The 72089-nt window shown below is 33.0% G+C and overlaps 1 pseudogene; it reads left to right on the top strand.

Annotated features, from left to right (window-relative positions):
• The first annotated feature begins 31211 nt into the window (after positions 1–31211).
• LOC120209379 lies at positions 31212–34179 on the top strand (annotated as a pseudogene).
• Positions 34180–72089: the final 37910 nt, after the last annotated feature.

Genomic DNA, 72089 nt, shown 5'->3' with positions numbered 1-72089 from the left:
CTGCCTTCCTACATGGAGAGTTGGAAGAAACTATCTATATGGACCAGCCAGATGGGTATTGCACTCTTGAAACCAAGGACAAAGTCTGCCTGCTAAAGAAATCATTGTATGGACTCAAACAAAGCCCAAGACAATGGTATAAAAGATTTGATGAATTTATGTTGAGGATTGGTTTTGCTAGAAGCAGTTATGATAGCTGTGTGTACATGAAGAAGCAAGATGATGAAATAAGCGTTTTTCTGCTCCTATATGTGGATGACATGTTAGTAGCTAGCAGGAGCAAGGAGGAAGTCCAGAGGATTAAAGGTATGCTCAACTCAGAATTCGATATGAAGGATTTGGGGCCTGCCACAAAAATCTTAGGCATGGAGATCACAAGAGATAGAAAGAAGAACAGTTTGTTTCTGTCTCAGAAGTCATATATACAGAAAGTATTAATGAGGTTCAATATGCATGAGGCCAAGCAGGTTACCACTCCAATTGGTCAACACTTTAGGTTGTCAAACTCTCAAGCACCTGGAAGTGAAGAAGAGAAAACATACATGGAGAATATCCCTTATACTAGTGGAGTTGGCAGCATTATGTATGGAATGGTTTGTAGCAGGCCAGACTTAGCTTATGCTGTCAGTATCATAAGCAGGTTCATGGCAAATCCTGGAAAAGCTCACTGGGAAGCTTTGAAGTGGACCCTGAGATATTTGAGGGGTACTACTGAGTTGGGGTTGATGTTTAAGAAATAAGAAAATGAAAGGGAAAAGGTGGTTGGCTATGTGGACTCCGATTATGCAGGGAGCATTGACACCAGGAAGTCACTGACCGGATTCATTTTCACAGTTTTTGGTACTGCAGTTAGCTGGAAGTCAAATCTCCAATCTGTTGTGGCTCTTTCAACTACAGAGGCTGAATATATTGCTGTGACAGAAGCAATCAAGGAGGCTATGTGGTTACAAGGAATGGTTGAAGAGCTTGGCATACAGCAGAAAGTTTTAACAGTGTTTTGTGATAATCAAAGCACAATTCACTTGACCAGAAACCAGGTCTTTCATGAAAGGTCTAAGCATATAGACGTGAAACTTCATTTTGTGAGAGATGTTGTTACTAAGGGTTCAATAACTGTGAAGAAGATACCCACTGAAGAAAATCCAGCTGACATGCTCACAAAGGCTCTACCAGCAACTAAGTTCAGACACTGTCTGGACTTAGTAAATTCTACAGAGAAGTAATAGCCCCTTTGGGCTGATAGGAAGGAATCCTTTTGGGGAACTTTGTAATTGAGAGTCAAGGTGGAGAATTGTTGAAATGACTCTCATCTACTGGACTAAGGCAATGTTATGTTTCTAGAAGAGGTTGCGTCTGTTAGAAACCAAAGTCAATTCTGTTGTAACTGTCTTGGCTGTGACAGTTGGTGATAAAGAACCGTTCAACTTGGAAGAATCTGTTATAAATAAGATTCAAGTGAGTTGAGAGGGTTTGAGGGATAAAACAGATTAGAAGAGAGGTTTAGAGATAGAGGTTTAGTTCTGGTTCTAAATCTTGTAAACTTTGTTTTAATTGCCTTAGTGAGATTGATTCTTTCCTGTGGATGTAGGTCACTCTGACCGAACCACGTAAATATTTGGTGTTCTTGATTACTGCTTTGTTTTTCAATCTTGATCAGTGTTTAGACTCCTATTGTGTGTGTGTTTGTCTGTGGTTATTGGCTGATTTCACAACAGTTCTTAATGAGAACTTCACATATGAAAGGCATGCCTAGGAAAGAGTATTCTATGTGTTTTATTTGTGTGGTGATCAGGTTATACGGGATTTGGTTGGTGCGTTGAGTTATGCTCTGAGAAAACAGGGGTAAGGTTGGGCATTGAGCTTTTCTCAATTTCGTGGTGTTAGACCTATGTGAGTTTGCAAATAAATATGAGTTGTATGGAGTCTGTTTATCTAATGAGTGAGTTTTGTTTTGAACAAAATCTATTAATCGTAAATGGAAATGGTGTATATGTTGTGTGTGGCTTTGTTGAAAAGGTAATTTTGCATGTGTTCATGTGGTTTATTGCAAGGAATGTGATGATGTACAATCATGTTTATAATCTGGATTTTGTGTGCATTTATGATACATTTAAAGCATGACATTAAGTTATGATTATTGAGGTAAAAATAAGTATGGTTCATGGCATTTAGGTATGCTTTCCTTTAGCTTTGGCATGTGCATCATATTTGAATGTTTAGTCATTCACTAGTCTTTATAACTCACACTCGTTGTTTAATATTTTTCAGATATTTACTTGTTGACTCAAGAGCTTGAGGGCCAAGTCACTTGGTGGGGATCAAATAAAGGGAATTTTTTTAAAGTTATTTTGAATCTTGATTTTATTTTGAGCCAATATGGGATCCTTAATTGAGCTTTAAGTTGATTTGTTCTTGTTACACTTGCTAGTTCATAAGTGACCTATAATGACTTATATTAAGCTTTGTTTCTTGAATGAATAATAAAATGATGAGTTTTGATGCTAGATTACATGTTATGCAACATTATTAAGTATGCCTAAGTTGGCTAAAGTATGATTCATGCCTTAAATACATGTTTTGATCACATACACAAGTTATGATATGATGTTATAATATGTCAAACTGATAAGAAGCATGAAACTATCAATGATGTGCAAAATGGATATGTGACGTATGGTTAAGTTAACCTTTTTGAAAATATTGACTTTTCATGCAAAATGTTTGAATTGTTTGTTAATTGATGTTATGAAGCATGCTATATATGTGTTTTGACATGTTTTAAGTGGTTCAAGTGTGTCCAAGCATGTTCATAGGCCTTAGGATCGATTGCATGGAAGTTTGATGGCTTATTCTTGCATGTATTTATGAATTTTATGTATTTCCTAGTAAAAGGTTATATCCCTTTGAAAAAGGATTGGTCTCTTTTGAAAAAGGATCAATCCCTTGGAAAAAAGGCCAATCCCTTTTGGAAGTTTGGCTACTGCTTTAAAAAAATGATGGATCCCCCATGAAAAGAGATCGATTCCTTCATTGTTTACTTAATAAAAATAGGTAAATTTACATTCATTAAAGGCCTAAAGTGTTCCCTAAGTCCTAGGATGGTCCCTAAACTTTAAAATGTATTCAATTTGGTCCAAAACTTGATTTCTTAATTAAAGATTTGTTTTAAGTCAGTTTTAATTGAAAGGCTCTATAATAAAAATTTCATAATTAATCTTCAATTTAAAATTTTTGGCTTATTTTCATACCCTAAGATGAGCATGTTCAATTGGTGGGTCCTTATTTGACATCTGATTAACCCAAAAATTTGCATGGCAATAATTAATGATTAATAATGAATATTTTTCACTTAAAATTGAGAAGTTGACTTGAACAAACATGTGATGTGAAATTTCCAAATTACCCCTACATTATGAATAACATTTATCTTATGATATTCGATCGTGTAAATATTGAGGTTGATGTTCTTGTTGGTTATTGCCACGTGTTGCATGATACTTGATTTAAATTTAAATTGGTTTTATTTAGTATGCATGTTTAGGATTTTTTTCTTTCCAATATGATTAGAATCTAATGTAAACTCATGTATGCATGATATTCTTCGTAACCGGGTATAGGGTGTTGCATTTTTTGGTATCAGAGTCACGTTATAAAAAATTGATGATGTTGTGTGTTTGTGTATCGGGGTTAAAATTGCAAACCATATTACCCCATAAAAGTTTAGATTTTTTCAGCAACCTGCCTTTGATCATCTGGTACTTCCCTCACTCCAGGTTTGGTTATATGCACACTTTGATTATTAATTCAATATTTTGTACCTTGAGTTCATTTCTATGCATATTCAGATGAGTTAATTGATTCATTTCTCTTTGAAATTATTTCATTTTAATTTGTTGAGTTATTGGATTCTTCGCACTCAAGATTCTGATTATATATATAATTTGATTTTTACATTTGATATTCTGCACATTGAATTTACCTACATTTGTATACTAATGAGTTATTGTATTCACTGTATGAGGAATGTATCCCTCATTGCTTCTATTGAGATATTTGATTCTCTATATTTTGGATTCTGATGGGGTGTACAAATTATGGAGTTATATGAATTGTTGTGTATATATATATTGAGTGGATTGATTGGTTGGGTTCAACCATTTGCATGATAAAAGTTTTATTTGCTTGATTCGACAGTTTGGTTGAGTTTACTGATATATATATATATATATATATATATTGAGTGCATTGATTGGTTCAACCATTTACATTATATAGAAGTTTTATTTGTTTGATTCGACTGTTTGGTTGAGTTTACTGACGTCACTATGGTCGTGTTAGTGTCCTACTATTAGTGCTTAGTTGATAAGGTGAGGAAACTGAGTTCATAGGTGCTCTTAAGTGTTGTATTTTTTATTAATTATTTGAATTGTCGTTCTATGGTATGAAATAGTTTCGATTGTGGATAGTGGTGTTATTATTTGATTCATTTGAATTTTGGATTATTATGTGTTTTTTTATCAATTTAATTTTCGTACTTATTGGTAGATCATCTAAATTCTTTTCGTATGTTAAGTCGAGGGTGTAAACTGATTGAGTTGATGGGCTGTGAAGTGAGCCTTGCTTGGTTGTTTAGTTTGGTTGTTAATAAGTAACTTGTACAAGACATTCATATCATTGAGAGATTTTAGTATGTGTTCTCATAAGTGTTTTCTTATTTTCATCGGCTTAGGAAGCTGAATCTCATATTGAGAAGTGTTGATAAGACTTATGTATCTATTGTTACTCGTCGTATGTTGTCAGGTGAATTAGAAATAAATAAGGTTCTAATTGTAAACATTTTCTTGGATCGTAGTTCTATTTGGTCTTGAAGCTTGTATTCATGAAAAGGTGTATGGTCAGGATTTATTGTAGTTGCGAGATGCTCTTGAGTTGGCATAAAAGAAGAGGGTGATGTGATATATAAGTGTGTTGGTTATCATCAGTGGTGTAAAATGTCATCATGGATCGGTACCCTTGCTGAGGGTCATACGATACCCCAAATTTTGACTAGTGACTAAAATGAAAGTTTTAAAAGTTTGATAGCTAAGTATAAACTTTAAAAAGTCCACATACCAAAAATGTAATTTTCAAAAGTTATATATTTTAGCTCGTAAATGAATAATTTGGCCTAAAATAATAATTTTCGTGGCAATCAGATTTTCGGTGCGAGATTTGTGTTAAAAGTATAAAGCATTAAAGTTCAATTTATAATCGGATAATCAGATTGAACCATAATTGAACGAAAATTTGAAGGATATTAGATAATGGTTGGAAATATTATTTGCATATTTTAGATAAGAGAAAATTAGCTTAGATCAGTGTAATTTTTCAAATTTGGCCGAAAAGTAGAATTTTAATAACTAAAATATAATTTTTGAAAATTGCATGGTCAAAATAGAAAGTCAAAGCGATGTTGATTTATCTTTGACTATGTAATATTTAATGGAATATAATGCAATGGAATTTGTTAATTATCAAGTTTCATTAATCGTATTTTTGGGATTTCTCATTAATATTATTTTAAATTAAATTATATTATAAAGTAGACATGCGTTAAGGATTATTAATACTAGAATAATTAAGAAAATTAACACATTTTCAGCAATCTCCAAGGTTGGGGCCGAATACACTATAGCCAAGGGGTAAAAATTTTAATTTTTGATTTTTAAACTTACATGATTAATTTTTGGACTAAGTTATGAAATAAAGAATTAACCTACATGAAATTATCTATCATTTGGTATAAATATTACATGGTGATCATGCTTATTTCAAGAGATTGAAAATTAGGATTTATGTAGGGTTTATGGATTTTGAAGAAATGATGAAAGAGTTTTTATGTTATTAATTGTGGAGATTATTTCTAAAGCATGTATGATGATTAAAATTATTTGTACATGCATATATAAGGTTCGACCTTGCTTAGGTTTTATGAAATTGGTTGATTTTAATTCAATTTGATATTATGATGGTTGGAATAGCATGAATTTGGTGTTAGGAGGTTGAGTTCATGCTTGAAATTGAATGAAAAACTTGTCCTAAAGTACTATGTAGGTACGACCATGGGGAGGAATTTGGAGGAAAATTATTGAAAAAATTCCTATGGTCTATAAATGATATTAAAAGTGTTCTAGGTGATTTGAAGATCAATTTGAAACCTTGAGTTAGTAAAAGGGTTAATATACAAATTTTGAGAATTGTGGGATATTATTGCAAGAATGTGATATTTGGGGTGTTCAATGTTAATTTTTAACATTGAAATGTTGGAATTTTAAATTAAAAAGTTGATTGGAACCAAATTATAAATTTTGGAAATGTAAAGGGTGGAATTTGAATAGTCCTATAAATATTATGACTTAATTGCAAGTTTATTAAATGTATAAGTATCATTTGGGTAAATTATTGCAATACTGAAATTTTATTAGTATGTTGATATTTTAGTTTAAAAATTGAGTTGAGGTTGAATTGTAAGTTTACCAAATTAGATGATTGAATTGGAAAAGTCTAAGAAAGTATAAAATGAAATTGCAAGTTTTTTAATGTTAAGGTATTGGTTTGAGTATTTTATTAAAGGTGCTGGAAATTTTATGCAATTAATGTCAAATGATCATAGTAGTGAAGGGATGTCATGAATTTAATGGAAAAGTTGAGGTGAATTATAGGAAGAATTCATAATTAGTGACTTGATTATGTAATTGGCAAAAGTCGAGGGGGTCAATGTTGGAAATAAATATTTATGGAAGTTAAAGAGTATTTTGAGAAGTTTGAAATTTATGATGAAAGCATGATTTAGTTCTATATCAATTAAGTATCTATTTTATTTTTATAGACTTTTATATTTTTAAGTTTATATTATGATAGTTCAATACTAACATATAGTTTGAATATGCTATGTTATTATGTTACGTTGTCAAACTACGATAAATCTAGCAACCCGAACGACCTGAAAGGAAATGATAAAGCACGTGATTAGGAGTATCTATAAAAGGTTCGGTGGTGAGGTAAAGGTGAGTGTAGTTTATTTATTTAATTATTCTAATGGAAGACCACTAGTGATAAGTCAACCTCATATTATTTTAAAGTATGATTTGTGATTTTTAAGTATGGAATGTTTCCATAATAATTTTATCAAGTTTTATGAATAATTTAAGGTATGAACTGCTCAAGTTTATGTTTTACAATGATGATTTAAAAATGGTTATGATATGATTTAAAATCCCATTGTATGTTGCATTGAGAGTCGTAGGTACAATTGGCATGCCATGAGGTGGAGTGAATATGATTCTAATATGGTTATACCATTGGTGCAGATGATATGATTGCACTTGGAGTGCATAGTCTGATTTTGTGCACACTCGTCTGAATCACATACCTTGCATTATCTTAAATATACTTTGGGCTATGAAAATGAAATGTGAAAGTTCTGAAAAGTGTATGACTTGGAAGAAATGTTATATGATTATTCTGTCTGATATTGATTATTATGATTTTTGATAAAATCATAAGATGATTCTTTTCATGTTTCTGATGAAGATATAAAGTGAATAAATTGGTTTGAACATTTTGATATTTTATTTGATTTATTATTTAAATGTTTTAATTTACACATGACATTTTATATGTTTATTTCTCACCTTGTGTTATTACTACCCTACTAAATTATACTTGGAGTGTGATGATTTTCATGCGTAGGTTTAGATAAAGGAAGGATATGCTGTGAGGAGCCTCCCGAGCATCTTTTGGAGATCATATATACTATCAGTAGCAGTAAGACATCTTCGACGTTACTTTTGACTAGTAGTGGCATGTATATTTATGTTATCAATATGATTTATTAGTTTTATTTTAAATGGTCTATAAGAGTAAATTAGGACCACTTTATTTTGATTATACTAGTTATATCAGTATTTATGAACAAGTAATTTACCATGTTTAAAATGATTTTAATATTTAGCAATGTTTAGGTAATATTATATAGTTTATGAAACAACACTAAACTGTTTAATCACTGCCTGAAAACGAATTGGTTTTTTGATATTAAAATATTAATTTATGATTTCCTGTTATTAAGGAAATAGTTTTAAAGTTGGAATAGAAATGTTTTAAAAGAAAAAAAATTTACACATTTATGTTCAGTGAATGTTGTAAACTTGATGTGACATCTTTAGCTCATATTTCTAGACGTATACAGGCTAAGGGTGTTACAGGTCTAGAACTAGTTTGATTTAGTTTTGGGGAATTGAGATGTTATGGAAGATTGATTTGCGATCAAGATGTTAACAATTTAAGGATTGCAAGTCGGAGGTGATGAAGATTGCTTCAAGAGTTAGTTGGTGTTTTCATTTGTTTGGAAAATTTTCTTGTTGTTTTCAAGAGGGGTGTACAGGTCTAGAACTAGTTTGATTTAGTTTTGGGAATTGAGATGTTATGGAAGATTGATTGCGATCAGATGTTAACAATTTAAGGATTGCAAGTCGGAGGTGATGAAGATTGCTTCAAGAGTTAGTTGGTGTTTTCATTTGTTTGGAAAATTTTCTTGTTGTTTTCAAGAGAATGATTGGTCGTGTGTTCTGTTCGAAATTCACTTAGTTTGTGTTAAATTTTTTTGATGATTATCTAGTGAGTTTCACACTTGAAAAGAGTGGAATTGTGTTTTTTGAGATGTTATTCAAGTTATATTAGAAGTGGTTAGATATGAAGTGTTGGATTGTAAATGTTGGCCTCGTGTAGTGCTGTTTCTGGGTCGTGGCATTGCAATGGAAGGTAATTTCAAAGGAGATTTAAGTATTGAGAGTTAAAAGTCACTGAGGAATGCTACCAAAGTTCATGGCTAGCTAGGGTTCATCAATAGTTGCAGTTGCATTATCAAGGGTTTCCTACATTGTTGCTTTTTTGTTTAATTGCATTAGGGCTAATGTTTAGTTTGAATAACCCGATGTGATGTAGAGTAGTTTGAGAAGTTTTAGCTCGAATTGATTGAAATCTTGTTGTTGTTTAGTTGAATTGGGAAGATTTCGTGATTGTGATGTTGCTCAAATTTGTATTTTGTTGAGCGCTTGATAATAAGGTAATCGTGTATGTTCGGGATGAGTAAGGTTTAAAAGAGTATTTATTCGATGTTTAGTGTTGGGTTAAGTGTTTTCAAATTGTTAAAAGAATATAAGTGTTTGATTGCATGGCGTTGAAGAGATTTGAGTGATTATTGATGTTTTGATTTTTGGTTGGTTTAAGAGTTGTGAGTTGTTTTGCGGGATTTATTATTATCTGAGTGTTCAATAAAAGTGTATGGTTTGCTAAGTCTAGTTTAGTTGAATATATTGCATTGTTTTCAAATGTTGAGGGTGTTTCAGCTTCTGCACTAGATTTTTTGTGTAGGTGAATTTGGATTGGGAATGTGAGGTTAAACTGAGGTACCCATGGTTGGTTGCTAAGGTTTATTGTGGAGTTTGTAGGATTTATCGAAGTAGCTCAGTGGAAGCATGGTAGTCTGAGTTAGGTTATGCATTTTATAGATTTAGCGTTTTTATGACGTATCATTTTTTGTTGTTTCTTATCGTGAAGTGTTTTATGTTGATGTTTGGGTAATGTTTTAGAGAGGCTTTGGGTGCAAGCTAGAACTCAGTTTGGGTTATAACATCGATTGGTGGTTAGTTCAAGTTTATGGTGAAGGTGTTGGAAGATAGGCTTGAGTTCATGTTAATAATATTATTGGCTTTTGATATGATGATTAGGAAGTTATGTTATTGTGTGGAATGGTCAGACGTTTGTGTTATGTTTTTCTGGATTATGCGTTAGTGACGACATGTTGTTGGTTTTGATTTGGGTTTGGGCTTACGAGGTTGAAGAGAAGTGAAGTTATTTTTCGGTGATTGTGCGATGAGTTGTATTATTATGGGATTATGATTCAAATTGGTTGTTTTGCTTTCTAGAGGGTTTTTTTGTGAAAGGAAGTTTGAGATGTAAATATTTAGGAGTGGTTTAGACAAGAGGTTATTTGGTTTTAATGTGGTTGTTGTGTACATTACTTTTTTGCTTTTCATTTATGTCAGTCTTTTCAGTTTGAGAGTGTCTATGATATTGCCATGAATCGATGTTGGTAGGAAATTGTTTTGATTGTTTGTATGATTACTTCTGTGATTGTAATAAAGGGTTGTGTATGTCTTTCTTTTGATAGAGAGTTGTTATGGTTTAGTTGCTTAAGGAATTCTTGGGGTCATGAAGGGTTTTCGATGTGTTACTATAGCATATTCACAACACCAAGTAAGATGTTAGTGAATATGATCAAGTGTGGTAGTTGTATTATATGTGTCTATTCTTTAATTTTATTTTGAGGCAAGATCATTTTTAGGGGGAGTGTTGTAACATCCCAAAATACGGGTCGGACGTCAGGTTGGTTTGTGGATTTTTGGTAAAAATATTAATATAGGTATTTTTAATTGATAAATATTTTCTAAAACAATTTTAATGGTTTGAATTATTAATTTCTATTTTCCAAAATTTATAATTTGGTTTTACAATGTGACTAAATTGAATGAATTGGAAATTGTGTTTTTAGTGACTAAATTGTAAAAGCTCACAAATCGAAAATCTATGAAGCTTATTTTACCAAGGCTTCTGTGGATGGTTTTCCTATCATTTCTTAGCCGTAACATTCATCTCCCTTTTTCCAATTTTCCATCTAGATTCATTCTTTTAATCTTTGCTTATTTTCATTTCTAATTTTCATTAACAATTCCTTTCATTTCTCTCATCCAAACACGCTTGTATTTTCTTCTAAACTCTCTCAAGTTCTCTCTAATGGTTGAAACTCTTATTCTTCATTTTATATTCCTTTGTTATTGATTTTTACTCCTTTATTCTTGATTTTCTCTCTCCAATCAAGATTATTTCTTCTCATTTTCTTATTTGGTGATTTTTCCTTGATCACTTTGGTGTTGCCATTGTTGATCTTTTTCTTTGTTTCATTTCCAGCAAGTTAAATATTTTTCCTTAGTTCTTTTTTTGCTTCAAAGAATGGTGATTAAATATGATTGATGATTTTAATTAAACAATTGTTTTAAAGAGAAGGTATTTAATGTGTTATTTTTCTTTATAACTTTTTAAGGTTTTCTTGGGTTGATTAAATTGATTTTTATGATATTATTATCATACTAAATCAGTTTTTCAATCCCATTTGATATCGATGTGGAATTCTTCAAAACAAGCTTGATTTTGATGTTTTTCAAAATTCCGGGAATTAGAGTTAATTGATGTCAATTGAGAGGGTTCCAGATGAGTTTAGATGCTGATATTAGTTGTTCTTGATCATTTCTTTTTGGGGGAAGTAGTGTCGATTGGATTGGAGACTTGGAGAGTTGTTTTGGTAAGTTTTTGTCGATCTTTCGGTTGATTTTTGTTATGTGTTAGAAGTAGAATTTTCTGCTCTGTTTTAGATGTTTTTGTGACATGTTGAATTGATTTATAAGGTTCATAAGGTGTAAATGATTGGGTGAAATGGTTCATCAATTGTTGGTTGTCATTTTTTTAGCATTTAGGGTCGAATCGTGTGGTTACGTCATTAAGGTGAGTCGTTGTTCATTCATTTGTGATGAATGTGTTATAAGAGAACTCTTAATTTTAGGTTCCAAAGTATGTATACTTGTTATTGTTGAATGATTATATGGATTCATGTTGTGTATAAAACATGTGACTACAGTAAGCATATAGTTTATGGCATGACTTATGGAACATTGGAAGTGAATTATCATTATGAGTATGTGTACAAAAGTATGTTGATTATGAGTTAAGAATATATTGAAAGAATGTAGTCAATATAATCATGAGTTATGATGTATTAATTGTGATTCATGATGCATTAGAAGCAAACGTTATATGCAAGCATGAGTGTTAAAGCAAGTTGAATACGAGTTATGATGTAATGGAAGAATGTGATCATTGTTAGCATATATATGATATGATATGACATGGTGGCTATGATTTATGATGGGTTGGAAGATTGTGATTCATGGAATGTGAATTAGAATTGTGCAATTGATATAAAATGTGTTATGAAATGTGAATGGAATGTGGATGTGATATGTGAATTGTAATGCGTTGCAAATTATACATAGAATTTTGAAAATGTTTTTCGAAAAATCTTTATATAATTTGAATGTGTTGTTGGACGAGTTAAAAATTCTCGATGTCCATAATGTGGGTTGATCATGACAACCAATTATGATTGTGTTCAAAATGAGTTTGAATCAATATATATGAAAAACCATGCATCTTGACAGTTGTTCTAGATAACTCAGATTAATTGGCTATTTGTTCTTAATGGATCCTTAGGATATGAAATGGAAGTATAAGAAAGAGTACTCAACGTTTTAATGTGTGTTTGATCGGGTTATATGGGGTTCAGTTGGTATGTTGAGCTATGCTACGGGAAGGCAAGGGTAAGGATGGGCAATGAGCGTTGCTCTGAAATTTTATGGTTTTGGACCTATATGAGTTCACAAATAACATGGTAGTTGTATGGAGTCAGTTATCCAATGAGTGAGTTGCCTGTTGTGAACAAAGGCCATTAATCTTAAATGGAAATAATATATGTGTTGTGTGTGGTTTTGCCAAAAAGATAATTGTGCATGTATGCATGTGGTTTGCTACAAGGTATATGTGTAGACAATCATTTTTGTCCCAGTTAATATATAATAATAATAATAATAATAATAATAATATTATTATTATTATTATTATTATTATTATTATTATTATATTATGACAAGTCCAAATATTACAAAACCAGGGGCCCAATACAATAAACCCAACTGGACTCCAGAATAAATAAAACCTAGTCCAGTTACAAGTGATCCGATCCAAATACAAAGAAGGTCCAGAATCTGATCCAGGATCGAATGCATCTAGGGTTTCTGTTGAAGCTTTCAGTCACCAGCCTTCTCAGTCGTTGGATCTGAGAGAGATCCAATGGTCCAGATGAATCCCTAAGGTTTCATCATAACCTTAGGGCTATGCCAGCCACCGCCTTAGCCCGAGGATAAGCCTGCTGTCACCGCTACCAGGTGACCCACTTAGCCGTCGCGACGCAAATGCTGCCTCACCGGCCAAATCTAGGAGATATGGGTGCATTTAATGCACCCAGCCGCCCTTATGGTGAGTCACCACCATAGCTCCATTGACTCATTCGACTTCCCTCAAATAACCGATCCATAGGCTGATTCAAAGAACCTTATAAAAGGGTTGAACCTTCAAAGACAAGGGGACGAACCAACAACCATTCAAAGACACAAGCAGAAATGAATAACAAAAAAGAGAGACAAACAGAACAAACAACAAACAGCAACATGGAACTACCAGCAATTTGTACAGAAAATGAAAACAATGGAAAAAATAGAGAGAAAAGAAACCGAAGAAAAGCTTACCCTCGTTGGAGCCTCTGCATACCGTCGGACCATTAATTTTTCAAAGGTAAATAAACCTAAATCTACTACGTTCGGTGGGTTTTTAGGAGAAAATAAGGGTGGATTTAGGTATAGAAGAAAAAGGGGCTTCGATTAGTGTAATTTTCCTAACTCAAGCCACCGCGAACGGTGGTCAGCGACGGCAGAGGACGGTAGCCGAAGTTGGCTAGCGGTGGTCGGCCGACATCCGACGAGAGATTTTTAGAGAGAACCGAGAGGGTTCTCTCGTTTAGAGAGAGAATAAAAAGGGAGAATCAAGGATTGAGAGGCCTTTAGGGTCGGTTTTGGGGTATAAATACCCCTCCCCATATACCGTCGTTTTGAGGGGGTATTTGCAATTTTAGTGTATGGGAAAATCATTCCTGGAACCCCCTGATTTTGTAACCTTTCAATTTGGTCACTGAAAGTAATTTCCATGTATTTTAATTTGGCTTTTGAATTTTATTTTGTTTATATTTTATTCATTAATTGTATTTATATATGTTTTTGGGTAAATATCATATTTACTCCTTTAATTTTAATAATTTATATTTTAATCCTGAATAATTATTTAGGGTTAAATTATTATTCCAGTACCTCGATGACATGATATTTCTATTTAAGGCTATTACTTTCGAGGCTTTATAATTTAATCCCTGAATTTTAATATTTTTAATTTTTAATATTATTATCAGTTTATTTGTAATTTTAGTACTTAACATATGAATTATTTGCAATAGTTACCTTGAACTTTTTTAGTTTTATAATTTAATCATTAAATTTATTATTTTAATTTTACAATTTTTTTAATTTTTTTAATTATAAATTTTTTAAATGTTATTTTATTCGAGGAATTTATAGAAATGCACCTTAATTAACAAGAAGCGTGTTTCTAATGATTATTCGTATAAAATAATATCTCTTTTTATTTTTCTAAAAATATCATAATTTAAATATTATTCGAACTTTCCATTTTTATATTTAGATGACTTATAATCGTAAGTACCAATTTTGGGCATTGTGGGCATGCTAATCCTTCCCCACACGCAACCGATTCTCGAACCCTTTTTTAAAATATATCTCTCATCAAACGCATATCAATTTTTTATCTTTTAAAATTATTTTTCTTAAAATTATTTTAAATGGTATTTTTAGGTATTCGACTTACCTAACCCAAAAGTCGATGGTGGCTCCAAGTTTGTCTATTTTAAAACCCGACATGTTCCCAATATTAAGTCAGGTCGATTCCCGAGAAAGCCCTAAAAAGATGTCGGGGACCGTTTCGACAATATGATGATGTACAAGCATGTTTATAATATGGATTTTGTGTGTATTTATGATGCATTAAGTTAACATTGAAGCATAACATTAAGTTATGATCGTTGAGGTAAAAACAAGTAAGGTTCGTGGCATTTAGGTATGTTTTCTTTTAGCCTTGGCATGTGCATCATATTTGAATGTTTAGTCATTCACTAGGCTTTATATCTTACACTCTTTGTTTAATATTTTTCAAATCTTTACTTGTCGACTCGGGAGCTTGAGGGGAAAGGCACTTGGTGGTGATCAAAGCAAGGGAGATTTTGAAAAGTTATTTTGAATCTTGGTTTTATTTTGAGGCAATATGAGATCCTTAATTAAGCTTTAAGTTGATATATTCTTGTGACACTTGCTAATTCGTAAGTGACCTATAATGACTTATATTATGCTTTGATTCTTAAATGAATAATAAAATGATGAGTTTTAATGCTAGATTACATGTTATGCACCATTATCAAGTACGCCTAAGTTGGCTAAAGTATGATTTATGCCTTAAATACATGTTTTGTTCACATAGACAAATTATTATAGGATGTTATAAAATGTTAAACTCATAAGAACCATGAACCTATCAATGATGTACAAAATGGATATATGACTTATGATTAACTTTTATGAAAATCTTGACTTTTCATGCCAAACGTTTGAATTTTTTATTAATTGATGTTATGATGCATGATACATGTGTGTTTTGAAATATTTAAGTGGTTCAAGTGTGTCCAAGCATGTTCATAGACCTTATGATCGATTGCATTGAAGTTTGGTGGCTTATTCTTGCATGTATTTATGAATTTTTTGTATTTTCTAGTAAAAGGATATATCCCTTTTGAAAAAGCATTGATTCTTTTTCAAAAAGGATCATTCCCTTTGAAAAATGATCCATCCCTTATGAAAAAATGATCAATCCTTTGGAAAAAATATCCATTCCTTTAGGAAGTTTGGCAACTATTTTAAAAAGGATCCCCTGTGAAAAGGGATAGATCCCTTCGTTGTTTGCTCAATGAAAATAGGTAAAGTGACATTCATTAAAGGCGTTACATTCATTAAAGGCCTAAAGTGTTCCCTAAGTCCTATAATGGTCCCTAAAGTTTAAAATGTATTGAATTTTGTCTATAGCTTGATTTCTAAATTAAAGATTAATTTTATGTCAGATTTGATTGAAATTTGTTTTATGACTCTAAAATAATAGTACTTTCATAATGGAATCTTCAATTTCCTATTTTTAGTTTATTTTCATATTTTGAATCCTTTACATTATAGTCTCTAAGTTGAGCAAGTTCAATTGGGTCCTTGTTTGACTTCTGATTAACCCAAAAATTTGCATGCAATTAATTAATGATTAATAATGAATATTGGTAACTTAAAAATAAGAAGTTGACTTCAAAAAACTCAATACCTTAAGCCCGAATATGCACACCAAATCTAGATTATAAAATCTTCATTGTGAATGATGTTTATCTTGCGATATTCAATTGTGTAAATATTGAGATTGATATTCTGGTTAGTTGTTCCCACGTGTTACATGATGCTTGATTTAAATTTAAATTGTTTTTGCTTAGTACACATGTTTAGGGTTTTTCTTATGTCCAACATTATTACAACCTAATGTACGCTCAGGTACCTAGATTAATCTTCGTAACCGTGTATGGGGTGTTACACATATCAACCACCATATTCAAACATTCTAGTAATATTCTACATTGTAGTACTCCAACCTTTCCTTGAATACCATTTAGTTCTCAACTTTTCCAAACTTTGTAGTTTGATCCCTAAACTTATAAAATCTTCCAAATTGATCCAATTGAGCATTCTAATATTGATTTCCAACATAGTACTTCAACTTTCAAACATTTGCATCTTCATCCCTCAATTTCTTAAAACTTGTGAAAATGTCCTCTTAGCTTAACAATGTTTCAAATTAGTCCAAAACACATTTCAAATGATGTAGAATAATTCTTTTTATCTAGTCTAACACTTAGAAAAAAATTTGTATAATTTTTCCAAATTTTCTCACTAAGTTCGAATAGTAAGGGGTGTATTTCTAATAATCTTCAATTTGATTTGTCGCAACGATCCTTCAGGTGGTCCTAGGTTCACGCTTCGATTTGGAATCGTGACGGAGTCACCACCGATCATTTTCAAATTAGGTATACTAGATACCTCAATTTTTCTCATTTACAAGATCTGTGTCTTACCGGTGATTTCGTCGAATTCGTAAGTCAATTATAATTGGGGAAGGGTGAGCACCCCCGTATTGCCATTTTGGTATGACACGGTTTCCTGGTTGTCTTGATTACAAAACTTAAAAATTTAAATAAAATTTAAAGTTCAATCCGAGACAATTACCTTTGACGATTATTTAGGAATTTAAAAAATCATGTTAGAATATAAATGAAATAGATATAAAGAGAAAATGAAAAAATGAAAATAACATAAAAAGGAATGATAAAAAAAAAGTTGGCATTCTGGAAAACAAAAAAATGATTAGGGTACTAAAATAATAATAAATAAATAAATGGGACTAAATTAAAATAAATTAAAATATGTGGATTAAATTGCATTGAATGGACGAATTGAATTATAATTCAAGTTTCTCTCAACCAGCCCCAACATTGGTCACCTACCTCGACTGAATGTCGTTGTCTCGCTACAGTTTCAGCCACGACCCATGGTGGTCAAAGACTCAAACCCTAGCCCCTTCGAAAGCGCTCAATACCTCGAGCCTGAATATGCACACCAATCCCACATGCAATGCTCACCGTGGCTAAGATCTAACGAAACAGTGTCCCAATTTACCTTCTCTGATGGCATTTTGAATCTCCAACGACTGTTTGTTCCCTCCTCAATAATCAAAGCAAAAAAGCTAAGTTCTACTCTCTTCTTCTTCAATTTTTATTCATATTTTGGGTTTTTTAAATGAAAGTTCCCCATTTTCATTTCGTTTTGCAGGTTTTATAGACAACTTTGAATTACTTGTTTCCTCTTTTGATTAAATCGAAATAATTCGTTTTGATTCTGTGGTCACTGGGATTTGTTATTCAATTTGGCTCTGTTGCATGTTAAGGGAAACATCTTTCTTTTTTATTCGTGCTCAATCTTGATTGTTGTTGTCCCAGATTTGATTTAGCTGCCACTTTTGTTTTGATTTTCCAATTATGTTCATTTGGCTCTAATTTGTTCCTTTTTTGGTTCGGATATGATCATGTTTCCTTGTGGGTTTCGAATCAAACGGTGGGAAGAAAAATCTTTCCATCTTCGTTGGCGCATGGCTCTCACGCGTTGATTGGTGCTCAATAGGTGACTTTTTGTGTTCTGGAATGTTCGAGATGATTCATGACCATTGGATCGAGGGGGCCAGATCCAACGACTTCTGTGGAGTTGTATATGTTGATATGCCTTTTTAGGGTTTTAAAACCCTAATATCATCCAACCTGGCCCATTGATACATCCCTTTATCGGACGATCTGCTTTCTTGCAGCACATGCGTTAAGCACAAAACCCTATCATGTTTTGGACTCTGTGAATGAGCCTTGTCTCTTGGACTTGGTAGATTCAGCTTGTTGGGTCAGGCAAGCCTATATGCTGGGCTTTGTGACCCATTTTGGACATTACCATCATTTTGGGCTCTGAATTTAAAATTGGACTTGGACCACATGAACCCGACTTTTATTGGACCTGAAAATAAAAATAAAAATGAAAAGTAAATAAAAAAATAAAAATAAAGTAAAATAATAATAATATGTTTACTATATATATTAAAAACTATATAATATATATTATATTTTCAAAAACTATATAATACATTTTTCAAGAGTTATATTTATTACATATGTTTTCAAAAACTATATATATATTATATGCTTTCAAAACTGTATAATATGTTTTCAAAAAGAATACTATATATTTTCAAAAACTATATACTATATCTTTTCAAAAACTATATACTATATGTTTTAAAAACTATATAATATGTTTTCAAAAAGTATATTATATATTCTTAAAAACTATATATTATTATAACATAAATATTGTAAATATAAAATCTCTTCAAATAACCCTAGACAAAAATGAGTGTCTAGAGTTGCCCCTCATTGTCTATTGTCGCGTAACGACAATAAGACAAAGACAAAAAGACACAAATTTTCGTTCGGTTCTTAAATTAAGTGGATTCTAAAGGCGAGCTTGATCTTCTGACGTTGAGACGTTTAGCTTGTCTTCAGAAATCGGATCAAACTTCTGCTAATTTATAGTTGGGTTTCCTTTGAGCTCAATATCCTTCGTTGTGAAGTTGAAATCTGACTCGAAGCTGTAAATGACGATTCTTAAAGTTGGATGTCCTCCGTCGTAGAGTTGAAATCTAACTTCAGAAGTTGTGAATGGAATATGACTCCTAGCTATTGAGTTAAACCAAATTGCAGTTGATTTTTGGATATGTTTTTGGGTCAAGAATCGTCTATAATGTAGTTGAAACTTGGCCTGAAAACTTCAACTAGAAACTAGCTCCTCCCCGCTGAGTTAAACTAGGCTGCAGTCGAGTCAAAATTGGTTTTTGAACCCAATATCCTCCGTCATGGAGTTGAGATTGACTTCGAAAAGATTTGAATAGAACATGGATCCTTGCCGCTGAGTTAAGCCAAAATGCAGTCAGTTCTGGTTACATTTCCAGGTCAAGAATCCTCTGCCATGAAGTTTAGACTTGACCTGAAAACTTCGACCAGATACTAGCTCCTCACCGCTGAGTTAAGCTAGGCTACAACCAACTCTGAATTGTTTTGTTTCGAGCCCAATATCCTCCATTGTGGAGTTGAGATTGACTTCAAAACGATTTGACTAGAAGATGGCTCCTCGTCACCGAGTTAAGTCAAAATGCATCTGGTTCTAGTTTCTAGGTCAAGAATATTTCGTCGTGAAGTTGTGACTTGGCCTAAAACCTTTGATTGGAAACTAGCTCATTGCCACTGAGTTAACCTAGATTGCAATCTATTATGAATTATTTTCCAAACCCAATACCCCCCATTGTCGATTTGAGATTAAGTTCAAAAATATTTGACTGAAAGATGGTTCCTCACCACTAAGTTAAAGCAAAATGTAGTTGGTTATGGATGACTCCCCTTCGTGGGAAAGCTTGGTGAGATGACTCCCCTTCACAGTTTAAGTTGTTCATGATTCTTTAGATGACTCCCCTTCATAGGCTTCGCGGTTTAAGTTGGTCTTGAATCTTTGGATGATACTCCTTAATGGGAAAGGCAAATGAGATGACACCCCTTCGAGGTTTAAGTCTATCTTGATTCTTTAGATGAGTTCCCTTCACGAGAAAGTTAGGTAAGATGACTCTCCTTCGTGGTTTATGTTGGTTATGATTCTTTGGATAACTCCCCTTCACAGGAAAGCCAGGTGAGACGACTCCCCTATATAATTTAAGTTGATCTCGATTCTTTAGATAACTCCCCTTCATGGGAAAGTCAGATGAGATTACTCCCTTTCACGGTTTAAGTCAATCTTGGTTTCTTAGATGACTTCCCTCCGTGGGAATGCCAGATGGGATATTATTCAAGTGGTTCCCCTTTGTGGGTCTAAACCAGGTGAAATGCTTTTTGGATACTCCCCTTCGCGGGAAAGTTGTGTAAATATTCTGTCAGTTGGATGTCCTTTGTCGTGGAGATGAAATCCACTTGAAGTAGTCTTCAAAAAGAATTGACTAAAAATGGCTCATCGTCTCTGAGTTGAGCCAAAAGAACATCGATTTTGAAGATGCTTTTTAATTGAGTATCCTTCATCGTGAAGTTGAAACTTGACTCTAATTGTGAAAAATTTATTTATGTTCAAAATGATGAATATGATTATTCTTAAGTATGTCTAAGATGTATTCAAAAATATATTGTTTCTCGTTTTATTTTTTTGACAGAGTCTCATTCATCGTTTGTTAGCCTTGTCCTTGGAGTCAGTAATGCCCCAACATTGACGGCTTCATGGAAAATTTCTGATCTTTACACATTTTCTCACTCAATCCAGTGATCTTAAACTCCTTATTGTATGGATTAACCTTAGTCATGAGATTCTTAAATGCTCATTTGGCCTTGGTTTAGTCACTTGAGTTTTGATTGATGATCAACTTATTGGGACTGGTTGAATCATCATCGTAGTGAACACATCAATATTTAGTGAAAGGTCTCTTTGCATGACTCGGGAGCTCAAATTAAAATCTCTACAGCCAAGGGTACCTCCTCAAATTCTTTAAAATTGTTCTAATTATCGTGGAGGAATGATTGGCGAACAATAAGACATGTTACCTTAAAAATCATATTAAGCACCCTCAGTGCTTCTTGTGAGTTCTCAAACTCCTCTACTCACGGAGTACTTTGAAATTCCTGTATGGGAATCTTGGTAGCAAAGCTTATCTCCACTTTAATCGTCTTTAAATTATAATAGCATATTGCTCTTTTCCTTTCACGCTCATTTGGGCTATCATTACCATTAGGGCTTGCATTCCCATTTTTTTCTTCAACATGGCATCCTCAAGTACAATAGTAAACTCATGCTTGTTATTTAGAAGGGATACTATAGTGAACAAACTTTTCATCATAGGCAAAATTCTTCCCAATCAACTCACTATTGTAGGTCTGGTGTACTTTATCGGGCGTTCATCTTCATAGTAAAAAGACATTTCTTATTTCAACTCGGGATCTATTAGGGATTACATTGAGAGGAAAAAACATCTAGGATAAAGGTGATTTTGAAGATGCCCCAATATGTTCTTCGAGAAAATCTTCGAGAAAATATGTCTTGTTTGAGAAATGTCTTTCTTTGAAAAGTTTGGTGTAAAATATGATGTCAGAACAATTGAATTAGAATATCAGTTCACATAATATCAAATAAATAAATCACACACGTTGATTTCAAAAAATTATAGCCTTTTGACAAGTGTCAAGATCGATTGGTTAATGTCAAATCACATTTATCTCAGGAATTACCGTCTTTCTTTAAGTTATGCTTTGTTTTAGTTTGATATCATTTCTTCTGGATTTGCAGGGGGATTTATCTCGAAACATGGAGACTAATGTCATGATCTGAATGGAATCATATTCATAAGGTTAGGGCTATTAACATGGCCCATTATATTAGGACAATATCCTTAATTAAAGGATTTAAGTGTCAGAAAGTCTTTGACTTGACAACTCAAATAAAACTCACTTAATAAAGCTCGTGCATTACCTTTGAAGATTAACAACTTACTACTTTTAGCGAAGTACCACCAACAATATTAAAATAACTTGAATTAATGTCACATTATTACCTAAGTTTTTGATTTCAAGATTTTCTAAGTTTGTTAAGAAGAATATGCTATAGTCTTTGTGCCAGTGAAAGTCAGGAAACTTCATCCTTAGAGCTAAAATTCCAAACAACCTAAGCTAAGTTCATCTATTCCACCATTCTATTTGTGAAGATTGTGTATCATCATCATCCAACATCCTCGACAGATATACAAACTAATCAATCTTGTACTGTTATAAATCAAAGACGCCCCATTTTTTCCATTTCTATACTTACCTAAACATATGATCACTTCATTATGTGGGGAAAATGTTTGTAGGGTTTAATGGTAATTAAATTTTATTTTTTAGGGAGGTTTTATCTTCTCACGTGTCAAAAGGCTATAACATCGGTTCCAAAATGTGCATTTCATTATATTTGGTATTCACTAAATTTAAAAAAAATGCTTAATTACTTGTAGTATGAAAAACAAATGATATTTAATCAATGGAAAGAGTTCCAACATAAAAACAAGACAGATTCAAACAAAACATATTATTATTCGTTTAGGTAGCACAAACTCATAGGCAAATCTAGACCTATCACCCTTCCATCATGACACTAACTCCCACTTCTCTGTTATTAGAAATTTGACCTTATTGGGATCACCAAAATGAATGTGATTTCTATCTCATAGCTTTTGGACGATCCTCTTGAATGCAGGACATTTTTCGATGGAATGCCTCAAGACGACGCCATGATATTCATAGTGTGTGTTCTCATTGTACCACTTAGGGTATCACTATTTTAGAGGATGCAATAGATAGGGCAATGCCATATGTTTATCGTAGAGTTGTTTAAATAACTCTTGGTACATCATCGGAATAGGTTCAATCTGCCTTAATGGTGCTATTGACTTTTTCCACAATATTTTGACATTGTTAACCTTCTGTTCCATGCTCTTTGAGGATGACCTCTTATAGGACTCACTTTCCTCAATCTTTCTATTTTGATGGCCATTTCTACCGTTTCACCAACCATCATAATATTGTAAAGCTCCTAGTGGTGATTGCAACCAAATGCCCAAATAAAGGAGCCTTTAGGGTGTGCATGAAGAGTTTCCTTGTTTTTTTTCATTTAAGGGAGGATGAATCTGGATAGCTACATCTTTTCAACGTTGTACGTATTGTTAGAAACTCTCGTTGGCCTTTTTTCTCCATGCTTTGTAACACGACCTATTCGGGTCTCATGTTGTTCACATGCTTGTACTACTCAAGGAAGGACTTAGCAAGATCCTTCCAAGTTATAGTGTGAGACATGTTCAACTGGTTGTAACACCAGATGGCTGAACTTGGTATCTTTCTTAAAAGCAGTTGATCAGAAGCTGATCATTTCCAACATGCCCTATCATTTTTCGACAGAATATGGTTATATGTACTGAAGACCAACTATTCCCGTCGAACTTTTTGAAGTCCTCAACCATGAATTTTTGCTGCAACATGAGATTTGGGACCAAGTTTAGTTCCATGACATCAAACACATAAAAGCTTTCATCCCCTCTGACAGTCTTCATCTGGTCCTACAACTGTCTTATATTTTCTTCTATTCTTAGAGACTTATCTTTGTCGTCAAAGTATGGGATGTAATTCTCGGGTTATTATTAGGATTGGTTACCCCAGCTTGCCCCTTTGTGGAAGAAGTGTATGCTTGATACCCGGGCGTAATTATCAACTTTGGTGGTAGAACCATTGTTTCCTCAGTAGCTCCAATCCTCGGGACATTAGAGAAATTCACCTCCGTTAATCTTGCTATCAATTGATCGATCAGAGCATTTTGATTTTTCGCGATGGAATCTAATGTGGTTTGGAGGTTCTGACTCAGTTTATTCTCTATATCTTGTTGTAGCTTAGCGAAGTTTTCGTCAATCTCTTTTACCTTAGCTTCCATTTGTCTTACCTTGAGTCAAGTATTATGTGAATGAGGTGGGTCCAGTGATTTTCTTTTTTTGAATGAAATAATCCTTGTTAGTCACTTAGGTTTTAATCATAAATGCATAGTAAAACATTAGTTGAATTAAAAATATAAAACATATGATAAATGTATGATGAACCCAAGGCGTTGATCCGAAAAGTGTTTGTCTTAATATAATAGACTTCATTGAGATGAAGTGTCATTACAATGAGGCTATAAACATTTAAATGTATACTTTATAGATTCCTTGAACTCTAAACAACTTTAGTGAGTCTCTTCACTCCATTGGTCATTGGTTGGATGTCATTGGTTACTGCCCCATCGTCTCTCATCAAATTCTACAGTGATAAGTTATTTTGTGGACTTGCCACAGGAGCTACCTGATAATTGCTTCATTTTCGTTGCTCCATACTGAAGCTCTTCATCTGGTGCTTGCTCTTTTTCTTGTATCTTCCCATGATGTTTTTCACTTTTTTGGGGCTCTATTTTTAATGTTTTCTTCGCGCTTAGAGAGACTACTCTAATTTTGTCGTCCTTTGACTTGATATGTTCCTACAGTCTTTGATAGGTTTGAAATTGACTCAACCTATTCATTTTCTCTCATAAAGTCATGCATCATGTCTTCAATTGTATCCATAAATTTTAGAACTGTTTTAGGATTGCATAACTATAATAATGCTTCCTCTTGTTTGCCCCCACATGCTTCACCACTCATGGATGTCATTTTGTTCTATCAATGTGTAATCCTATAATATAGTTGTCTTACAGTCTGTCTATTTATTTTAGTATTCTTATATCACAATTGTGCCCCTATGTTTTTAGCCTCTTGCATCACAATTTCTTTCTGCATTAATGAAAACTATTCAGAGCTAACAAATACTTTGTATATCAACACCTCCATGCAATGATGTAGATGAAAAAAATAAAAAAAAAATAAAAAGAGAAACAAAAAGAACAAATTTAGTAAGGTAAATTAATATTAAAAGCAAAATTAGAATCACTTCTACCCGCATGATATCTACCACACATGCTTTTGTTCAAACCCGATCATGATTTCTAATCCATCATGTTTTTCCTTGGAAATAAATCATAATCGCATATATCTATAGTTCACATACTTTGAACTGTAAAATAAAGGCAAGAAATAAAACTACATCCTAGGGCTTGTATGAGGTTTAGGGGTACACTTTAATTCTCGTAAAGACATGGTTTTGGTTCTATAAAGAGACCCTAGTTCTCCTCGCTGGTGACACTTAGGCTTACCAGAACCTCGGTCCTAAACCCATCACAGGCTTATGTGGATTGAGTTAAACTCAAAGGGACACATTTCCATATGTCTAACACGAGGAATAAATTCCTACAAAGCATAAGGCATTTGAATCTCGGAGGCTACTTGCTAGGCCTAACATGAAGAATAAATTTTCACGAAGGCTTCACTTTCACCCTCTTCTAAACGGGTTCAGAGCTTAGGTTTAGAGCTTTAGAAAACTTTTGGAAAATCTAAAAAAATTGAAATAAAACATCATTGCAACTATTTATTTGAAAAAATATCAAAAGTAACAATTTTCAAATAAGAAGAAAACAGAGTAATTGATTATTGGTTTGACTCTCTTGTGTCCCTAACAGAGTTGCCAAGCTATCACAACGATCCTTCAGGTGGTCCTTCGGGTGGTCCTGGGTTCAAGCTTCGACTTGGAATTGTGATGGAGTTTCCATCGATCATTTAAGAATTAGGTAGATCAGATACCTCTATTTTGCCCATTTACCGAATTTATGCCTTACTAGTAATTTCGTCGGATTCATGAGTTGATTACAATCGGGGAAGGGTGAGCACCCCTATATTGCCTTTTCGACACCACACAATTACCACGGTTGTCTTGATTATGAAAATTAAAAATTGAAATCAAAATTGAAATTTCGATCAAAGACAATTACCTTTGATGGATATTTAGGAATTTGAAAAAATAGAATTAATTTTAGAATACAAATGAAATAAATATCAAGAGAAAATGAAAAAAAAAATAAAAATAACATAAAAAAGAATGATAAAAGAGTTGGGATTCTGCAAAACAAAAAACGATTAGGTACAAAAATAATAGTAAATAAATAGAGGGGACTAAATTAAAATAAATTAAAATATATGGATTAAATTGCATTAAAGGACCGAATTGAATTACACTTCAAACTTATAGGGATGACATAAAGGATTTAAGAAAGTCCTATTTGCAGTTTGGTGCCTCATATATAAATCCCCCTAAAAACCCCTTTTCACTCATTTTATGTCATTCATTCAAAAGTAAAGCCCTTTGCTCTCTCAACTTTCTCTCAACCAGCCCCAACTTCGGTCACTTTCCTCGATTGAACGTCGTCGTCTCGCAATGATCTGGCTACCATCCACGGTAGTAAGAGACTGAAGCCCTAGCCCCTTCAAAACCGCTCAACACCCCGAGCCCAAATATGCTCACCAATCGCACATGCAACCTCACTGTGGCCTAGATCTAACGAAACAATGCCCTGATTTTATCTTTTCGATTTTATTTTGAATCTCCAGTGACTGTTTGTTCTCTCCTCGGTAATGAAAGCTACAAATCTAGGTTCTGCTATCTTCTACTTCGATTTTTATTCGTATTTTGGGTGTTTTTTCCTAATGAAAGCTCACCATTTTCATTTTGTTTTTCAGGTTTTATAGGCGACTTGGAATGACTTGTTTCCTCCTTTGATTAAATCGAAATGATTCGTTTCGATTTTGTGGTCTCTAGGATTTGTTATTTGATTTGGCTCCGTTTCATTTTAATGGAAACATGTATCATTTTGTTTTGTGCTCAATTTGGATTCTTGCTATCTCTGATTTGACTTAGTTGCCACTTTTGTTTCGATTTTCCAGTTATGTTCATTTGGCTCTGAATTTTTCCCTTTTTCATTTAGATACGATCATGTTTCTTTGTGGGTTTTGAATCAAACTGTGGAAAAATAAATCTTTCCATCTACGTTAGCTCATGGCTTTCATGCGTCGTTTGGTGTCGATGGGTCGCCTTCCGTGTTCTAGAATGTTCCAGATGATTCATGGTTGCTGGATCGAGGGGACAACTCTAACGGCCACTTTGAGGTTGTGCTTGTTGATATGCCTTTTTAGGGTTTTGAAACACTAATGTCATCCAACCTGGCCCATTGATACTTCTCTTGATCGGACGGTCTACCTCCTTATGGTGCATGTATTAAGCACAAAACCTTAACTGTTTTGTACTTTACGAATGGGCCTTGTCTCTTAGGCTTGGTAGATTCAGCTTGCTGGGTGAGGTAGGCTTATTTGCTGCCCTTTACGATCCCTACTGGACTTTACCGTCATTTTGGACTCTGAATTTAAAATTAAACTTGGACCACTCGATCCAGACTTTTTTTTGACCTAAAAATAAAAACAAAAATGAAAAGTAAATCAACAACATAAAATAATAAAAATATGTTTACTATATATATATATTGCTTAAAAATTGCATAATATATATAATATTTTTAAAAACTAAATAATACGTTTTCAAAAACAATGATATATATTTTCAAAACTATATAATATGTTTTCAAAAAACTATATTATATATTCTTAAAAACCATATATTATTATAACATAAAAATTGTAAATATAAAATCTCTTGAAATAATCCTAGATGAAAATAAGTGTCTACATGATTTTGTCATCTAACATCCTTTTCATGTATTCTCAATCATTTCCATATCAGAACAAACCAAACTTCAACATTTCTTCATGTATTTTCACCATGGTTGAACACTACATCAAGGGGTTCTAGGTGTTTTCAATCGTTCTACAAGCTTAAAAATGATTCTTTAACATTATTAACATCAAATTCTATCCTTAAATCATCAAATTTTCACTTCCCCTTCAACCCTCATAATCACCAATTCAACACTTTAACCATGAAAACAATGAAATTTTTATATCAACTTGTACAGAATTCCATATAGATTACATTTCTATTTCATGTCTTAGTCCAAAAACTCACTAAAATGGCTTGAAAATGAAAATGAAAAGCTTGTTTGCTCATCCATGGAGGCTACAATTTGAAGAGAAGAAGATGAAAGTTTTTCTTGATTTTTCTACACTTAAAGTCATGGACACTGTTATATTTTTAATTAAAATGAATTAAAAATTCATTTAAATTTTAGAAGTTCTTTCTACCCATATTGAATCTTGATATTTACCACCTTGCCATGCTTCATCATGCTTCCATCACCATTCTTACATCATACAATATCAATAATTATTTCATAAATTTTCATCTTTGTCCATGTACTTTTCCAAAAATTTAAATTTGGTCACTTTAATTCAACTATTCCACTTTAACATGGAAAGTCCACTTATTTCCACTGATCCATGTTAAATTCGATTGATTAAAAATAGCATAATAATATTACAAACCCCATACTACCATCCTTCTAATTTTTGTAAACTTCAGATTCAATCCGGTTATTCAAATATTTTATCGAACTTTATCATTTTTGTAGCTTTTAATACAAATACTGAATCAAAAATCTAATTCCTGCAAAATATCATTATTAGGGTGAATTATTTATTTACGAGATAAAAATTCTTTTTTGGAAAATTACTACTTTAGACCCTAAATATTTCCCAAATTTCTACTTTGGTCACTAAACTTTCAAAATTTAAATTTTGGTCACTTACCAAAATTTTGGGTATTACTCTACGACATGCCTACTATACCATTGTTCCTCAATGAAATACTTGGACATGTAGTATATATTTATTCAATCCATGGCAATGTACATCAATAATTCAACATTGGGCAGTTCATACCCGAAATAACATTCATCGTATATAAACTAGTAATAAATGCTTTTTATATTAACTTTTGACATATTTAGAATATGTCAATATATAATAAATGGCATAATATGTCAATATATATAATAAATAACATTCCTAATGATGTATAAAACATCCATGTATCATGTTATGTATACATTGTACTCACCTTGACACTTTTTATACATGTCAAAATATAAGCCTCGCTAAGCTTTAAACTTGATCATTTACTTTTGATTAACTTTGATCACGAAATTTATCACAGTCTATACAAAATCATATATATACAACACATATATTCAAAGCATATGTTAGTATCGTACTAACATAAGTAAAATCTAATAAATAAGTCCATAAAATTCATTCGATACTTGTTCGATATCATTTCACAACTCAATATCAACCTTAATCATTCCAAAATGACACTTTTATTCCTTTAATATTCATATTCATCACTAATCCACATAATTTCACAACTTTACATTTCAACCACAATTTATAAATTCTTTTAGAATTCATCCTAACTTTTCCAATTCACTCAAAATGGTCATTTGCGATTTCACTTTAATTTAATTCCAAACACCAAAATTTCTAGCATTTTCATTGTATTTAAACTAATACCTTCACAATTGCGTAATTACTATTTAATTCTCATACTTTCCAATATTCATGATTTAATCCCTAAACTTTAGTAAACTTACAATTTGATCCAAATAAACATTCTAACCTTAAAATCAACATTCAAATATTAAATTCCATAATATTATTTCAACTATTACACAATTGCACTTCAATCCCTACAATTTCCAAAATATGTGAAATAGTCCTTATACTTTCACCAAGTTCCAAATTTGTCCAAATAACTTTCCAAAGCATGTAGAACCATTCTAATATCAATTCTAATTCATAGGAAAATTTTGTATAATTTTCCTTAATTTATTTCATCATGGTTGAATTCTTCAAACTAGTAATTCAATTATGTCCAACTTGATTCAAGCATGATTTCAACCTTCTAACATCAATTCATGTAATTCCATTCAGTTCTATATCAATTTAAACAATTCTTCATGAAACCCTAAGTTGGCAAAGTCTAACATAACCATTCATAATGGTTTTTATTCATCAACTTGCTTGGAAACAACTCCATAACATCACTAACATCAAACTTCAACTTTAAATGACCAAAATCCACTTGTTCTTCATCCACCATATTCATGAAGTCATCACTTCAAGCATGAAAACGTGAAATATTTACACCATCTTGTAGGAAATTTAATGTAGATAATTTTTCTATTTCACACTTTAGTCCAAAAATAACCTAAAATGACTTAAAAATGAAAAATAAAATCTCACCTTGGAGCTATGGATATCACGTCAATAAGAGAAGATGATGAGCAAATTCTTAAGTTTTCTACCAAAATATCTCATAACATGTGTCTTAATAATAATTAAATGAATTTAAAGTTCATTTAATTCTAATTTACCTTTTTACCATTACTAAAATATAATAATTTCCAATTTGACATTCCCATGATATCATCTTCCTTACATCATCTTCAAAGTCAAACATGAACATATTTTTCCATACTTTCCACTTTATCCTTGAAATTTCTAAAAATTGCAAACTAGTCACCATAATTAAACAATTTGGGTTCAACATGGAAAATCAATCTTATTTCTAATAATCAATTTTAAATTTCACCATTCTAAAATATGAAAATAATTTTTTTAACCTTCTTCTAACATTCTTCAAAATTTCTCAAACTTTCGATTCGATCCGATTATCCAAATATTTTACTGAACTTTATCGCTTTATACATTTTAATACAAGCTCTGAATCAAATATCTGAAACCTACGAAAATATTATTCTTGGGGTTGAACTATTCATTTGATGATATTTTCTTAATTTTTCATCATAATTATTTTAAATAACTAAATTATACAAAATAAAAATTAGTAAAACTAATAGAATATATATATATATATGATTATTTTACATAAATTTTTAAGTAATTGGTTGAATATTTTACGAAAATAATGTGAAAAAAATTAGCGATTTGTCCTAAATCAAAAATTAATTAAGAAAATAGATTAAAATTTACGGTACAAGGTAAAATCATATTTATTTATAATTTTATTAAAGTTTTTTTTTAATTTCTCTTAATCGAATTTTAAACCTCAAATTATAAATTTAACAATAATTGTTGACTACTTTAGTGGTCCATGTAATATCTAAGCCAATGTTATACTTGTTCCTAATTAAGTCGATAAATTCTACTCAAAATAAAATTTCTAAGCCCATGTAATATGGCTTTAAAACCTCTTTATTTAAACTATTAGGAGCAAAGCTCTGGACAAGGGAAAACAATTGAAGTGGATCCCCGGTTCACAGCTGTAATGCCTGGAGAATCCAGAGGACGTAATCTTCTCAACGAGGAAATTTTCCAGGTTTTCTTTCTTTATTTTAATTTTCCCCCTCGATCTAATGGCTTTTACCTCTATTTTGTTTATGTGCGTGTATATATATTTAATTGAAGTATTTCTCAGGCCATTTATCTGTCGTTTTAGGATTGAATATTACTTGTTAAGTATAGAAAATGATTGGGTTTTCGTTATATTGTATAGAAAATGATGGGTTTAGTTTATCTAGCGTGTAGGAATTTTGTGGTCTGAATTCTATATATATTCTTTTGGGGAAGTTATTGGCTAGCGATGCCATATATTATATCTTGTTTTTGTCTGGCATTTCTTTTCCATGGATATTGACAATCGAGACAATAGCTGATTGATCACTAATTGGTTCGAAATTGATGAGTTGCATGCATGTGTTGTAATAAGATGAAATTGGGCATATGCTGTTGTTCTCCCCATTCCAAACTTACAGATGACTGGACCTTTGTGTCTCTGTCTTCTAATTCTTAAAGAATTTGATTCTTCTGAATAGATTATCTGCTGGCCAATGGACGTTAGAAATCTCCTATTTTTGTAATGAATTTCATAGAAATATGAACTTCAGTTTATCTTTAGCTTCTTTTGGTTTCAGATAGGGCTTCAGTTAATGTTGAATGAATTGGTTATGCTTCCTATTACTGTTTCTGTTTCTGTATCCTAGACGTTGTTCTCAACCCAATTCTTGAATAGTATACATGACTGTATTTGTTAATTGTTGTGGACTCAGATCATTTATCAAGTGTTTAAGGTTGGACTGTACTTCCCCAAGTGCCGGAGTTGAAGGAAATTGAAGGGAAGAGAGATACTATTGATGAAGGCAAGAATTGTGGCTGATGGGCGTTTGACAAATGAAATGGATTCCAACGGCAAAGAGATTAGAAATTTTGATCATGTGTTTTCCCAATTTGCATACAAGGGCAATCATGGTGAGGAAAATGTCTTGAACAAAAGTGAAACTGTGAGCAAAAAGAATGGAAAGAGGAGGATAGCTGATGTGCAAGTACGAAAGGTTTCACCGTATTTTCAAGCAAGTGGAAAAAAACATAACAGCTTAACTGGCAACTGCGGAGGACAGCTCAATTTGATTTCGCAAGTTTTGTACGAGGATTGTAGTAAGGAAAAGCTTTTGATGGAAGGGGATAGCAAACAAAATGGAAAGAAGAGATTAGAGGAAAAGCTTTTGATGGAAGGGGAAAACATCAGTAAACAGAATTGAAAGAATAGGATAACAGAGGAAAAGTTTTTGAAGGAAGGGGAAAATGTAAGCAAAAAGAATGGAAAGAAGAGGAGAACAGAGGAAAAGTTTTTGAAGGAAGGGGACAATGTTTGCAATCAGAATGTAAAGAAGAGGGGAGGGGATGTGCAAGTTCAAAAGGTCTCTCAGTATTTCCAGTCAAGTAAAGAAAAACAAGGCAGGACAAATGGGAATTGCTGAACAAAACCCAGAGTATTGAAACAGTCCCCTTATTTTCAGAAGAGCAGTGAAACTTTGGATGGCTTGAGAAAACCAAGGAAGACGGAAGGAGTTAAAACTTTTCTTTCTGCTTCTCAGAAAAGAGATGAGGCTTACCGACGAAAAACTGAAGATAATACATGGATCCCTCCTCGCTCTGAAGCCCCACTTCTGCAGGAGGATCATGCACATGACCCCTGGAGGGTCTTGGTTATATGCATGCTTCTCAATAGAACATCTGGCGGCCAGGTTTCTTTCAATTAAATATTTTATTCCATTATGCATTTCTTTACTTAATAATGCTTGTTGCAGTTAGATTAGATGCTGTTGCTTTACTTTTGGATGTTGTGTTGCTATGAAATTTTCATGCTTGGTTTTCAGTCATCCAAGCAATTTCATGTTGGAAAATGGAAACATATTTATTTTTGTTCAAATGGAACTGTAATATAACAACGTTTAATGAAACTTGTGTTTGCTAACGGTATTGCAGATAAATTGTATTATTTGGATTGGAAACTGAAAACAAATTGAAATATGATCGACTTTCATGAGATTCTCTTTTAGTTATCGTGGTTAGCCGATCTTGATCAATTTGTTTCTTTTCTTACTGTAATGGTAAACCAAGCTAAACCTGTTAATCTCGTCATTGACCATAGAACTTCTCTGTGTTCACATTCAACGAGACATCAAATTTTGATATTTCTATCATTGATGCTTTTTTCTATGGTTAAACTTGAGAAAATCGAAGCAGTGGATGGTAAAAGCAGTCAAAGTAATGATGGTTACATCAACTGCAGGCTAGAAAAGTATTATCCGAATTCTTCACTCTGTGCCCTGATGCAAAGACAGCCACCGAGGTTGCCACTAAGGAGATAGAAAAGGCTATAAAAACTCTTGGTTTGCAAAAAAAAAGCGGGCAGAGATGATACAACGAATGTCTCAGAAGTCAGGAGTATTTATGGAACGAATGGACTTATGTGACTGAGCTGCATGGTGTTGGAAAGTAAGTTGGCTGTTCTCTGTCTCTATCCATTCTTATTAATCCCATGTTTTCCACATGAAAACAGTTTAGATTTGTAACCTTTTCGATGACCAGGACGCATATACGATATTTTGCACTGGAAAAGGGGATAGAGTAACTCCCACCGATCACATGCTTAACCGTTATTGGAACTTTCTCTATGGACCCAAGAATACTCCTCTCTAGATAAGGTTAGATGTTCTTTTGGATAAAAAAAAGGTCTGTGATTAGGGTTACGTAAATTACTGAAGTTATTCTAACTTTGAGTAATTTTATATCAATGGAAGATTATGAAGACTGTCTATATATGCCCCTTCATTTTATCTTCATTTAATTGTTGAGGTTAAGATTTAAAACAGACGTACAATTATCGTCATCTAGTTTATGTTTGTGTTAACGTGTCTACATGTACTGCACCTATCTTTTAGATAATGGACTAAGATGTTATTTAATACTCTCTGATTTTTTTCCTGAATTTCTTCTTCGATCAAATTCTTTCCCCCCTAGAATTTCTTCATTTTATTTGGGTTTGCAGACGTACAATTATCATCATCTAGTTTATGTTTGATCAAATTCTTTTAGATAGTGTCTATATATGACATTTAATTTATGATCATACTAATTGAGAAGAAATCGCTTCTAAGATAATGATTTATATCGTAATATATTAAATTATTTTATTCAATAGGATAAACTTTTACTGTCGATGTTAATATTTTTTTTCGTAACAGTACTATTTTAACACAAATTTCATTCACATGTTAAATTTGATTGAGATCGAACAATTTTGCAGTGGTTGTTTATAATTCGAGAACTACTCGTCACAGATAAAGTCGACTAAATAATTTATTACGCACTTAGACACGAGAATATGCTTAAAGTTGATTAATTGTTATTTATATATAAGGTGGTATAATTTACTACATTTTGAAACACCTGACATTGACATTACTAATAACCTTACAAAACAATTTTTTTTCTAACAGCAAGAGTTTACAGCAATCATCGTGTTTTATCTCTGAAGCTGGGATTTCAAACTTTACATCAATTCGCAGCTTAAATATACACTTTTGCTGTAAATGCTATTCTGGTGCTAATTTCCAAGGCAAAAAGCTGAATTATGGGTTGCATCTGTTTCAATAAACAAAAAATTCTGACAAAACTAACTCACCTTTAACTATGCATCAGACCTTCACGATCAACAGGTGCGATGGTCACAACAGTTTCTTGTACGGGAGGAAGCTCCGAACAGCTTGCCTGGCGACATCCGATAATCTTTTGACATGTCTTGACAAGGCAGTCTCTACATTTGGGGATATTACAATAAGTGATGCAGTAGGCCGAAGGGGAAGAAACAAGGGATTGTCTGAGCTTGAATTTGGGAATCCCCTTTAAGAGCAGAACCGGAGAGAAGGCTCAATCAACCGACGATCTTCATCTGCCATTTAGAAGGCTCTACCTGATGTTTCCTCTACTCAAAAGCATCCAGAGGAGCTAGAGAGGCCTTCAGCAGCCATTGCATGTGCAGCTTTGTTAACGACTCTTTCAATGAAGCCAAAGTTACAAGATGACGTGTTCAGATCAGATTTTCGGATATCCCATTTTTTCGGATCGATTCTGATCATTGTTTTAATTATTCGATTAAAATCATCGCTCAATCAAACCTAATGTCCACAGTTATCTATATCCGAAGTATTGAAGCTGTTTATGTGTTGGATATAACTCATTTTAAAATGTGTGAAATGAAAGACATGTCAATAAATGCACTTTCACCATTTGAAGCTATACTTGAAAACAGGAGGATTAGAAAAGCAGCTGTGGAAGCTAGTTTTTAATACTATGCGTAGGATAGAAAAAGTTGATATATTTGCTGTGGCGCAATACTGGAAACTTCAACCGCAACATAAAACATAGTTATTTGCTGTGGAACCCCTGACCTTGCTTAAGGAACCTAATGCCTCATCCCACTAGACTAACTTGTTGTTGGTGACTTGTTCTTTCATATGCGTATCCATTTTCTTATTATATGTTTGGAGAAGAAATATTCAAGGATGGTTTCCTGTCCCTGAAAGTTGCTTATCTTCTTTCCTTGGAAACTGTTTGCATTTTTTGCAGATATTCAGGAAAAAAAAGATAAGGAACTTTGAGGGGGCAGAAAATCACAACCTGTTGGTATAAGACCACACAAAACCGGAGATGGGAGGCTGAAATTGATTATTTGCAAAATTTTGCAGGTGAAGTCATTTCTTTAGATCCTTCCTTTAATAAAGTTTAGGCAGTTTGATTTCAATCCAGAGAATGAATTTCAATGATTATCAGTTCACTAAGGTAGCGTCTATTACTTAAATACTTGTAAAGTCCATAAAATTTACCCTAACATCGTTTTATTCCTATTAATCAGGTTTGGGTCCTCATCCTTTTGCAATATCATTGGAAAATGCTCTGCAATAGAAGTTTCGACATCTAAAAACAAAAAGCAACAGTAATAAACAGCACTCATGGACTTGGTCAATAAATATCAAGAGAAAAAGACGGATGAATAATTTATTTTAGACAAAATAACTTCACTGGCCGAAAATGCTTTATAATATACGATTTTAACCTACTTTTTTTGGATTTGCGAAAATGACCAACAAATTCGCAACGCAATCTCGAATTCGCAACGCGAATTCCAATTTCGCAACTGAGTTCGCATTGCGATTTTTCAAATTCGCAACTCGATTTCTGAATTCGCAACGCAATTTTTCATCCTTCCCCATCTCTATTTTTTTTACATAATTTTATTTCTATATAATTTTTTAATGATTTCTCTCCCAAACTATCAACTATCAACTTAATAAAGGTATGTTTTTCTCTAAGTTAGTGATGATATGTAGTTTATAGTTCGTTTGTTTAGTAAATTAATTTACAATTTGTAGAATGAAATCATCTAATGTTGATCATGTTTGGATATATTTGTGTTTTGGAGGGTCATGGGAGAATGTTCATGGTGTTTTATAATATATGCCTTTACCCATGAATCTTCAACTAAAACTGTCATTAAAAAAGTTAACTTATGAAACTCTAATGTTACGTGTAGTAATCAACTAAGTTCTTCAACCCCAGTTTATGGTGCTCACAATGTACGTTGTTATGAACCTCAAAATTTAATGGTTCCACCACAATTTCATCACCAAGAAAAATTTGTTTCACCACATTTCCAATACCAAACACAATCTCAAAACCCATAACCTTTTCCTAATCCAAATCCCAATCAACTTTCAGCACCAAATTCCGGTTTTCGTATTGACCAGTTAGATGATGATGAGCCAACAGAAAAAATTGTGAGTACTAGTCAGTATTCAAAATTTGATCTTGGTCAATACCCGGACTTTGATCTTGGTCAATACTCGGATTTTAATGATGTTTCAGAAGAAGAAACAGACCTTGCGTGTAATGATTTTGATAATGGTCAATACCCGAATTTTGATGATGAAACAGCCATTGCCGAGGAAGATGTTGTTGATAATAATGAGGAGGAAGTTACGACTATGAATGAACATGTTGAACATCCATTCTGTAATTCATATAACCCTGAAGAAGAAAAAGAAGAAGTCCCTGAAGAAAAAAAGAGAGAAGAAAATGCCACGTGAGTATAACTGGAATATGCCAGAATTACTTCAGATACCGGAAGAAGAGTTGGTAAAGATAGCAGTTGATTGTTACACAAAAGTTATTCGTATCAAGAAAGATGATTGTTTTGATACAAAGGAAGACTTGAAGATATCTTTGTATACGAAATGTGTGGAAGATGGCTATCAACCAAAAGTTAACAAATCAAGCAAATATCGTTTTAAAACAAAGTATATGATTGACAAGAACTGTACGTGGCGTATGATTGCAAAGAGGATAAAAGATTGTGAAATGTTTCAATTTAGGAATTTTATTGATAAACATACATGTTCAAGAACCCAAGTTTTTCCTCACCGTAGACAGGCAAACAAAAAGGTGTTGGGTGGTTTTCTGGCTGAGTTAATGTTTTTGAATGGCAGGGTATATCAGAGACATGAAATTATGACTGACATGAATTCTCGGTTCAAGATTAGTATCTCATATTCTCAAGCTTGGAGAGCCAAATGTTATGCCTTGGAATTGTTGAGGGGGTCTCCAGAAGCATCGTTTGCCCAACTGTCGGCTTATTGTCACAATTTAAAGCTGAAAAATCCTGGGTCGGTAACTCATATCAAAACAAATAGAGATGGACGCTTTGAGTTATTGTTTATCGCCATTGGTGCTACGGTTAGTAAATCAATATAATTTTGTTGCCTCATTTTTGTTAGTTACATGCATTTCACATTTAAATGATTATGTCTTGTGTATATTATTTTGTAGATTCGTTCGTTTATTACTTGCATGCGCCCATTTATTATAGTTGACGGAGCACATTTGAATGGTCGATACCTTGGAGTAAACTTATTAGCAGTAGTCATGGATGCTAACAATGGGATACTGCCAATAGCTTACGGGGTTGGCAAATCTGAAACCTCTGATTCATGGACATGGTTTATGTGGCACTTAGGGATTACATAGGTCCTATTAGCAATATAACAATCATATCCGATAGGGCAAACTCAATTGACAACGCTGTTAGAAGGTGTTTCCCAGATGCTTTTCATGGACTTTGTGGTGTTCATTTGTACAGAAATCTAAAATCAAGGTCTGCTGGTATAAAAAATCACAAATGGACATACTGGAAGGATGTAAAAGCTTATCGGGAAGTGGTTTTTAATAAGCATATAAATTATTTAAGACGTGTTTTGCCTCAATGTACTCAAACACTAGAAGATGTCGGGTTTGAAATATGGTCAAGAGTACATCAACTTGGAGCAAGATATGGTTTCATGACGTCTAATAGTGCAGAATCAATCAACGCTCTAAGTCGTTATTCCTGGAAATTACCCATTACTATGTTAATGGAGTTTTTTCGAGCCTCTATTCAACAGTGGTACTACAAGAAAAGAAACCATGCATGTATTATTTCTTTAAATTCGTAACTTATCATATATTTTACTAAGTATTATTTATTTAAATTTACAGGAACATTGGAACGTCGTGTTACACCATGGACTGAAAAAAGATAACGAAACGTGCTGTGAAGTCAACGTCATGAAGAGTTAAACCATGTTCAAACACTTTGTTTGAAGTATTGGATAATAACTTAAATGGGCTTGTCGATCTAAATACAAAGATGTGTAGTTGTATGAAATGGCAAACATCTGGTTATCTGTGTGGCCATGTTATAAAAGTTGCTCTTCATCTAAACCAAGATGATTCAAGCGCATACGCTATGGATTGCTACACTACAAAAGTATATCGACAGACTTATGTCGAGATTGTCTACCCTATTCCACATCATTCCGAGTGGGACATACCAGATGACTTACAAATAGTTTTGCCGCCAGTCATGGACAGCAGGCTACCTGGCCGATAAAAAAATCACGATCATATATTGTCTAAGGGTGAAGAGAAGAGGATATCGACATGTAGTCGGTGTAAGGAAAGTGGTCATACAAGGTTGATCTGTGGATCACCAGTGCCATCACAATCATCTTTTCCTCTACCAAAATATGGATCCTCATCAAAATCCAAATCTCATATGGTGCCAAGCAAAAGGAAATCAAAATCAAAATCGCTATCAAAATCAAAATCCCAATCACAACCGGCTTCACCTTTTGGGACTTATTAACTTAGGTGATTTTTAAATGCAAACGTTGTATTATGTGTATTTTATGTGTGAATGCATACATTTCAGTTAGACATTCATTAGTAACTTGAGTTTGAACATTGCTATGATCTGTTCAGTTGTTATCACTTATCATATGTTTTGTTGCGATTGTTGCGAAAGTCAAATTCGCAATGCGAAAGTCAAATTCACAATGCGAAAGTCAAATTCGAAACGCGAAAATCGCAACGCGAATTTGACTTTCGCGTTGTGAAAATACTGTTTACATTTGTGTTACGAAATAAAAATTGTGTTTCGAATTTGAAAATAAAATTCGCGTTGCGAAAATAAACGCGCTTTTCGAATTTGACTTCTGTGTTCTGAATTACGAATTCGCGTTGCGTTTTACAAATTCGCGTTGCGAATTTGGAAACTGAGTTGCGAAATTGGAGTTCGCGTTGCGAATTTGTTGGTCATTTTTTCAAATCCAAAAAAAGTTGGTTAAAATCGTATATTATAAGGCATTTTCGGTCACTGAAGTTATTTTTTCTTTATTTTATTAATCTAAGATGATTATAAGTTATAGTATCTGTTTTAAAGACTCTCAATTATTTTATAATGAATACTGAAACACCGTGACAATCCTAATGCTTGAACTCAAGATTTCTAAATATAACAATCATCCCTTTAATAGTGACTTGGTTTGTTCAATTGCAATTGAACAATAATAGTTACTTTTGATCATATTTCTTAATTGCGAAGTGAAAAATCATAGTTCAAGGAACTATACGAAAAAAAAACAATGATAATATTGTATAACTAAAAATAAGTTTATTCTTATGCTACAAGTCAAATATAACCTAAAAATTAGATCTGAATTAAAATAATTAACGTAACTATTCAAACTCAATTCAACTTGGTTGTTTGTTTACTTCAGAATGATTAAGCGCTGAATGATTCAAATACTGAATGATTCAGAGGCTCTGTTTGAATTAGCTCTGAATGTGACATGCTGTTTGATAATGGCTCTAAATCATTCAGAATGAACTTTGATGCTGAATCATTTAGCACTGTTTTGCTGAATCAGTCATCACTGTTTTGTTGAATCAGTCAGCACTGAATCATTCAGAGGCAAGAAACAAACACGCTGAATGCTAAAAGGTTCAGCATTCAGCGCTGAATGATTCCATTCAGAGCCAAACAAACAGCTCCGTAATTTCTTTGTGAAAATAAAAAAGCCAAACCACCCAAGGTGAACCCAAAACCTAACTTGAAAATGTTAGTATCTTATAGTCAGTGTTAAAGATGTTCATTTCTCGGTTTCAAATGAATAAACTGACTGAATCAAATTAGTTCAGTTAATTCGATCGATTACCGAATTAGTTCGGTTGAGAAATGATAAATTTGTTTACTATTAATTTGGTTCAAAATCAATTAATTAATTGAATAAATAGAAAATATTAAATATTAAATATATTAAATACATATTTTAATCTCAAACTCATTAAGAATTAAGACCAAATTATTTTTTAACCACACTAAACCCATTAATTATCAAGACCTAATTAATTTTTAATCCAAATAAAAAATACATCTATTAAAATCAAATTAATATAATTAAAAAAAAAATAAAAATTATGTTAATTCGTTCGATGATCGAATTAATCAAACTTTGTTCAGTTCTGCTAATACTTTTAAAAAGAAAGCTTAGTATAGTTAACGACTAAAGAAGAAAATTTTGATTAATTCATTTAATAAAAATTTGATTCGATCTGTGATCTAATTAACCGTTTGGACACCCCTGATCAGATTGTATGAAGATATTTGAAAGCCCAATTTATCATTGTTATTTCTTATTAATAAGTTTCCATGCAACTAGATTGTTGGTAGTGCTCAAGGGAGTTAAGGCACATATCCCACATTGAGAAGGAAAATGCCTTTGAGAATGTATTTAAAGGGTTCTCTTTCCATTCTATAGTGAATGTGGTGAAACAATTCCCATGTATGTGTGCATTGTTGTTGTTCGGTCAGCTTGACTAGTTGTCATGGTTGCGGTCTGCATGTGTTTTATCTTTTAGGAAAAAATATGGAAGAATTTATTTGAAATTATTTCTTGTAAAACTGAAATGAGATTTTTAGAATTATATTTATAGGCAAAACAAATATTAAAATTGTTTTGTTTATTTGTTGGAATTATTTGTTAATTACTGGTATTATGTTAACTGAAATAAAATCTGAAATTAATCTTCTGTAATATAACAACTGTTAATATTTCATTTTACACACATGGAGGCAAATTTGCGAAGAGATCGTGGTAACCTCAAGGGACGATCGCCTAGTGTATCAATTACACACATGGAGGAAAATTTGTTTCTAAGGAAGTGGTTATTATTATGACACGATATTTTATTTTATACTATTCATTTATTTTTATAAATTTCCAATCAGTGCTAACAAATTGATTTTGCAGTTTCTATTTTTCCTACAATTTAGAAACGAACTACATTACTACAAAATGTCGAATCGCGTGTCGAAGCTTGTACCTGACCTACCAAAGCTTGATGCACTTGATAGGATCAATTATCAGAGGTGGTACCAATGTATTATCATCTTCTTCGAGCAACATGATCTGGACTTTGTGTTGCTTAAGTCGCCACCTCAACGATAACTTATCCTCCTCCTCCAACAAGTGAAGTACTTTAGCCTGTAGCTGCCTCCACTCTTGTCTATGCTCATGTGTCCTTTGAGAAATAAGAGAAGGATAATAAGACAGTTCACAGTTTTGTCTTAAGTCATATGTTAATAAATTGTTTGACATATTTCTCAAATAGAAAAATACAAAGAGCATATGGGAAACACTAGAGAATAAGTACAAAGTTGATGATGCTGGCATAAATAAGTATTTGGTAGATGAGTGACTAAAGTTCCAAATATCCAACGATAAGCTAATCATGAATCAGGTCCACGATTGCGAGAATCTAGTCTCAAACATCCTAGCCAATAGTATTAAGATGTGAAAAGTTATGTAAGCAAATGTCCTCATCGAGAAGCTGCCGAAGTCCTGATGCAACTACCATAACTTTCTAAAGCACAATAAAAGGGTCTTCAAAATTAAGGTACTAGTTAGCCATATGAAGATATAAGAAGCCAACAGAATTAAGGATAATATGAATTCCTCTAATAACTTGTATTTTAAGATTAATTTGGTTGAATCTAGGTCTGCCTTAAGGTCCAAGTTTGAAAAATCCAAGAGACAACTTGGCTAAAAAGGTGAAAGCTCAGAAAGCTGTTAACTTCAAGAAGCCATTGAAGGACAAGGCTCAACCAAATCCCTTCAACTACTATGTTTGTCAACGAGCTGAACCATAAATTTTACCAATGCCAACAATTATCAGACAACTAGAATGAGAACAAACCATGACTTAATGTTACTTAGAATATTGGCAAAGTCATAGCAGCGGTGGTTTCTAGAGTTAGTATGATGTTTCCAAACATTTCTACAACAAATGAGAGTTGTTCACTGAGTTTGAGAATATGGAGAAATATGGAAAAATGCATATGGGGAATTCTAGTAGCTCTAAAATACAAAACAAAGAGAAGGTTTTACTAAAACTGACTTCTGATAAAACTTTATCGTTGAGTATTGTTCTATACGTAACTACCCTACCTAAAAATATGATTACCGGTAGGTTACTAAATAAGGCAAACATTAAACTAGTTTTGGAATTCGATAATTCCCGTAATGATGATTATGTAGGGAAATATTATTTGAGTAGGGGTTTATTTAATTGAAACCCATTTTAATGGAAGTAGTAAAACCATCACTTCCACTTATACTGTTGAAATTTTTTATATATGACATATTAGGAAATGTGAACTTCCATTCACTGAAGAAACTCATTAAAATGAATCTGCTTCATAATTTAAACAAAAATAACTTTAACAAAGGTGAAATTTGTATAGAAACCAAGCATACTAGACCTTTCTTTAAAATTATTTCTAAGAGAAAAATTGAACTGCTAGAACTTATTCCCACTGATCTAGCAGACTTTAGAAACTCTAAGAGTAAGGGTGGTAAAAATTATTGTATTACCATTGTAGATGACTTTTCTAGATATTCAAATGTCTATCTCATTAGAAATAAAGATGAAACTGAAAACCTTTTTCTTATTTGCAAGTCATAAGTTGAGAATCAATTGGATAAGAGAATAAAATGACTTAGTTCAAATATAGGTGGTGCATATGGGTCTAATTTTCTTAAAAAGTTGTGTTAGAAGAATGACATAATTCATGAGACTTATGCTACCTATTTTTGTCAACAAAATGGCGTAGATAAGAGGAAGAACAAAACTTTTAAAAAATAATGAACTCCTTGTTATTAAGTTTTAGGTTATCTAATAATATGTAAGTAAACTATTCTATCTATGCATCACATTTTAAATCAAGTGCCTCGCACCCCATACGAGTTTTTCAAAGGTTATACACCGAATTTGTAATACCTAAAAGTGTGGGGGTGTCTGGCCAAAGTTGTTTTGCCTGACTTTAAGAAGTTCACCACCGTTCCCAAAATTGTCGATGCAGTGTTTATCGGGTATGCTACAAACAATTCCACATATAGATTCATGTATATGCATGACTTCTCTAGTTGTGAACCTAGGGACGATTTTTTCTTTGAAGATACATTTCCTATAAAGAAACCTAGATTTAGAAAATCATGCCTCTACTTCTTCTGTTCTTTTTTAGGATACTCTAGAGATAGAATTTGACCCTCAAAGAAGTAAAAGACAAAGGGTAGATACTACTTTTGGTCTAGATTTCGTAACTTATTTTATTTTTGAAATTAATGATGTAGAATCAGTAATACACCAAAATTTTGGCTAGTGACCAAAGTGAATAAATTGAAAATTTGGTAACTAAAGTATAAACTTAGAAAAAAATTTAAGGACTAAATGGTAATTTTTTAATAATATGTATTTTAGTCTCATAAATGGATAGTTTAACCCCCAAGAATGATGTTTTCGTGCTACTCGAATTTTTTATACGAAATTTGTGTTGAATTATATAAAGTGCTAAAGTTCGAGAAAACTTTGGATAATTATATCAAATTGAATCGAATATTTAGGATATTTTGTTAGATAGTAAGGAAAGGTTAGTAATGTGATTTTCATGCCTTAAATGGTGATATTTAATATGTATCATTCAATTTAAGTTGATTTTCCGTGTTAAATCTAAGCCGCTGGATGAAAATGACAAGATTGTAATTTTGAGATTTGTCAAGGGCAAAGTTGATATCTATTATCTCTTTAGGTTAAATAGATCCCTTGGATGAAGATTTTGACATGTGGAAAGATTATGGGCATTGAATTTTAAGGGTAAAGTGGTCATTTTGTAATAAAATGAATATTAAATTCATTTTATTAAAAAACAACTGACCTTAATTAAAGAATTAGAAAATTCATGAATTTTTTCATCTTTTTCCCCTTTGTGTCATGAGTCTCCAAGGTAACTAGAAAATATTTTCTTTTTCTTTTTCAAGCCATTGTGTTAGGAATTTTGATGAAAACACGAAATACAAAATTGATCTACATGAAATTGTCTATCATTTGGTACTATTAGTTCTTGTTTTCATGCTTAAAATCCTAAGTTATTATTTAGGATATATAAAGGGGATGCTAGGTTTTGATATTATAAAGCTTGATTATGATGCAGTAGATGTCGACTCATTTCCATGCTTGAAAGATGATGAAAAACCATTAGAAATAGTACATAAAGAATTTGGATAGTTAGGGTTTTCATGAACTGTGAAGTTTGATTTGGTTTTTGATGTTGGAATAATTTATAATGCTTAGTTATGATGTTCAGATGAAGAATTCATGCTTGAATCAAGTTGGAGATAATGTATGAGTTAGTTCATAATATTCAACTATTATGAAAAATTATGCAATGTTGTTTTAGGGTTTGACATGATCAATTGATGATTGTACAAGCTTTAGAATGTTGTTTGGTTTAATTTGGAAGTATGAAAAGGTTAAGGGACTAATTTGACATGTGTAGAAATAGTAAGTATGATGAGGAAATTGATGTAAAATTGATGTAAAATGTTTAAATGAGTTAATGGAAGCTTGAATTTAAGGTTAAATGACAAGGGACCATTTTGAAAATTATTGACATATTGGGATGAATTTTGAAAGAAATTTTTAGAAAATTCTTTCTTGTTATGTGCCTATGTATGGTAAGGTACTAACATGTACTTTAAATTGTATGTGTTTTGTAAATGATGTATATGTCGATCTGATCAAAATAGAGATCAAAGCAAGTTGAAAGCTAAGGAGAAAATGAAGGAGTAGGGCTTATCGCTAATTAAGGTTTGCTTGTGAAGTACACCAAGTGAGTGCATTCTTATATTATACTATTATATATGATATAAGGAAGGATTGCGATAAGAAAAAATTCAACATTTTGGAAATGGAAATTATTTGATTTATACTATGATATTTTCATAATATTTTGTTAAATGGAATATGAATGATTTCAGGTATGAACTTGTTACTTCACTATTATATTATATTTTGATATATTCATATTTATGGATGTCTTTGATAAATGAATGATATGTGATTTTGATGAAAATGCCTATTGTATGTACATTGAGAATCATTGGTATAATTGGTATGCCTTAGAGGTGGAATATTAGCAGTTGCATCATGTACATAATAATGTGATTTTGGTACTATTGTACGCAGTTGAATTAAGTACACAATAATGTGAGTTTGGTAATTTTGTGCTATTGGGAATACAATACATAGTAATGTCATATTGGTTTTATGGTATTTCTGATTATTGGTACATTAATACTTTGTTTTACAGTATCTGTATATCTGTTTGACACTAAAAGTACATATTTATACTCGTCTGACTAGCATATCTTACATTATCATCTATTTAATTTGGGATATTATTTGAAATGAGATTGAACATGCATGTTTGAATGATTTGTTTGAAAGTAAATCGTTCATCAAATACTTTGAATTGACATTAAATGTTTTATATTTGCACTGTTGATTTTCATATTATACTTGTAAGAAAGTGACTTTGACATCAATCAGTTTTATATTATTATATTGTATCATATGACATTTTATGTGCTAGGATATAGGTGATATTCTTTATATACTGACATGTTTTATTTTAAAGTTATAGAAAATGTCTCACTAAGTGTATACTTAGAGTGTGATGATTTTCACATGTAGGTAAAGGGTATCAACTGGAGTAGGGAGTATTTTGGCATATACTAGTAAGGACTACACCCCTAGTATCAATAATGGCATCTTTCTGATGTTTTTTATTTCTAGTTGGTATGACTATGTTTTTAATGGGTTTGTAATAGTTTACTTTGTAATTTTTAATGAATAGTATATGGTTATATTAGTTATAAAAATGATTTGCATGTTAACATTTTGGTAAACCTAGTTTAAATTGCCAATGAGATGAATTTTATTTTAAGTAGTTTTAGTAAATATATATTATTCTTATAAATTGTTGGGTTTCTGTTTGAAAATGGATTTGATTTAAATGTTAGAAAATTTTATTTTTTCGCGATTACATTGTTTATGGTTTATTGTTTTGAAATTAATGATTTTAAAGGACTAAAGTTTTATAGATCATCGGTAAGAAATGTTTTATAAAGTTCATTTGACACTCGTATTCGGTGATGGATACCGGAATGAGGTATTACATTTCTTAGCATTAGATCCAGATTTAGCCAATTATAGGCTCAACCGAGTCTATTTTGAATTGAAAAATGTAGACATGCCACTAGAATGTAATTATTACTGATATGGTGTTTGTATGATTGATGCTACTCCTTACTAACGTAAGTTGATGTAATATATGTATTAGATGTATGAGACATAAGGTTCTCGTAGACTTACTGAGCAGAAGGTCTACGAAGAGTTGGGTAGTGGAATCAACGAGGTCAATAATCATCCTCATGTTCATTCTGATCAAGGTGGTGCGCTAGCACATCAGAGAGTACCGGTGCAAGATCAAGGAACCTTTTTCCAAACCTTAGATACAATCCTTATGAGATTTTACTCTTCTGCTGCTCTAACTCCTCAACTATTGATAACTAAATAATTGAAAAGTTTATGAGCTCCTAAATTTAAAGGAGATTCTTATGAGGGCCTGTCGCTGTTGATCTCTAGCTTAACGATGTTAAGATTATTTTGGATGGATTCCATTGTAGTGATGCTGAAAAACTGGATAGAGTTGTGTCATTACTTAGAGGACAAGTTTATTATCCAAAGGTGAAAATTTATTGTCCCACATTCTTAGCACAAATTTTTTAAGGTAAGAAAGATAATATCCTCCCCTAGAGGTTCATTTCTAACACAAAATTTCAAGGTTTGATTATGGTGACCAAAATGGGGATTTGTGAGAGATTTTGGTTTTAGTGCTTACAAGTGTTCCTAATCTATTTATAAGTGTTTATAATCATGTTTCTACTCACTTAAAGTCTTTAAATAAGATAGTAATCATATTATTTGCTTGTGTTTAGTGAGAGAGTTTGGAGAAAACTCATAGGTAAATAACAAGGAAAAGTCGGTGCTTGGGTGAAATTTGGAGCCCTTTCATTCAACTGATGCTGAAGTAACAGATAACTATCTCCCCTCAGGTGAAGCATCTTGAATTTATTTGTCATCGTTCAAATCAAAGAGTTTGTGAGACTCCTTATCATGGCTCTGGTCCTCCTTGTCCAAGCTTTGTTTTTCCTCCTACTAGTTGGTACTCTTATCATCTACATCCATGATATTGACCTCCTCGATTCTCTAGCATCATTTTCTTTATCATTAGTTGTGCCTTCGGTGTTGTCATCCCCTTTAGAAATAGTCTTCTCAACATCACCTTCCTCATTATTTTTTGATCTGTCATCATTGTTGGATGAACTATTTTCAGTTTTACTCATAGGCAGTTGGGATAAGTGCTCCAAAACTTGGCTCGAAAATGTAGGAAACATGATAATAAATGTTGGAAAGTTCTTGTGCAACACCTTTTGAATAGCTTTGTCCCTATCTTAAACATACTCCAGTAAGAGACTTGAGCACGATGCATTTAGGACTGATTCTACAAGGTGTGGCTCAACATAGACATAATTCCTTTTTGCTTTGCTACAACATGATACCTTGCAAATCTTGTAAGGTTGGACCACTAGGTTACACAGAGGCATTGATAACACCAGCAGTAGGATTTGTTTTCTCGTCATCGTGGTCGTAAGATAACTTATCTAGAAGTATCATTCTCTTGAACGTAAGGGATGTAATAGGACCCCAATTTTTTAGAACCTGTTTAGAATCAGCTACAACCACTTGTAATTCATTGCACAATGAAATGATTAATGATGGAAAGAATAGATAACCAGTAGACTTTTGTCACAAATGATTTTGCCAACATTGATATGTCTACCAAATAGAATGGAATGCAACAACAAGATGCAATCTTTTGTAATGGTATAATAATGCATTTTGGGCATTAAACAAGTGTGAAGGAATGTAAACCATACCCTTGCTGCTAAGGTGAGTTACTTTCGTTGGATCCTGTAGGAGCCAGTGTGATAACTCTGTAAAAAGACTATATTTTAGGTATTTTTACTTAAGTTATTGATTGTCTAAAAGCCATTGACATAGCATTTTAGCTGCATATAGTTGCATTTAGGACATATTTTCATGTGGTGGATAAGTTTTTCCAAGGCAAAGTTTATTTGATTAAACTGATGCTGCTGATGAGAAAGGTTGTTTGTTGATTATGATGATGCAGAAATGACTGAGGAAGAATTTATTTTCCGAAACAAATTAATTTTCTAGGACCAATGGAACACAGAAGACAAAGACAATGAGGAACAAATTTTCCTTACCAAGGCAAGATTTATCTTGCAAGTTTGACGCGGATCTGACGAACTGCTGACGTCACCTACCAACTGTCTGATTGACCTCACTTGCAAGCAAGCCCAAGATTCTGACAATATATAGTCGCCTTTCCATTTATAGCTTGGACAAGAAAACACGGTATTTAAAGAGAATTTAATGATACAAAACCCTATGAAAATTCCCTTAATAAAAACCCAGTCACAACTGCCAAAAAGAGGAGGAGAGGGGAGAATCATACAGAAAAAATACCCTAGGTTTGGAAAAAGGTGGTCACGGAGTCCTTATCGGAGCCCAGGCGGTGGTGGTCATTGAGATTGGAGAGCTTTGGGAGCTCTCTGTCAGGGGTGGTAGAAGAGAAAGTTTGAGAGCTCTTAGATGATGAGAACGAATGAGTTGGGTTAAGAGTGATTAGGTTTAGGTTAAATGTTTCATTAGGAGGTTTTATGTATTAAGTGTTGGGTTATTTCAGTTTTAATCCCTTAAACTTGAGCGCTTTTTCACAAAATGATCACCTGTATGGACCCTTTTTATTATTTAGCCTCTTTATTTTGTCTCATTGTTGTTATTTTCCAAATTTGTAAATCAATTTGGATTTTTGGATTATTCATATTGTCTACAGTTATTTTCTCCCGGTCTTACTTATTATTATTATATTATTATTATTATTATTCATAATAATAGTAGTATAATTATATATTATACTATTATTATTATATATATGTTATTATTATATATTATTATTATTAATATTCTTAAATAATATTACAAACCTAATTTGGGGCCCAATATTACAAATAAAGACCCGAAGGCCCAAATTACAAAGAGATTCAAGCCCAGATTGATTCAGGCCCAATAGCCCAAGCTAGGCCCATATCTAGCAGGCCCGTGAGAAACCCAAATCGGTTGCTAGGGTTTCTCACACAACTCCTACACTGTCACTCATCCTCGGTCGTTCGATCAGGATGAAAATGGAGGGTTCATATCTTCCATCAGCTAGGGTTTTCACCCTAGCAACCACCGCCAGCAAATCTCCACCATTGGACCCGGAGAGATCCAACGATTCACAACTCATCTAAAAGAAACCCTAGGGTTATGATTCGATGGCCGAATCCAATGCCTCCAATCATCTGTTACCACGGCGCCACCACCTCTAACAGAAGAGTCCAAAAGATGCACAACAGCCGCATACATTGCAACCCTAAGACGGCCACTGCCATAGGCCAGTGACTCATCGTGGTTCTCCTCTTTAACCGGTCCAAACAGAGCATCATCGAGGGCTATAAATAGCCTCGTTCCTGTAAACAACCAGAACAACAACAAGCAACGAAAGCCGAAAGCAAGAACACACACATAAATGAGAGACAACGAGACCAACCAAGATGGAGAGAGACATAAACAACCATCACAACAAACAAACAAATAAGGACCGAGAGATTTACCCAACCGCCGGAGTTTCAACGTCATCGGGAAGTCTAAAGGCTGAAGGTATTAACATTAGATCTACAGAGTTTGGTAGATGTTTAGGCAAAATGAAGCTTAGATTTAGGTTTAGGGTAAAAGGGGCTTAGATTCGGTGTAATCTGAAATTTTTCGGCCACAGTGAATGGTGGCCGGTGGTGGTTAGAATTACTGACGGATAGTGGTTCACGGTGGCCGACTGGTGGTCGGCCATCCCTCAGTCGAGGGAATTATAGAGAACCAATAGCTTCTCTCTCCTTAGAGAGAGAAGTAAAATGGGAAAATAAGGATAAAATCTCATTTAGGGCCGATTTTGGGTCATATATCCCTATCCTTTACTGCTTCATTTTGGGAGAGGGGATTTTGTATAATTTAGGTGTGGGTAAACTATGTCTGAAGTACCTCAAGTTTTGTAAAATTCTATTTTGGTCACCAAAAGAAGGTTTTTACAAATTTTAATTTTGTTCTCGCATTTTATATTATATTTCTTTTAGTCCATACCTATATGTATATATATTTTCAGTAAAATTGCATATTTAGCCCTTATGTACTAAATTTTAATCCTACATTAGTATTCATGGTTAAATTATATTAGCAATATATAGTTCTTATAATATTTTGGATTATAGCCTCTAGTTTTATTATTATGTAATTTAATCCTTTAGTTTTAATATTTTAATTTAAAATATTATTTTTATGATTATTTATACTAATAGTACCTAGTTTTTAAAAATGTTTCGAATCAGGGCCATTACTTTTATTATAATTTAACCATTATATTATGATATCTTTAATTTTTAATATTATTATTTGTATTTTTAGTACATAAAATATGTAACCTTTGTATTAATAACCTATTATTTTGATATTTTTATTTTTTAATCATTATTTTATATATGTGTATTTATGTTATATTATTTCATCCAATAGATTATTAAATATCTTCTTATTTAATTAACAAGGAATTTTAAAATGATTATTGATGTGAAATGATATTCCTATTATTGTATTTATTTATAAAAATAAAAACAAATTTATAGTTTTTTGCAAAGATATTTAATTAATAAACACCGGTACCAATTTTGGGCGTTGTGGGAATGCTAATTCTTTTCTATACGTAACCGACTCCCGAACTCATTTTTTCTGTTAAGCAGACCCCAGTTGTATTATTTTAATATTATTCTTAGGAATTGTATTAAAATAATATGACATTTTGGTGACCAATCTCACCAATTAAAAAGATTAGTGGCGACTCTACAATTCGGTGTTTACTCTGATTCATGGAGGATAAGTGTAGACATCAATTTTTTCATTTAAATTTATTATTATTATTATTATTATTAGTATTATTATTATTATTATTATTATTATTATTCTTATTATTTATTATTAATATTATATATTATTATTATTTAATAAATAATTACAAAACTGGAAGCCCGTTTACAAGCCCAAATCCCAGGCCCAACCAGAACCGACCCATACCCAAATGGAAACCCTAAACTAATTTAGGGTTTCAGCTAGGGTTTGAAAACCCTAGCTCCCAGCCGCTGCTTCCAGTGATCCCCAGCCGCCTCCAAGATTCCAGAACAACCACGTGGCCGCCGCCGTTGCTTCCAGACGTTCCAGCTACCGCCGCCCTCGCCAGAAGTCTCCAGAAGGCCAGCTGCTCCCCACATGTCACGGCTTTGGGGTGAGTCACCACATAGCTCGGTGACTCACCGAACTTCCCCCTCTAGACCGGTCCGAGCATGGCTCGGTGGTGGCTATAAAAGCCACCGGATCCTGCAAAACAAAAGAAGAGGAGGACGACAGAAAAAAAAAGAAAAAGAGAAGGGAGACAGAAAAAACAAAAAAAGAGGAAGCAACTAACGAAGAAAAACAGATAACAAAACACAACAACAGCAAACTACCGAACGACGTCGTTTTGGGGGGAGGGGTGTGCGTGTAATTTCCATCATGGGTAAACCATTTCCGTAGCCATCCAAGTTTTATAATTATTCATTTTAGTCACTGAAATTAATTTCTGAACATTTTAATTCAGTTTTTGAATTTTATTTTATTATGTTTTAGTCCTTACCAGTATTAAATAATATATTTAGGTAAATATCAAATTTAGTCCCTTATAGTTTAGTATTTTTTTATTTTAATCCCGTATTAATTAATTAGGTTAAATTACACTATTAACCATTATCTTTCATAATATTTCAAATTATTATCTTTATTTTTGATACTTTATATTTAGTTTTATAATTTTAATTTCTTTTATTTTGATCATTATTTAATTACAATATTATTTTGTTATCACTTTTATATTTTAATTATGGCTTTAATTATTATTTTATTATTATCTTAGTCTTATAAATATATTTATATTAAATATTATAAAAATTATAATTTATTTAAATCATTTTTATGAAAAATTGTTACATTTTTAATATTTATTTATTAATATCGAAGAAAAGAGCTATCTTAAAGCACCTAGAAGTTCTTTTCTGATATTCTTAAATAAATAAATATCCTGTTTTTTTATAAATTATATATATTAATTATTTTTTTTAAAAAAATGTTTTTTTTAGTTATTTATTTATTAATATCGAAGAAAAGAGCTGTCTTAAAGCACATAGAAGCCCTTTTCTGATATTTCTAAATAAATAAATATTTTATACATATTAATATATTTTCTTTAAATTATTTGAAATAACATAATTATGAATTAAATATATTTTTGAATTTTTAAATTTCTAATAATAGAGACAATTTATAATTAAAAAGTACCAATTTTGGGCGTTCTAGGGGTGCTAATCCTTCCCTAAACGTAACCGACCACGAATCCCTTTTTATTATTAAAATAAAGAATTTTTGGTTATAAACGCAGATCAGTTCATCTTTTAACTGATGTTTTCTTAAAAACTCTGTTAAAAAATAATTCTTAGGTATTCGACCTACCTGACCCAAAAGGCCGATGGCGACTCCCAAATTATTTTCAAAACCATTTATTCACATCAATTTTCCCGTCAAGTAAAAAATTCGTGCCCGGACGAAAATCGGTTACGACAGCTTGGCGACTCTGCTGGGGACTGGTTAAACTTTAAAATCAATTATTAATTGTCTCTATCAATTAGAAAATTAAAAATTCATATATTTAATTTATAATTCTTTCTTTTCAAAATTTTTATATATATACTTATTATTTTCATAATATTTATATGTTATTTAATGCTTTATTTTCAAATATTAAATTTTATTATTTATTTGTTAGAGGTTTGAACATTTCTCCTCACACACAACACTTGCATTGCATAACATAAAGCTCTATAATTGATTTTGTCCCTTTTAAGTGGGAGTGAAAGCGACGTCTTCGTGAGAATTTATTCTCCGTGTCAGACCTAGCAAGTAACTTTCGGGGTTAATATGCTCTATGTCTTCGTGAGAATTTATTCTCCGTGTTAGTCATAGAGAAATGTATCCCCTCGAATTGAACTCGATCCGCTTAAGTCTGTAATGGATTAGGATTGAGGGTTTGATAGCCCAAGGGGGCACTAACAAGGATAATTCGAGTACCTTTACTCTTAGAACTAAAACCCTACATGTAATAAACATTAGAACTTCTCCTGATCTAAGACAGTACTGAACCTCTGTCCTTAGGTATACACAAAGGGGAAATAAGCTTTAGCTTTTAATTTTTTTAATTTATTATTTTTTCTGAATAAATGCATGCGAACTAAAAATCATGCGGTTAGGTTAAATTTTCCAAACAAAACATGGAACTAGAAAACATGAGGTTAAGATTTATACCTTGATAGATAGATTTTTTTCATTAGTTGGTACTAACTATTTTATTTTTTTCTCATTTCTTTTGTTTGCATTGCATGATCATAGTATAACCAAAAGGTGTTTACTTGAAAGACTGTTCATCATATTGGAAAGAAATTGTAAATGGACAAAAAGTTTTATGATCAAACAAAATATGATGCGGCCAAAGAAAGACATCCTGAGGAAACTCTGAGGATAGAAGCAAACTATGCACCCAAAGATCATATGACCATTGAAGAGCAAAAGGAGATACTAGAAATAAGAGAGCAGATGACCAAGATGATGGATAGAATATCTGTTTTGGCCAAAGGAAAAGAGATTCCATCACAGAAAGAGAGAGAGCTCAATAAACCTAACTCTGCAGTTTCAGATACGCAAGGGATTTCGATTCTTAACCAATTTGAGAAATTACAGACAGTCATTATTCGTATTCACAAATCGTCTGGAGATACCAAAGAAATGGTGACGACTGTACAAGCTCCCAGACAAGAGAAGAAATCATGTAATCTGAAATCATCAAAGTTTAGTATGCTCCCGATATCTAAAACTCAGGTTCAATTCAAGACAAAATGCGATTCTCATGTTGATGCTATACCTATATCATATAAAGAGTTGTATGAGAAGCTACTTGAAGCACGAGAAGTGGATCCATATTATATAAAACCATTCCAACCTCCGTATCCAAATTGGTATGACATCAACGTTCATTGTGAATATCATGCCGGAGCTCAAGGACATACCATCGAGAATTGTTTTGCCTTCAAACGCCGAGTCCAAAGTCTTTTAGATCATGGAACCTTACAATTTATGGTAAATGATCGACCTAGTTTGGTAACCGAGGGTCCTGATAGATTAATACCAAAATTCTTCAAAGGTAAGAATATCAGTAGGGGCGCCCAAAAAGAAGAAGATTTGCTGAGGTTTGAAGCTCAAATACGTCATTTGAAGATTGAAAACGATAAATTGAGCACCAAAATGGAAACCATACATGAAGACTTCCAGAAGGTCAGTCAAGCCTTTCAAAATGCTGGTATAGGAAACACCCCAGAAGAGTGGATAGCAGGGGTCACCAAACTGAAAAAGAGTTGCAACATACATGAAGATCTTGTCCAAAAACTTTTTGAACACAAATGTTCTCTCACAAGGGAAAATGAGCAACTCCGAGAATTGACATAGGAGATGAAAGAACACCAGAATGTCATGGAAGAAGCTGCAGTCCAGACAAGTAATATGGCCCATAAGCTGATAAACTAACTTGGTTTTAGGTAAGAAAATGGGAAAGTTATTCCCTATATGTAAAGTTTTGTTGAAGTTAGGACTGAAAGTTGTCCCCTACATGTAAAAGTTTTGTTTGATGTACTGAAGCTTTTGTGTTCAATGAAATCTGTTCTAAGATGATCACTCTTAAGTAACACCTTTTCATACATGCATTTACATTTTGTATCTGTGCATTTTCATTTTGTATTTTTACTTTTTATATCTTTGAATTGCACATTTTGCATTCTTATTTTTCCATTTATGCATTTTTCACATTTTTATTTAAGTACTGTCATGTACTTTAATTATGAAAACATGTTAATAATTAATGAAAGGTTTTGTAACAGTAAAACCAAGGTCATTCATTCATATTACTTTACTTTCATCATGAAAACAATGGAGCAATCTTATAAGGGACTACAAGACCAGTGGCCAGAACAATTGACAGGGTTACCTCCGGATATAAGGAAAGAAACATCAGATTCAGTACCAGATGGATCAAATCAAATTATTCAGTATGTGACATCTGATAAAGAAGAGATAATTGATAAAGAGCAACCATGCTTTCAGATTGAAGAGTCGAAAATGGTAAAACCCTCTGGGGCATCCCAATTGAACCCAAAGAATAGCCTTGTTCATTATTCGCAATATGAGGAAAGATTCAAGAAGATGGATGAAGCAATCAAAAATATGAAATGTGTTGATACTTCCCACAAAGAATTAGAAGCAAGAAAGCTCAGCTTGGTTCCATATTTGATTATTTCTCATGAATTCAAAATGCCTGATTTTGAGAAATATGATGGCACCAGTTGTCCCTTAATCCATTTGAGAATGTTTTGCAGAAAAATGGAAGGATATTTGAGTTCTGATGATCTGTTAATTCATTCTTTCCATGATAGTCTTGTTGGCCCAGTAGTAGTTTGGTACAATCAGTTGACCCAAGAACAGATCAATAGATGGGTAGATCTAGCTGATGCATTTTTGGGACAATATCGGTATGTTAAAGGCTTAGCTCCAACACGTATGGATCTTCGAAGAATAAAGAAGAAAGCCAATGAAAGATTTCAAGAATATGCCCTAAGATGGAGAGGAATGGCAGCACAAGTTCAAACTCCCATGTTAGAAGAAGAAATATCACGTATGTTTCGTGATTCCCTTCCATCGCCTTTCTTCGAATTGATGCAGGCAAATCCGACAAAGGAATTCGAGAATCTTGTGACAAGTGGAGATTTAATTGAGAATGTAATCAGTGAAGAAAATTCAAAAGTCACATCCAGGAGCCTGACTGATCAAAAAGCAAAAGCTGATCATGTGAATGAATGTTGCATCCAGAGTCCTCGCAATTGCAAAAGAAAAAGAGCAAGTAACTGTTCGGATCGACTAAAGAAAGTCATGCGATCAAGATAAACTTTGGAAGTATTCCAAACTTCCATTTCAGACTTGTATCCTCATTTGGTTAAAGGTCAGTACATCACACCAAGACCAATGAAAATGTCACCAAACCCTTCTGCTCATAGCTATGATCAAAGTAGTGTTTGTGATTTTCACTTGGGAGTATTTGGGCATTCCACGGGCAATTGTAGGCAACTGTTAAAAGAAATAGAGATGCTTGTTGACAAAAGAGTCTTGACACAAAAAATGATCAAGAAATGGGGGGCAAATAAAGACAATGACTCTGATCTTATTACACAACCGACATTAAAGGAGTGATGATGCATGAACAAGTGGAAGTGTTATCTACCACTGTAGTACCTTTCTATTTTCAGCATCTTGTTTGAACTTGTTTTTTGTTCCTTTCTCCGCTTTTTGTGCAATAGATAAATGTGTGTTGCTTATTAAGGTTATGAGCAATGAATCAAGTTTTAATCTTGAGATTATTGAGTATCAAGTAGATTAAATATTATTTTAATTTATCAAGAGTTATAGATCAATTGGCAAGTGATAAAATTATACCTTCCATCCAATGCCAATTACTTGATCCTTACTAATACCAAATTTTGACCGTACATTTATCTGAGATTCTGAAGAAATGTGTTTACTTGTTTTTGAGACATCAACTCTAGATGTTTACCTTCTCGGATAGAGTTGGTTGGTTTAGGATATTATCCCTTCCACCATATACATGACTTTAAAAGTCGCACATTTGTCCTTCCAAACACAAAACCATCATAAACCAAAAGACCTCAAAAGAACCAAACTTTCAATTATTCGTGAATTTTACTGCAGGAAGAGACGAGATGAGGCATCATGGACCAACTCATTGATGATAATTTCGAGTGATTAGGGCATACTCAAAGAAGAAAGGGAAAGTGATTGATTGAAATAAATATATCATGCATTAATTACATTTTTTCATGTAAATAAAGTTAATCTTGAATATTCATCCCTCTGTGGATACCTCTTTTTACAAAGGTTTCTGTGTATGAGATGATGAACGGCATTGTTTCATTTATCCTTTAATATATATATATATATATATATATATATATATATATATATATCATTTGTTGTCCCCACTTGAGCCTGAATGATTTTTCTTCTGATTCAACCCTAACCAAGGATCACCCTCTACATTGGGGGGCAAGGTAAAGGATATTGGCTCACAAGAATAAAGATTGTCAATACATTTTTTACGAAGACAAGTTTCCATGAAGTCATGAAAGTTTTGAACTACAAAGTATGTCAAATACAGAGTGCTTGAAGATCAATCCAATCAAGAATAATGGAAAACCTCCAAAATGCAAAAGGAAAAGGAGGTGATCAAAGCAATTGAAGTATTATACTCATCCAGCAAAGAAAGAAAAAAAAAAGAAAAAAAAAACAAAACAAAAAAAAAAGAAAAAGAAAAAAATTGAATCAAGATGGGTGAATTATTGAGCCTCAAGTTACAAGGTTGATCAAGTACAAACAAGAAAAGCAAGAAATGCTGAAGATATGAGAAAATGGAAATGAATCCAAAATTTGGCAGTCTAGAGGGATCCAGATGATGGAAAAATCTCCAACAAAGCAGATCCAAGTTAAGCAAGGCAAGATTGATGGCATCAGATTAAATTGATCCTTGGTTTGATTACCCTTAAACACTTATTTGGGCCTTTTTAGCCCTTTCTTTCGCAACCATAAGCCATGGCCTACGTTACGTACCTGAAAAGTCCATTCTAATCATACATGGATTTCTAAGTAAAAGATAATATCTTTAGAATTCATTCCGCCTCTCAAGATTGATTTTTATTTGCAAAAATTGGTTTTTAAAATCTTTAATGCATGATATGAAAAATGATAAAAGGGGGTTCAAGATGTAAAATTTTAAATAACATCTTGAAACCAAAGGAGGATTCGAGTTGAAAACCTAAAAAAAGAGGCTCGAATATTGAATGGTGCAACAAACGACATAAGAGATGATCTTAAATGAAGCACCGCACATCCCAAAAGACGTTCCCGAGATTTTGAATCAAGAAGTATCTCTACAAGATGAGCATAATAACCATTTCTTCAAGTTAGTGGAACCCCGAAGCGACATACTGAACTAACTTGAAAGAACCTTACTTTACCAAAATCCACCTACACCTTAAATCAGTCAATAATTTTGACACTTGCCATATGACTATGATTTTTGAATGATTTAAAAGTGTAGTTGATTTATTGGATATTCATTAAACTTATTGTTTATGATTTAATTATATTGTGAACCTGAAAGGGATAATACTTTGCAAAATTCTTTCAGAAAGAAAAGAGAAAAAACATTTTCAAACAGTACAGTCTCAAATGAGGAAGGTCCTTAAAGCAATTGTTGCTTATTCTACCTCTGTTGTAGAAAAAGAATGAACGAAGCCAGAAGAATGAAGCGCTTCACATTTTTGAAGGCAAGTGGTCTAAGAAGCCAGAAAGTCTGGAGAATTGAACTTGTGACACTCTCTTATGACATTATTAGTAGCTCATCAAGAAATATTATCGTTTATCTCATGCTGAGGGCGATAAGTATCACCAGACAAATTATTTTCCCCAACCATCAATTCATGTTCTCTAGAAGATTACATCATAGAACCATGAACAAGTCACTACCTGCACTCTGGTTATACTGCGATGTTGGCTCAAGTCTTGATACATCATTGCTACTTCTTCTATGCCGATCATTTTCTTTGTCAAGATGATATCCATTATGTCCTTCAGAAGATTGTTGAATTTGAATTTAAGGACTTATGGCACAGAATAAGACATTGGAACAAATTCTACATTTGTATGCCGTACAGGATTCCAAAAGTTGAGATAACCAGTTTTACCATCAACTAAACCTGTCCATGGTTAGGGAAGAGTATGATATGGCAGTGTGTATTTTGGAGCAGCAGAAGAGATAGTTGTCGTAGCAGTCATTGCAAGAAAATGCACCAACAAAAATCTTCTATTTCATCCTGATGATGTTTATTTCTTCCAGTAAGGTTGTTACGCTGGATGCCACCGACAACAAGGTCGAATTCGACAAATCTACTCATCAATTGCTCCAACTGATCATCATTCATTTCTTACACATCTGTTTTCAAAGATATGCCAGGACAATAGAAGGCAATCTCTGCATCGCTGATTCCAGAGAAAAGAGACAGGACATTGATATCCTAGGGGAACATGTTTCTAATGATCCTCCTCCTCGTGTATGGTTTTTAGGGAAACCTAGAAGCATTTCCACTTCATCAGATTCAAGTGGAACAATTTTATTCTTTTCAACCCATACCAGATTCCATTTTCAGCACTCATCAAGAACATACTTTTGGACACTCAAAGGAAGGCCATCATTTCTTTGTCAATGGAAAGACATCATCACATGGAGGAAGCAGAATAAGAGAAAATCTGTTCTCAATTGGCAGAATTATGAATATAGCCCTTTTCAGTGTAGTAGCATGAAAATGCTTCTAATCTACAAATTCTGGCTCTACATCAAATAAGTACTGTGATATTCCAGTCCAAACATTAACTGGAGAAAGTGCCACGTTCTCATAGTAGAAATAAGAAGACTCAATAGCATCTTCTGGAAGTGTTCTTTGAGTTATCTGATCTGGTTTGGTATGAACCCCAAAAACCAATCATTGGATTTGAAAGATGAATTTTCTTGTAGTAGGAATAAAGAGATCCAATAGCATCTTCTGGAAGTGTTCTTTGAGTTATCTGATATGGTTTGGTATAAACCCCAAAAACCAATCATTGGATTTGAAAGATGAATTTTCTTGTAGTAGGAATAAGGAGATCCAATAGCATATTCTGGAAGTGTTCTTTGAGTTATCTGATCTAGTTTGGTATGAACCCCAAAACCAATCATTGGATTTGAAAGATGAATTTGCTCATAGTAGAAATAAGGAGACCCAATAGCATTTTCTGGAAGTGTTCTTTGAGTTATCTGATCTGATTCGGTAGGAACCCCAGAACCGATCATTGGAATTGAAAGATGAACTGCATGATCATCTTCATTAAGAAGCTTCTTTTCAAGCTTCCTCTGCTTCATCCTTTTCCACAAATCATAGCCCAAGTTTCGCCTTTGCTTGTAATTGGGATCATTGCATAATGGCTTCCTATCTTCTACCATAAGAAGTGCATCAATAACCTTAGCCATTTGATCAGCACATATAAAATCTGTCAATTCTGCAATTGATGAATCTGAACCACATCTCTCCATGGTTATTGAAGCCTCAGCCTCTGAGAATCCCATTTTTGTTAAGTATAACAGTTTACTCTTCTCATCAGAATCAGAATTCATGATTTCCTCGATATCAGAAGAACTATCAATATCTGTGAAATCATCCTGAAAGATTGCTTCATAATCAGATGAGTTGTTATCAGGATCAACATGTTGCATGGGTGCGGATTTTTGATGAGCTTGTACCATTGTATATGTAGTCTTGCCATTGTATCAGATTACTGTTTGCATAAATTGGTTTCTCTCCCACAGAAAAGTATATTTCAGAGATGACCTTCATTGAAAGATGATAAGCCACTGTGTCAACCTGGAATGAATGATTGAATACTTCTTAAGTTTATGACAACATAAAGATAATTTCTCCAGTTACTTGACAACATTGCTGTTCGGTAACACCAGAATGAGAGTATTCAAGATAAACAGAAGGGGCATGCTGAAAACCCATTTCAATCAGAATCAGAACTGTTGATGCATTTTGAACACTTGTATTAGCCAATGTTGGGGCATGCTGAAGGCCCACAACATCTTGTGTCAAGATTATTGACTTGAACAAATATTTCCAATGAGACAGAAAGGTGTAAAGAATGAAAATGGTGAAACAGTGACAGTCGAGCTGACTATACATAATTGCTTCGTTCATCAGGCAGTTACATTATGATCATGTTGTTGAACAAATGTTTACTCAGCAAGTATGGTTTCAAATACTCAATCTTCTTAAACCATATATCACATGACAGTGTGTTAAACTACAAAGATGGTCCCTTTGTAGACCATTCGATCCAAGGATCAGTTCATCGAGACCTCAAACTCTGAATTTGGCCTTTTATATGTCGGTGATAATTAAAAATATTTCTTTGAGGTTCCTGGCAGTTAGTTTCAACCATACTATTGAGGTTATGAAGCTGTTTTTCACATCAATTTTTGTTTACTTGATGACATTGAAGAGAGAAGCTCGACTTACACATATTACCCATTCCCACTGTTACTAGGGTTATCATTTTCAAGCCAGGTTGAACTGAATTTTTATCTATTTTGGGGTTTTATCATGTGCGTTTCATCCCCAGCATCAAGAATTCTACGGATATCTTTCCATACATGGCTCTTATAGTGAGTCTGTTTCTAATTCCTACAACGCTCATTACAGAAGAAAATGTGATCAATATCACACTTACCCTTGCCTGAGACAATATCAAGATCAGTTAGTATTTCCTATTCAATTCAACACCAGCACATTTTGTGAATTTGACCAACTTTTTGGTCATACCAACATATCACTTGTATCCCCATTGAGTTTTGTTCTCAAATGGTCTTGTGACATCATACAAAAGCTTTGAACACTAGGCAAAGAGCTTCAATGATTAAGAAATCTTGGCAGAAGCTACAGAAAAGGATGAATGTGTTGTCAAATGCTTCCTTGACCAATAATCCGAACAGAAACCACAGGAAAAGATGAATGTATTGTCAAATGTTTTACGAACCAGTGATTATGGTGCTGAACCAATGTTGCAATCATATGGTTTCCATTTATTGATCCAAGATGAAGTTTGTCTTCTTTAACCCCAAGATTAGAAGTGAGATATAATGAAGATTTCTTTCCAAGGAAAGTTGAAATTTTAAACAAAAAACTAATGGGGTCAACTAAGGTTGAACTACAGGTTGTTGTTAAGCATCTCGACATGATATTGGTCCAAGTTGCCTTATTCAAGATCTGATTATATGTGGAGACATGAAAGGAATTGGAATAAATCTTCCTTGTGATATTTCAAGAGTTAAATTAGAACAGACTCTACTCTCCTAATTAATCCCTGCTGAGTCAGATGATAGATTCTCTTTTCAAAGATGAAAGCTTTATGGGATTTCTACACAAGTCCAAGCAAAGAAAGTTGGTTTCATCCAAGACAAGATGGGGCATCAAAGTCATAGCTCTGACTACAGCAAGAGTTCCACAAATGAAACATTTCTTCTGAGACTTTCATGAAGCAAAGAAGACGCAAAGATACAAGTTGATCAGATGGTTCTGCAGAAATGCAAGCTTGATAGCATAAGTTTCTATACTGATATCCAGAGGTAACCCTGACAATAAAGGATGAACTAGAGGAAGACCAAGTTCACCACTTTGAAGACAAATAAAGATTGCATCAACATTCATGCATTCATAAAAACATCATTTACACAATAAACAATGCATTACATTGATACATTTGAGTGCATTCAAACATGAAGTTTTACAGATCTTCGGAATAACAAGAAGATTCATGGTAAGAAATACCTTACAAGAAGAAGGTATTCAAAACCGCAAATACAGGAATCATGCAAACATCTGAAGAAGTGATGGATGCAATCCACAAGAATGAAAATTATCTTGAGATTGGGGCATGTTACCCAATCAACATGTTATTTCAAAAAAAAAAAAAATAATAATGAGAAAACGATTTTCATAGTTTCTCATTTTATCTTTTCTAAAATGAAATTGTTGAAAAGTAAGAAAACGATTTCCTTAGTTTTTTTACTTAGTAAACTATTTCCAACCCTTATCTTGAGATTGAGGCATGTTACCCAATCAACATATTATTTTGAAACATAATGAGAAAACGATTTCCATAGTTTCTCATTCAATATTTTCTAAAAATGAAATTGTTGAAAAGTAAGAAAATGATTTCCTTAGTTTTTTTACTTAGTAAACTATTTCCCACATCTGTAAGTCCTGCAGTGCATGATGTCTCCAAAAAGCCTTCGGGAGCTTTTTGATGTTATCAAAGCCTCAGGGTCATCTGTAAGTCCTACAGTGCATGATGTTTTCAAAAAGCCTTCGGAAGCTTTTTGATGTTTTCAAACCCTCAGGGTCATCTGTAAGTCCTGCAGTGCATGATGTTTTCAAAAAGCCTTCGGGAGCTTTTTGATGTTCTCAAAGCCTCAGGGTCATCTGTAAGTCCTGCAGTGCATGATGTTTTCAAAAAGCCTTCAGGATTTTTTTGATGTTCTCAAAGCCTCAGGGTCATCTGTAAGTCCTACAGTGCATGATGTTTTCAAAAAGCCTTCGGGAGCTTTTTGATGTTTTCAAACCCTCAGGGTCATCTGTAAATCCTGCAGTGCATGATGTTTCCAAAAAGCCTTCGGGAGATTTTTGATGTTTTCAAAAACCTTCGGGTCATCTGTAAGCCCTTCAGTGCATGATGTTTTCAACATTTCCATCCTGCTAAAAAAAAAGCCAAATGAAAAAATTATTGTCTTTTTCGTCTTTGCTCTATTCTTGTTAACACAAGGATGAGCAAAGAGGGGCAGCTGTAGACATCAATTTTTTCATTTAAATTTATTATTATTATTAAAATTATTATTATTATTATTATTAGTATTATTATTATAATTATTATTATTATTATTATTATTATTATTCTTCTTATTATTTATTATTAATATTATATATTATTATTATTTAATAAATAATTACAAAACTGGAAGCCCGTTTACAAGCCCAAATCCCAGGCCCAACCAGAACCGACCCATACCCAAATGGAAACCCTAAACTGATTTAGGGTTTCAGCTAGGGTTTTCAAACCCTAGCTCCCAGCCGCTGCTTCCAGTGATCCCCAGCCGCCTCCAAGATTCCAGAACAACCACGTGGCCGCCGCCGTTGCTTCCAGACGTTCCAGCTACCGCCGCCCTCGCCAGAAGTCTCCAGAAGGCCAGCTGCTCCCCACATGTCACGGCTATGGGGTGAGTCACCACATAGCTCGGTGACTCACCGAACTTCCCCCTCTAGACCGGTCCGAGCATGGCTCGGTGGTGGCTATAAAAGCCACCGGATCCTGCAAAACAAAAGAAGAGGAGGACGATAGAAAAAAAAAGAAAAAGAGAAGGGAGACAGAAAAAACAAAAAAAGAGGAAGCAACTAACGAAGAAAAACAGATAACAAAACACAACAACATCAAACTACCAACGATCTCAGTCAACAACAAATCAAGGGAAGAAGAAAAGGTAGAAGAAACTTACCACAGAGGAGAGTAAACGTCGCCTGAAACCACCAAAACCCGAAGGTATTCTTGTAGATCTGCTCCGATTAGGATCTTTTTAAAGAAAAGTAAGGTTGGATTCGGTATTGGGGGTGTTTAGCGCTCCCTTTTGGTATGAGATTGTATAGTTCCGGCCACCGCTCACAGTGGCCGGCGGCGACGTCTGACGCCAAGGTATGGTGGCCGGCAGCGGCCGGAGTTCCCTCTGTTGAGGGAAGCAAGAGAGAGACGAGAGAGAATTTCTTCTCTCTGTTTTAGAGAGAAATTGAGAAAGAAAGAAATGAGAAAGCTTGGCCCTTCGGGCCAGGCGTTTAGGGTTTATAAACCCTCCCCCGAACGACGTTGTTTTGGGGGGAGGGGTGTGCGTGTAATTTCCATCATGGGTAAACCATTTCCGTAGCCATCCAAGTTTTATAATTATTCATTTTAGTCACTGAAATTAATTTCTGAACATTTTAATTCAGTTTTTGAATTTTATTTTATTATGTTTTAGTCCTTACCAGTATTAAATAATATATTTAGGTAAATAACAAATTTAGTCCCTTATAGTTTAGTATTTTTTATTTTAATCCTGTATTAATTAATTAGGTTAAATTACACTATTAACCATTATCTTTCATAATATTTCAAATTATTATCTTTATTTTTGATACTTTATATTTAGTTTTATAATTTTAATTTCTTTTATTTTGATCATTATTTAATTACAATATTATTTTGTTATCACTTTTATATTTTAATTATGGCTTTAATTATTATTTTATTATTATCTTAGTCTTATAAATATATTTATATTAAATATTATAAAAATTATAATTTATTTAAATCATTTTTATGAAAAATTGTTACATTTTTAATATTTATTTATTAATATCGAAGAAAAGAGCTATCTTAAAGCACCTAGAAGTTCTTTTCTGATATTCTTAAATAAATAAATATCCTGTTTTTTTATAAATTATATATATTAATTATTTTTTTTAAAAAAATGTTTTTTTTAGTTATTTATTTATTAATATCGAAGAAAAGAGCTGTCTTAAAGCACCTAGAAGCCCTTTTCTGATATTTCTAAATAAATAAATATTTTATACATATTAATATATTTTCTTTAAATTATTTGAAATAACATAATTATGAATTAAATATATTTTGAATTTTTAAATTTCTAATAATAGAGACAATTTATAATTAAAAAGTACCAATTTTGGGCGTTCTAGGGGTGCTAATCCTTCCCTAAACGTAACCGACCACGAATCCCTTTTTATTATTAAAATAAAGAATTTTTGGTTATAAACGCAGATCAGTTCATCTTTTAACTGATGTTTTCTTAAAAACTCTGTTAAAAAATAATTCTTAGGTATTCGACCTACCTGACCCAAAAGGCCTATGGCGACTCCCAAATTATTTTCAAAACCATTTATTCACATCAATTTTCCCGTCAAGTAAAAAATTCGTGCCCGGACGAAAATCGGTTACGACAATAAGCACTTACTTTTTTGAGACTAATTACACTATTTGGGTGTACTATTTGCACTCTTCGTTGCCAGGGCAGAGAAACGCCTCGACAGCTTGGCGACTCTGCTGGGGACATTTAAAAAAAATGAGAGTCCAGCCACCAATTTATTAATTATTCATCTTTGCTGTAAATAATAAATTTATTTTTATTATTTTTATTATTTTACTAACTTTTTTTTATGTGAACAGATTTAATTTTTGTGTCGTTAAAGATAGAATAATAGATTTTATATTATTTTTATTTAATGTTTTTCCTCACCCACAGTGCACTGCATTCATGACATGAGCTAAAATCCTGCTCTTATCCTATTTAAGTGAATGAGAAACTACTCCCTCGTGTGGTTTTCACCTCCGTATAGACTTAAGGAAATGTGTTCATTCGAATTGAACTTAATCTGAAAGTCTGTAATGGACTAGGATTAAAGGCTTAGCAGTCCAAGGGGACACCAACAAAGGACAATTCGTTGACCCTTTTACCCTAAATCCAAAACCCATCATTTAATAAAACCTAGAAATGGAGTATAAGTGAGACCCAACTCGATTGAGTCTTGTAAGTTTAAGTAGACAAGGGAAAGCATGTTGATTCTTTATTTTATTTAGCATTTATTTTCTGAATAAATGCATACGAACTAGAAATCATGCGATTAGGTTATTTTTCAAACAAAGCATGGAACTAGAAAGCATGAGGTTAGGATATGATTTTTATTATTAACCAGTTTTTGTATATATTCTAAAAATGCATATATTAATTGTTCTGTTTGCATTTGTATAAACATGACATACTCAAGGGTGTTGATTCAAGAGTGATTATCAAAATCAAAGGCTTTCATTATGGACAAAGGCTTTCATGATCAAGTAAACTATGAAGCAACTAAAGCAGGATATCTTGAAGAAGCTTTTAAAATAATGGAGGGGTATGCACATAAAAATCCTGTTAGATTGGTACCATAAGCATTTTATGGTAAGAGCATCAATAGGAGCAGTCACAAGGGAGAGAATTCACCTCCTATGACTTTCGAATTACCGAAGAAATATACAATGCAATCATTACCAATTTGGAGAAATTTCAATCTGAAAACCAAATATTGAAGAAGGATATAGCCAACAAGGAAACTTCATATCTAATTCATCAATGTGAAATTAATGTTGAATTAAAGTCCATTAGAGCTCAGAACCACACATTGCTGAAAATGGTATATGACTATGGAAATCTGGTACAAGAACTTCTTGAACAGAAGGGCTCCCTTATGAAAGAAAATGAACAATATTGTCTACAACTTCAGGAAATGGCAGGTGATATCCAAGAAAATGACTTGAAGAAAGTTGTTGCTCAAGCAAGCAAGGTAGCACACAAGCTAGTGGACTTAGCTGGTTTCACGAGTGAACTAAAGCAGGATGACGATATGATTCTGGAGCACAAATGAAAATTAACTTGGCTTTTTAAAGAGATAGAGAAGCTAGGAGGGAAAATTATTCCTTATATGTAATTATCCTGTGGATGTACTAAAAAATCTTTTTATGTTCAATGGAAGTTGTTTTAAGATAGTTACTCTTGAATTACACCTTTACATACATGCATTTACGTATACATTTTACAGTTACAATCATGTTCTGCATACCATGATAACATGTATCAATCATGAAAGCATGGGAATAATCAGTGAAAGATTTTGGAATCAGGAATTCTGAAAGTATATTCAATAATAAGGGCATGTCTTTAAAAGATTGAAAGCAATGAATGGAATATTAGCTCGAGTTGGAAGGATTAAAGGAATCCAAGAACAACTTATAGAAATCCAATGAGAAATGTTTGAAGAAAGAATAATGTTCCAAGTTGAGTCCAGAGAACAAATGTCTAAGATGATGAGTATGATGGTTACTCTACCGTATGGGGAGAAGATGTTAGAAGACCCTATGAAACATGAAAAGATGAAAGCTTCAGGAAAAAAATATGGATTTCAATGATATGATGGCAAATGACTAAGAACCTGTTGTGGAATATAGAAATCCAACTCAGCTTTATGGATCAGGAAATATGACATAAAACATGGACATTGAAGTTGGTTCAAACAAGAGAAATATGGAACAAGTGTCATTGAAAATGGATAAAAAGGGCAAGAAGGAAAAAAGGATGACACATCTCTTCCCAATTCTAATTTCGTATTTAGAGTTGATATCATTTCTCTTTAAAAGTGGCCTTGTGACACCCATTCCTCCCAGTACTTATTTGCATCCAAATTGGAAAAATATCAAGAATCCATGCAATTATCATTATGGAGATTTTGGTCATTTTACAGAAAATTGCATAATGTTGAAATTAAAAGTCGAAGACCTTATGGCAAAAGGATTGTTATGTTTTGAAAAAGGGAAACCTAAGCTCCTCAGAAATTCAAAGCTGATTGAGAAAGAGAAATTTCAAGTCACCTCTCTCAAGACGTTGGTCAAAAGTCACACATTCAAAGCAAACATTTTCAAGAAAGCAATAGTAAAGAAACAATCATATCAAGGGATCTCTACCCTGTTTTCCTTTAATCTCATGTGACAAGTTATATGCCAAATTACATGAAGCCCAACTTATTGCCCCATGTCTGGCTAAACCTTTGGTACCGCCTTACCCAAGATGGTATAATAAAAGGGTCTTTTTTTAGTATCATGCTGGAATTCGAGGACACTCCATCGAAAATTATGGCAACTTCAAATGACGAGTTCAAGATCTTATGACTAATGGAATTATAAAAGTGGATGCCAACATTCAATCCATTTTGATCAAACATATGGAAGTTAACTCCAGAAATGAAGTTGATAGTGTAAAAGCAAATGGAGGACAAGGAAAAACCAATAAGGATAAGTATGTATGACCAACTTAATTATTAGTACTTTTCTGGCCTACAGGTTTAAAAAGAAACGAGACGGATACAACCTTGGGGACATATATGTCAAGTTTTCTGAAGTTAAGAGAAAAGGGGGGCAATTTAAAGAATGCTACTCCAGGTACGGTTGCAAGAAACATCCAGAATTAGGATACCACTATTTTCACCAAAGAGATTTGTTCTGAAACTCAAACTAAACCCAATTGTCAGTCAGGAAAGATGTTGATAGGATTTGATCAAGAGATAGCTCAGGAGAAAGCTAAAATTTGTGTACCTAAAAGCTCATCTAAAGAAGCTACCCAAGAAATGATAAAGAAATGGGGGGTAAATATAGACAAAGACCCTGGTCTGATTATACACCCAACATCCAAGGAAGAATGAGGTAGTGGAAGTTGTTATCTACCACTATTATACCTTTCATTTTGTAGCATCTTGTTTGAACATGTTTTTGTTCCTTTCTCTGCCTTTTGAAATAAAATATGTTGCTTTTAAGGTTATGAGTATTGAATCAATTTTGCAATCTTGAAGTGCTTTGAGTATCATTAGATTAAAAACTCTATACAATTAGAGTTATACATCTTTGACAAAAGTATCAAGATTGAACACAAGAAAAAAGGACCCTGACCTTTCCTCAGAAGAAATACATTCCAAATACTACCTTTCCACAAAAATGAGAGAGCTTTCTCCAATGTAAGGAATTAGACAAAAGGCTTGGTATTGATATTTAGAAGGGTACAACGTGGGGCATCTTTTGTAACATTGCAAAGATGACTAGATTAGTTTTTTATTGATGAGGTTCGACGATGAAACTTTGACAAGTGTAGTATAAAATCAACTACTGGTAAATAGAAATTTGGTAATGAGATTTTCTGAGTTTCACTTAACACATAAACTATAAAAAGTTCTTTAAAAAAACTAAGATTCATAAGCAGAAAAAGTTACCCCTCTAAAGCAATTGATTGAAAGCCCTGACTTTATGGATAAATTTCAATTAGCCCAATGATGGCTAATGTTGATAAGGTTGAATGCAACTAGCCAAAATGTCAAAAGAAGTTGTTATAAAGTGAAATAGTACTTGTTATAGTCTATTTTACACACGTACACATAGAAATCTTGTTATTAGATCAGTGTTTTCACAATGTTTTGAATAGAATCAAAGATTTTAGAGAATTGAAATGGAGGTACTTTAGAAGGTCTAGTAATTGTTATGCTATATTGTGTCATTTTGTATGCATCTGATTAAAGATACTAAGTCAAGAAGGCGAGGCATGTAACAATGTTCACAAGAAAGCGGGAGAGGAGTGACATCTTCACTAAGATGTAACCATAGAAAATAGGGAAGCCAACCTGAAACTAACCTCTCAATCTTGATATATGTCAAAGAACTATAACTTTAAAATGGTAAAAGTCGTTGATTCTTTTGATATTCTTAAAATTCATGCTTAAATTTGATTCTATTGTGAACCTATAAGGTGCTAATACAAATGCTACTGATGTGATCGTTCGGAATACCCGTTTGCCTATTCTACCCTTATTGAGAAGAAGAATTAGCAAGGCTAGAATGATGAAACATTCCACATTCTTGAAAGCAGGTGCCCCGAGAAATCTAAAGTTTGGGGAATTGGACTTATAATATTTCCTGTGTGGTAATCTGTCAAGAAATAAATGAGCGCCTCATTTGAAAGAAAGGAACATATCTCAGAGAAATAATAAAAAGTAATAAGAGTATTCAAGATTATGAGATTTGGCATGCATAGAGCCACGAGTACCCACGATGGGCATTATCAAAGATGGATTACGAGGGAATCACGAGATTCTAATCAAATGGACATTAAGAGTGAACCTTACAACTGGGAATGTTGGAGCATGCTAAAGGCCCATTTCAGACAAAAAATTATCCAAATAGGTATTCCGAACGATCACATCAGTAGCATTTGTATTAGCAAAGGTGGGGGCATGCTAAAGGCCCATTTCAGTTAGTAATAAAATGTGGGCATACTGAATGCCCATTCCAATAAGAAATAATCCATGTGGGGCATTCTGAAGGCCCATTTTATCCAAGTAGGATATTTTGAATGATTACAT

Source organism: Hibiscus syriacus, unplaced genomic scaffold (assembly GCF_006381635.1).
Source record: "Hibiscus syriacus cultivar Baekdansim isolate YM2019G1 unplaced genomic scaffold, ASM638163v2 tig00018827_pilon, whole genome shotgun sequence".
In the NCBI taxonomy this organism is placed as follows: Eukaryota; Viridiplantae; Streptophyta; class Magnoliopsida; order Malvales; family Malvaceae; genus Hibiscus; species Hibiscus syriacus.
The sequence above is the reverse complement of the archived record's forward strand: the minus strand, read 5'-3'. Positions and strand labels throughout refer to the sequence as shown.